At 40.1% G+C, this 72,089-nt stretch overlaps 3 protein-coding genes across 12 annotated transcripts; 2 read left to right on the forward strand and 1 right to left on the reverse strand.

Moving 5' to 3' along the window:
* Nucleotides 1–19,823: 19,823 nt before the first annotated feature.
* On the reverse strand, nt 19,824–35,579 carry LOC118787983 (Wilms tumor protein homolog). Of its 10 annotated transcripts, none has more exons than XM_036543785.1 (10): nt 35,183–35,579; nt 30,927–31,049; nt 29,684–29,786; nt 26,079–26,156; nt 23,333–23,335; nt 22,892–22,991; nt 21,782–21,929; nt 21,077–21,166; nt 20,166–20,258; nt 19,824–19,945 (listed from the first exon to the last, which is right to left on the reverse strand). In XM_036543785.1, exons 1-10 carry the CDS (start codon nt 35,577–35,579, stop codon nt 19,824–19,826), a joined length of 1,257 nt encoding a protein of 418 aa, XP_036399678.1. The 10 variants fall into 10 exon arrangements, with proteins under 10 accessions (XP_036399678.1, XP_036399677.1, XP_036399675.1 ...); XM_036543784.1 differs by lacking the exon at nt 23,333–23,335 and adding an exon at nt 23,503–23,505; XM_036543782.1 differs by lacking the exon at nt 23,333–23,335 and adding an exon at nt 25,660–25,711 and having other exon boundaries at nt 20,175–20,258; nt 22,892–22,996.
* Nucleotides 35,580–54,526: 18,947 nt separating this feature from the next.
* On the forward strand, nt 54,527–59,823 carry LOC118787876 (eukaryotic translation initiation factor 3 subunit M-like). Its single transcript, XM_036543612.1, has 11 exons — nt 54,527–54,628; nt 55,060–55,192; nt 55,379–55,517; nt 55,777–55,900; nt 56,130–56,224; nt 56,337–56,420; nt 56,521–56,620; nt 56,832–56,913; nt 58,862–59,005; nt 59,296–59,356; nt 59,636–59,823. Exons 1-11 carry the CDS (start codon nt 54,587–54,589, stop codon nt 59,757–59,759), a joined length of 1,128 nt encoding a protein of 375 aa, XP_036399505.1. The 5' UTR covers nt 54,527–54,586; the 3' UTR covers nt 59,760–59,823.
* A 4,416-nt stretch (nt 59,824–64,239) lies between these two features.
* Nucleotides 64,240–67,701, forward strand: LOC118788481 (transmembrane gamma-carboxyglutamic acid protein 4-like). The gene is made up of 7 exons (XM_036544496.1): nt 64,240–64,421; nt 64,658–64,773; nt 65,240–65,403; nt 65,511–65,535; nt 66,532–66,673; nt 66,768–66,917; nt 67,264–67,701. Exons 2-7 carry the CDS (start codon nt 64,668–64,670, stop codon nt 67,289–67,291), a joined length of 615 nt encoding a protein of 204 aa, XP_036400389.1. The 5' UTR covers nt 64,240–64,421; nt 64,658–64,667; the 3' UTR covers nt 67,292–67,701.
* The last annotated feature ends 4,388 nt before the right edge of the window (nt 67,702–72,089 follow it).

Below are 72,089 nucleotides of genomic sequence, written 5' to 3' on the forward strand. Positions count from 1 at the left end.
CACACAATCAACATTGTTATTGCATGTGCTTACATCAGATCAAACAAATAGCTACAATTCTAGAATTTTCCACCCCTGGTGGAAAGACCCCTTGGCCACCTTTCACAGACTCCAAGTTTGAGAGCCCTCTGACAAGAGTTCCCCAACTACTCTCAGTCAATACTGGATTTCAAAATGCACTAGCTAGCTTACATTAATAGAAAACCCAATCACCCCCCAGCTTGGCAAGACAGCACATCAAACCCATTCTCTGGTTTCTTTCATTGTCAGTGATTTCTTTCATTGTCAGCTTGTTGATTCTTTGATAGATGGCTAGTATCAGCTAATTTCAAAATTCATGTAGCTGCTCACTTGCCAACTAGACATACGGTTAGCAAACTTGTGTGTGTGTGGGGGGGGGGGGGGGGTTACACGCTTGTATTTTTCCATTTTTCCATAATGGTAAGATCATATTAAATTCCTTTGTTGCAAGGAGACTTTATGTGGGCAGGCAATCAAATATTACTGCCCCAGACTTTTCCCACGTCCATGCACGGCACAATTACATTACAGTTTCAGACTCACTCACTGTGCCTCACTCCTGTAGGCAGTGGCGTCATTAGGCCTGGTTGTCTGAGGCTACAGCCCCAAATGTTTTATGAATAGCCCTGGATCTCAATTTTTTTTTTTTTTTTATTACAAAAATGTATGGGGAACATTAGCCTTCCTCACACAGGACACCAATTATGTAGGGGCAATGCCTACAATTAGAGGGGGGTACCACTTACGTGTAAGGAATATCCTTACATGAGGTACCAATTATGTTGGTGATAACATTTACATTTATTCATTTAGCAGACGCTTTTAACCAAAGCGACTTACATAGGTTACAGTTCTTTACAATGTTATCCATTTATACAGCTGGATATTTTTACTGAGGCAATTGTGGGTTAAGTACCTTGCCCAAGGGTACAGCAGCAGTGTCCCAGTGGGGATCGAACCGGCAACCTTTCGGTTACGAGTCCTGCTCCTTAACCACTATGCTACACTGCCTATTACATTAAACACATGGAGACGCCATAATCAGTCTCATAACATATACTAAACTATTGATTTGAAAGTTAAATTAATAATTAAATTAATAATCATAATTGAAATGACCACATCAATAGTTATTCTTAATCAAATCACAATATTATCTATTTAGCTAACTAAACAAATAACACTGATTGGCAATATTCATTCTACGTGTAACATTACAACAGACAACCTAGGGAAAATAATGCATTTTTTCAAGTAGTAGTAGTAAAAAATAAAGGTAGTAATGCACGAAGCAATACATTCATGTACAATAAGTGAAGTCTGTATATGTATTTACACTTATATGTAGATTTGATTGAATGTCTTGCACTAGTGTGTGTGAGCGCGTCATACGGTGTGTGTTCCTTTGTTCTGAGTCGTGCGTGTGCTGCGCGTGCTCGCTGGACACACGTGCTCAAAGAGAACAAAGGAACATGCATGTGGCTGCAAGTTTGAGTTGCCTATGTGCATGTGTGAGCAAACATAACGTCTGTCTGGTACAGAATATGTTCAAGTGATTGACAACCACGGGGTTATTCTGTGCGGATTAAAAGAAGGTACCGGGGGCTAGCAAGAGGATATGCATGTAAAGACCCTATGTCTCTGTGTGGTATCTTAACTAACGCTGCACGGCGAATAGTGTGTGACAAATCAGCTAGAATCAACGAAACATAGCTAGCTACATTACTCGTAATGATCTGAACACACGGATGTACAAACATTCATAAATGTAGCTAACAGTCGTTTGTTTAGCTATGCAATGTCCTATGCCCAGAGTTAACAGCCTACTGTAGCTCATGAAATGAGGTCCAAATCTTTCGGTTCCGTGGGTGGTTTCACTCGCGGTTCTGTCGTCAGGGAGCCAGGGCTGGTCTGGTTCGGTTGAGGGTTTCTTTCTGCCTGGGAAACACATTGAGGTGGATCTGGTCACACCTTTGTCTCCGGCTGGTAACAAGTTCGCACCGCTCTGATTGCTGGCCCTGAAACTCGGCTCTTATTTTATTGACCTCCGCTAGCAATTCATCGCTAGCTTGGAGAATCAAAGTCAGGACAGGGCCATCGGCTCGGCTGTCCGTGTCCCGCCCCCATGGTGCGGCCTTCGGGGAGAATCAAAGCCAGGACAGGGCCATTGGCTCAGCTGTCCGTGTCCCGCCCACGTGGTGCGGCCTTCAGGGAACGAGAGGGATATGTCCGTCTTCTTCGGACGTATGGAGCAAGAGGCAAGAGGTATGTCTGTCTTCTTCAGACATGTGGAACAAGAAGCAAGAGAAATAGCAAAGGAATACTGTCCTTGGTTGGGTAAGAGGTCGTGAAACTGCAACACATTAAAAGAGATTTATGCATTACTGTCCATAAAAGTCCGAACGAATCTATCTGTGGACAGCACTGCACCTACAAAAATAAGAATAATAAAAAATGGCCCCAGATCTATTCATCTGTCCTTCTGATCATGCATTAAAGCCCTCAAAAATAATATGATATCGTTGATCAAAAACACAAGTACGTTTTGGGTCCTCTGTGTGTCATTCAAGCAGCAGATCTACTTCACACTACTACATTTTGTGTGAGCATGAGAGAGAGAAAAAGAGAGAGTGCACTGGTGACAGGGCTTGTCAGTGTCAGCATCTGGTGGTAGCTAGTTTTGGTAGAGCAGTGTCTCACATCTTATATTCATTTTACTCAGAAATAACTTGAAAATGGTGCAATTATTGGGTGAAAATCTAAAGATTTCTGGACTGGGCTAAGCCCCCAATGTTTCAAGATCCTATCAATGCCTCTGCCTGTAGGCATGCCTTTATCTCATTTTCTCTCAATCTGTCAGGTACATTGCTCAAGTTGGACAAAGTCAGCGCCTCTCAGTGCTGCGGATGCAGTTTCCTGCTCCTGTTTCTTTTGGAACATATTCACCACCCTCCCCTCTGAGCAAGGGTCTCTGAGAGAAGGGTAACTATTCACACTCATCTTGCTAAACGTAAGATTTAATCCAGGGTAGAAAAGGGCCCAGCGCTGAATATCACATTTAGGTAATGAGGGTCAGACTTGGACAAACAGCATTAAATGGAGAGGATAGCATTCATTATCTTGATGGCAAGTGCACACTTCAAGCCATAAATGGCAGACTTCACCAATTACTTGACATGAGAGCACTGTGCTCATGGTAGGGCAGGATTTGGCAGCCCCCACTAATCCCTTGGATCCAAGCTCAAACGAGAGATCCTCCAGATCTGTTGCAGGCCTTGCCATATTTGACCCTTTCATTGTGGAAGTGTCTGAGAACTCAAATGAAAAACATACGGTATGATACGCTTTTTAACGGGTGATTTCAGAAATACAGTTATCAATTTAGCTTCTGTCAGGCTGTGAAAAACAGTTCATAAATACGTACACCACATTACAATGCATGATATCACACAGCTACAAGCTAAATATATATTAGATGTCATCAAAGTGCTTCATTTTCATCTTCAGAAATGTTTTTAGAACAGAGGCAAGTTTCAGCTTGTATTTAGGCTTTCAATCTCCTGTCAGGCCACTCTTCTTCCCAGTACACACAAACATGTAGTGGGACACTACACTAGTGGGACACATTTTCATAGATTTATAAACATGAAACCAAGAAATCCTGTCAAAAATCTTTGAATCCCTAGATGAAAATGCAATATTCCAAATTTCATTTGGATAAACCAAAACCAAAACGTGCTAACGTATAAAAGACGATCGCTATAATGTGGCTAAGTGGTTGCTAGGGCGTTGCTAGGTGGCTGCTAAGATGTATAAGGTGGTTGCTAGGGTGTTGCTTGGTGGTTGCTAGGGCATTGCTAGATGGTTACTAAGGTATATGTGGTGGTTGCTAGGGCATTGTTGGGTGGTTGCCAGGGTGTTGCTAGGTGGCTGCTAGGTGGTTGCTAGAGTAAACAATATGGTCGCTGGGGCATTATTAGGGCATCGCTGGGTGGTTGCCAAAGTTGTGCTAAGTGGTTGCTAGGTGGTTGCTAGGGTGTTGCTAAGACCGTCTTGACCCGCACTCGTCTTTTTGTCGTTCACTCATCCCTCCATCCTCTCATTGACTTCAGTTCATTTTTCAAAGTCTTTCCGCTCGGTCACCTTTCGGCCTGCAGTCATAGTACCTCATATGCTGCCTCAGGTCATGCCACCCAACACTCATTGAAAGCCATACTGACCCGCACTTGTCTTTTTGTCGTTCACTCATCCTTCCATCCCATCCTCCCATTGGCTTCAGTTCATTTTTCAAAGTCTTACCGCGTGGTCACCTTTCGGCCTACAGTCACAGTACCTCCATATGCTAGCTCAGGTCATGCCACCCAACACTCACTGAAACCCATACTCACCCGCACTCATCTTTTACGCGTTTATTCATCCCTCCATCCTCCCATTCATTTCAGTTCATTTTTCAAAGTCTTACCACTTGGTCACCATTTGACCAATAGCCAGGGGACCTGATATGCTGCTTTGGGTTATGTGACTCAACACTCACCAAAGGTGGGTGTGTCCCTCGCAACCATATTGTTTACCCCAGCAACCATCTAGCAACCACCTAGCAACCACCTAGCAACCACATAGCAACCACCTAGCAACACTGTGGCAAACACCCAGCAACGCCCGAGCAACGCCCAGCGACCATATTGTTTACATTAGCAACCACTTAGCAACACCCTGGAAACCACCCAGCAACGCCCTAGGAATGCCCCAGCAACCATATTGTTTGCCCTAGCAACCACCTAGATACACCCTAGCAACCACCTTATATACCTTAGCAACCACCTAGCAACCACCTAGGAACAGCCTAGCAACGACCTAGTAACACCCTGGCAACCACCTAGCAACACTCTAGCGACCACCTAGCAACACCCTATACCACCCCTAGTAGTATGCCTAAATTCAACTGGTTGTAATACAATTGCCTGTAGAGAGAGAAGGGTGTGTGTACATGTTTATTAAGATAGTGTTTGTCCTTGATGTATAAATGTTTCCATAGCCATACCCATTAATGCAGTCAGAGCCTGTATGTCCCATACAATGTTATCCCGGTGCAATGTACTTTGCAACACTGCTTGAATGCCTGTTTGTATATCGTGCATAGAGGTTAAATGTATATTTATAATTGCTGGAATAGGACTACTATGTGGCATTGTATATTGCACATTCACAATGTAACCATCAGTCCTGATTTAGTCCCCCTGCTTACTCCTTACAGGAAACCACACATACCTACAAACAACACACACACCCCAAACAACACTCCCACACATTCCAAAATCCCCAATAAACACCTGAACCCGGAACCTGACTCCTGTGTCCTGACCGACACCCCACTGTGACAGCAAATTAGCCTGAACCTAGTTACGGGTGAAACTGCCCCCTCAGTTTCAGGAGTACAATAACTGTACGAACTTCCATAAACATATATAATGACTCAAATTATCTTTACTGTCAAATAAGTAGCCACAGAAACACCCTGTTGGCTTTATGAAGTTCTATAAATTGAATGAAAAAAGACCATTAGATTTCATGTAAGACCATAAAACTCTGTTTTATTAGTAGCAGCAGCAGCCATGTATTTCAAAACAAAAATGGTCTCCTCTTTGTTCATAACTACTTAACCTCAAGATTGATAGCCAGTATTTGGACTTTTTTAGTACTCAAGTAATTATTGCCATTATCATAGCAAATTAGTGGCCAACCCTTAAGTACAGGCTCTTCACAGAAAATGGGTTTAGCAGGATAATATCAGCACACCCACTAGCTTCTTTATTACCTCCTGTTGCGAGAATGTCAAAAAATGCCAGTATTTCAAGTTAAAATAGGATAGTACTGGGCACCAGTTGTTGGTGCAGTGGATATTTGACCTGCAAGATCAGTGTGCAAGCCTGACTGCATTTACAACATATAGTTGCAGCTCAGTGACCACAGCAACAATAACTATTTACCTTCTTGTGACATTGTATTGCCATCAATCTACCTCTTCTTCCCACAAATGTGAACTCACTTTAAAGTACTGCTCTGTCTGTCTGAAGATAATATGGGTTCAAACAAATGAGAGGTCTGATAAATTACTCTACTGAACTACAGTTCACATCCTGCAATGTAGCACCACATCATTTTGACATGACATAACTATACATTCATCTGAATACAGTCAGCCCCCAAGAAGCACCTTGACTATTATGTGGAAATGGAACCATAAACTCTCTTAAAACAGAAAAGACAACTCAAATGATTCTTTGTACAAGCTCTGCTCTCCATTTGGAACACTGTTAGATCATGCTCTAATATTTCCAGTGGTACAGCCAATTCTAAATTATAGGCATAAGGCAACACTGAGTGTCAATTTCTTTGTATTTTTAATTTAAATATTGAATGTCATCGGGAGGTGTCTATGTAGATGGCAGCAGTGTGGTATAGTGCATAGAAAACAGGGCTTGTCGCTCCCAAAGCCAATTCAGTTCCCCAATGGAGCACTGCTGCTGTACCTTTGGGCAAGCTGCTAAACCCATATTGCATTAGTAAATATCCACCTGTATATGTAAGTCACTCTGAATAGTGTCTGCAAGGCAGCTGTAGAGTAACGATTAAGAAGGAGCCTCGTACTACCCTCTTGTCAGTGCACAAGTTCAATATCTAGTACAGCATCAACATCGAAAAAGCTACTCTGTCTCTCAGGGAAATCTCATATTCCTCTTGGCAAGCAGTGTTGCAAGCATCTCAGTAAACATGCAGGCAATGTATTTAATACTCTTGCCAAACCAAAGCATGGATGCAGTAGCCAGTATATCACACACATTGTTCCATTCTGGGAAAGTGTTACAAATGTGAGCAGCATACTGTTTTGCCATGCATTTCCATGCTTAAATGTGAGACCTTTATTTTCCACAATGTAAGGTGCAATGAGTGGGGACAGAATACTGCTCCTGTAAAGAGGCATCAGGAAACACTGATTGTAATCTCTGTCCGTAATGATCTATGGCCTGTACTGTTGCAACAGGCAGCACAATACAATGTGGATGAGAACTCCATGTGTCAGTCGTATACTCTCTATCTATCCTCATGTCAAAACACATTGTACCATAACTGTTACACCAATGACCATATCATCACACAAATCTCCATTCAATCACTTGTTGGAACTCTGCGTACAGATATGACATGCCATGTGAAGGTTTTCAACACTAATCCAACATGTAGCCAACATTTAGTCAACATTCAGGCAGTAGGCTTTCATGCTGCCATGCTACTGACTGGTCTTCCCATGGTGGCATCCTGGTATCTCTGTAGTCCCATGCAGGAAGATGTTAGTCCTGAAGCTAGTAGAACCCTACACGGTGCTTACCTGTATGCACTCCTTTGCTCTAACTGTGTTTTCAGGGAGGGGGCCAGTGATGAAAATAGGGTTACATTAACAGGACAATAGAAGTCAGTAGAGGCCCACAAAATTTCCCAGCACCTCTCTCCTCATGACTCATAAAACATGGCCATCCACATGAATCCACAGTGTCAGCACCACTTAATTTTACTTGCAGTCATGGGGGAATAAACATTGGCATTTCAAGCCTCTTATCTCCAGTGATGTACAGTAAATAAATGTTAATGCAACACATTCTCTTTTACAAGAGACAGTGCCCTGCTCTGTTCAGTGAATGCTGATGGCACATAACAAAACCATGTCAACTGGGTTAAGTTTAGGACACATGAAAACATTCACAAAGATTGAACTGGTTCTTTTACAGTCTTCTTCATGTCATATGAGGATGTTGTGCCCTCTGTTTGGATGATTGTGTTATGTTGTATTTTATATGCAATGTTCCCATGTGGCCCTCAAATATAGCAGAAAATGTCATGCACATTTCACCTAATGTGGTTGACTCTGCAGACAATATTATTTAGTCATGCAGTAAATGACAGAAACGTCATCAGCCAAAACTGTGCATGTTATCTTATTGGTTGTCTCGGTGAAAACACTTCTCTCCCCATCTCTATGTGAGACAGTGTGCAAATTTGCCCTCTTTGTGGTAATGTGCATGAGAGCTGCTCTTTCATTTTAGGCTCTTATACACTGTGGGTTTAAGGGAGTTGAACCAGGCAGCAGTCTTCTGGGCCAAACTCGGTCATATTTTATTTACACACTCATGGCTGAATTATTCATCCATTTATTGAACTGTACAAAAACTGACACACAACTCCATCCACATCATGCATTTTTAAAATACCACTCTCTTGCAGTCTATAGCACTACTACATAGACATATAATGAACGAGGCAGCCATCCTCCTACTCCCCAAACCTCTCTCTGTTTTTCTCTCTGTTTCTCTTCAGTTTTCCATCTTTTGTCATTTACATAGTGTTGGTGTGACCAAACAGATAAAGGAGTTCAGAGAAGACAGAAAGGCAAACACCTCCCTCATGCGGCAGAAATGTATACCTGCAGCCTTGATTACACTAAGAGGTTGGGTGAGGACTACATATTCTTGTTGGATGGAATGTGCCCACCACAGGGTGTGTGTGTGTGTGTGTGTGTGTACACGTGTGTGTCTCTGTGTATACAGTATATGTGTGTGTGGTAGAGGTGTTCTGCAGTAATACTCAACCCCAAGCCATGCTTATGGGGGCAGCTGAGGCCTCCTTGGTGGGTGAGGTCCACATTGAGCCAGATCTCCACTAGGTCCCTGGGCTCCTTGTGTATCAGTAGCATGAATCATTCCCTGGTCAACACTGGTGGCAGACCTGAGAACACCAAGCCTCTCTCTCTCACATGAAGGTATCTAAATGCTTGCACAAATACAGCAATACATAAGTCATACATAAGTACACGTGCAGGATTTTAAAAACTGAAATCAAATCATATTTGGGCACATTTTAACTACACAATTGTCAATTCAGTAGTACGAATTTCCACACAATCAAAGTGTAAAGAGGTGTAGTGGTACTTCTATTTAGCTTGACAACAGGATCACACCTGGCCACAAGCCAAGGTCAAACCCCCATTTGGACATGGTAACTAGGTAAAAATGTGAAGCTGGCATGGAGGAGGGATGCCAGGAATAGCTGGCTCAAAAGGGCAGTGGAAAGTTGGATTTTATTACTTGTGGGCAGGACCAGTTTGCTAATTTCATAGGGATTGCCAGAAAATTCTGCTCCTGAATTTTTTTGGAACATCATTCAAATATGCATAATTTGTTAATACCACAAATTGTGTAGATCTGCCTTTCATGAAGCTAAAAAGGCTCTTTATTTCTTAGATTTCTACCAGACTGCCAGTATTAAGCAATGCATGCCCTAAGGACTCTCGCAGCGTACAGGCTTACTCAAAACAAAGCTATGGGTATCAGCTTCAGAAGCCATCACAGAGCAGGAGAGGTATCCTGCGCCCTGTGGCCTGTGTCACAGCTCCAGCAATGATCATTACTGCATCAGCATGTTTGATGAGCTCTCCTGGTCTCTGCCCTAATGTTCTCTTTGACAATGAATAAATTAGACATACACTCCGCCGGCTGTCCTTTGACCCTCTGGGATGTTGGCAGAGCACTGCGCCCCCACTGTTTGGTCAGTGCTGATGGATGTCCGTTTGTAAGGAAACACCGCTGCGGTGTTGGATTTCTAACTTCCACTCAGCCACACAAAGCAAACACACACTGCTGTCCAAGGTGTGTTGTGTTTACCATCAGTAAGGCCTGTAACTGTTTTTCTATGTTGTTTCCAATGATGAATTTTCACCTTGAAAAAGGTGCTTCACTTATAAATTACATAATGGGTCAATGGCAGAATGAGCCATTCAGGAAGGCTGCTAACTTTATTCTTCAGTTCATACACAGTATAGCAAAATAGTGGGAGAAAATTAAGACAGAAAACTCCTGTTGTTAACCCCTTTAGTTGTCATTGTGCCCAATGTGAGAATATTATTCCTGGGCACTGTGGTGAGGGAGTGGTGCCTTACCAAGCTCTGTTAATTTACATCATCCATCTGAATCTGACTGTGTCCCTCCCCTCACATTCCACTGAGTTAGCCACTGGAAAGTGCACCCTGACCCTGGCCCCTGTGTGTTCCTTAAAGCCGCCAGCACTTATTCTTATCTGGCAGTGAGAGCTGCACAGCCAAATGATTACTCCTTCAGGAGATTACCATGCTCATCCCTGAGACCCTTTCACTGTAACCTCACAACACACCACACCACAATGAGACAAGAGGTCACTGAGCACTTGTCTCCAACAATGTACTGCACTTGGATTCAATGTCAGTGCTGGAGGCATGGGCATTACTAAGCATGTGGTTTTGTTCAGTTTTGCAGTTAAACTGGATATTGCCTGCACGCCTGAAACACACACAGTTTTAGCCAAGTCCACTGGGTGGCACTGTTTTCTTATTCACATAGCTCCAAATCAGATCAATTCAAGCAAAGACAAATGATTTGTTTAGGGCCATGGACAGATTATTTACAGCACTTAGGACATATGAGGAGCTGAAGTTTAAACTAAATTGACACACATATTACCATCTTTACTTTGACTTTGCAATAAATATAATCTAATATATTGGGCATAATAACAACAACAACAACAACAATAATAATAATAATAGTTGAGAAATGGGTTTCTCATATTGCCCTGATCTAAAACTTTCTTATGTTTCATGACCAGAGACTAAAGCTGGAATTTGAACCACTAGAGGGAGCAATTGTAAACATCTTTTATTTTGATTTGAAAGATAAACTGATAAGATATAGACTGTGGAACTCCTGAGCAGAATCTGAAACTCCCAAAGAAAATGACCTCAGATATTCACGGTTTAAGAACAATTTCCATCCACCCACATCCACAATGTGTTACTGGTGTTCCCTGGAGGAGACCCATCCCTCTTAGCTCAGCATATGAGGCCACTGAGAAACAAAATGGAACCTTTTGCACCGTTTCAAGTACTGGCCTCTCCAAGCAGAGTCTTGGCATAGAGGAGTCACTAAACATGTGACACCACAGAGCAAAATAACGGTTTTCATTAAAGGTCTGAGTGCGTTTTACCAGTAAACAGCATATTAAGTCATGAGGTAAACAGGACATGTAACTGTCAATTCATGTTTAGTTCAGTCCAACGCTACAGAAATCCAAACAGATTGAAATACTTTGCAGACCAGTAACAAAATAGTTCTACAGTGAAATATGGCATCTTTATACAGACATAGACATGGCTATTTTCAAACAATATGAAATATGAAGCCTAAGCTTCCGTACAAAGAATGAAAACAAATACATTCATGAGATATTTAGACAAAACTATTTTACATCAACAGTAAAATTATTTATTAGTTCTCTATTTTAGTGGTGCAGATCTGTACAATGCAAATGCTTTAAAAAGATGTTATCACTTGTGAGAAGTGTATTTGTTTTTTTTAATTGATAGCAAAAATGTTTCCGATATATGACAGCATGTCAAGGATTGAGATACGACAATCTGATGCATTGAAGTATTACACTGCTATATCTTTTTATTTTTGTAAAATAAACTACAAAAATGCAACACAGTGATTACAGTTGACTAATGATGCAGAAACCCAAAAGAAAAAAAGATCAACAAACTCCCATGTCAGAAGACAAAGTCCATATTTTTCTTTGGAATTTGAGTCCTTCATACACAGCATTACACACAATTTTACAGTATCAGGTTATTGGATTTTCAGCTGTTCCAGTAATACTTGGTGGGGAGTATTTAGTTAGAGGTGTTGGTTAGGATTTTACTGTAAATGCAATGCAAGTTCACATATAGAACAGCCAGCTGATTTCTAAAGATGATGACTGACAAACCACAGGCATTTCAACATATTGGGTGTGTTGCAACTCATTCTCCCCTTGGAAAATAATAAAGAAATGATCCACCAAGAGATTCAGCAAACTCCACAAATCAAGATAGCTTGATGTAATAGACTAAAGTAGTCAATGGACAAACAATTGGTCAGCAAGTGGTCTGTCAGTTTCACAGTCAGAGAGGAAAAGGATTCCAAACGTTAGCAACCAAAGTTACAATAAACTCAGTGTATTAAAAAGAAAAATAATTCAAATGGAATTTGGGACCAGATAAACAGGGCAGATAGAGACCAGTTTGTAACAAGCTGTCAGATCTTCAGGAATCCAGGCAGCTCAACTCTGCCTTGTCCAAACAAATGCTGAGAATTTTTATTACTATCACAATACAACACCAATAACAACACCTCTGACTTCTCACTGGAAAATACAGTTTGACTGAACTCCAGTTTAACCGTGGTGTTGTGAAGTCAAAGAAACCCTGGGATGGATCCAGTCTCTCCTTCTGTGGTGTAGGATCCAGTACCACTGTAACTCATTCCCCACCAACTGCAACATAAGATATGCAGGTCTGGCATTGAGAAAGACCAGCCCCCAGCTTGAAAAAAATTGCTACTACCCGCTTGAAGGGGGGAATTTTAAAAGGCGCTTAAATCAAACTCATCCCAATCACTTTGGTCCTCTCTTAACCTGGCCAGTGAATTATTTGGCCCCGTGGGTCTTAAAGCAAGTACAACTGCAAAGAGATATGCGTGATTTCCCTACTCGATGGCTGCGACATCTCCCACAACTGAAAGCTAAACAACTGGCCGGGTCTCGAAGGGGCGGATGGGCAAGGTGCACACTGAGCACCTCGGCCTCCGCCCTCCGCCCTCCACCCCCAGGGCACCACTCACTGCCTGGCTTTTAAGTGTATTACATCACTCTGTTTGCTTTTTTATGTCACAATATTTTACTGTCTACACAGGAATTTCACCTTACCCGAGAGTGCATCGCCAGAATGTAGAAAGCAACTGGGACTGCACTCGCAAAACAAAGCAGAGGTAAACATCCTGTTAAAATCCTGAAGAAACATGCTGGATAAAAGGCACGAGCAGGCATTACGGTCCTGCTGTTATGCCCCTGGAGTATTTCACCTGAATGACTGCAATAAAATAATCAAGCTGTGGAAATGGATCTGTTAAACATAAGCAGAACAAATAAATTTGGATTAGGCTAAATAAATGGGAAGTACTTTCGTCACTGTTTGTGGGAAGGTTACAAATCAGGTAATTATGATTGGTTAAAAGGATTTACGTCAATGGTATAACATATTAGGTGCCTGACATTTTAAAATGTTAGTCAGCGTATGTTTCCAAAATGGCCCTGTGGGCCCACTGTATATCCTGATATCCCGGCTTAGTGCTTTGGTGTGGTTTAATTGACCTTCTTAAATAAGTGTCCCCTGTTAGTTCTTTCTTAACTCTAACCTCCATCTGATTCTGTAACTTATTTCTACTAATTTTAGTCCCTTAAATTAGTACCACAAATATTCAGATTACTGTCTAAGAGATTGTTCAATGGGACCAAGAACAAGTAACAATCCATCCAACTGTGCCAGCAGCACTGATGACAAATAAACTTCATTCTTCACAGTAACACAAACTCACCTGAGTCACCTCTAACAACATATTTATCTCACAAAATGGAGACATAACAATGAATAGCAATCAAATAGCAATCAGTCATGTCTTATGTTTCATTGGTCTCATTCACTGCGAGAGGGGTAGTCAAGCAGTCTTCTCGTCTGAATATTATCAGCATTTGCACTGTTGTTGCAAAGTGACTGAGTCATTACTGTGAGGACACCCATCTGCACCTAACCTATCCTGGCACAGCAAGAGGTAAGTCACTTTGCATTGACTGTTTAACAACACTATCATACTGCCATCCAACAAGCACCACAGAAAAATCTCTATCTCCCCAAGTTGAAGCTTTGGTACCCCTCAGACCAATTTTCCTTCTAGTATGCTAGAGAGATAGAGATAGCCATGATATAGCCCCTTGTAAAAAAGAAGATTAAATTCTACATTCACAGTTAAGACCTGATTATTCATAATGCTCTGATAACTGGGGCCTAACTGCACTTAGTATCTAGGCCCCAGTCACTGCACTTGCTTCTTCAGCCTTTTGCTTGTATGACACTTTCCAGTGGTTTTCTTACACTCTGATTTTTGTAAAAGGTGAGATTAGGTGGCCCAGAACCTTACAGCTCTTTTGGCCTTGGCCTACAGTTGTTTAATATACATTTGAATATGTGCATCACCTTTGCTGGTTTGAGCTGTGTCAATCTTGGTCCCACTGGTCACATATTTGTTGCAAGTCCTCAGTAAGTCATGCGTGTCTTGGCTGTCCATGTCCCACTGATTGCTGGTGGTAGACAGGAGTCCTTGATTTTGGCTTTTTACTAGAGTCAGGCGGTGGTTTTGGCAGCCCAGGGAGTTCCATGTGGGTGTGGCACACCAATCATTGAATAATTGAATAACGAGCAAGCTATGCCAGACACCTGTGAGCTGGGTGTGGTGGGGATCTTCACAGCCTTTAAAAAGCAATTAGTTGGGGTGGTCATGGGTACAGCAACCTGGAGAAAGGTAGCAGGAGTTTGTTTGTTTGTTTGTTTGTTTGTTTGTTTGTTTGTTTGTGCGGGGAAGCGGTCTGTTGGGGCGTGTATTAAGTCTTTTTTGTGGGTTTTTTCTTTTGTTGCATTAGTTTCTTTGTTTTTTTTTCCTTTTTGGTCGCATGCTTTTGTGTTTGTGCGGGACTCTGGCAGGGCAGGACATAGCCGGAGCAGAGAGCCCAGGGACGAGGAAGGCTGTCGACCTCAAACCCAGCTGGTCAACTGGCGCAAATAGCAAGAGCATCCGCCCTGTGTTTCGTAAGGAATGTGTTACATTCAGTCCTGTACAATAAGGGTGTTTTTAAGGATTCTTTTTTTTTGGTATTTCATATTTGGTCTTAAGATTTGTTTTTATTTTTGGCGTTGCTGCCTGGGGAGAGAGGCGATTAACAGCAACACCTGTTTTGTCATAAGTATGTGTGTGAGTGCTCCCTGTGGCAGCCTGTGACTCCCCACCTGGTCAGCCTCCGATCCTGGACCAGCTCACCCTGGCCAGAGGGAGGTGCCAACCGCAACTTGTGTGGGAAATTTGCTGTGCTTGCTTTTCTGCCAGAGTGTGGGGGTGTGAGGGGACCAGCGTGTGCTGTGGGTTGGAGTGTGTGCACTTACCTGTGGGGGGCACTCTCCTTCGGGAGGGGGCAAGGTTCCGCCAGGGCCTACAGTGGGAAGAGCAGGCAAACGGGGGTGACTACAGGGTGTGTGGTCTTTAAATGAACTACATTGATGTAAGATTTTAAACCCAACTGTAATAATAAAGTTTGGGTTTTTTTGCTACCTGCCTGGTCTTGCGTTGTGGCGGGCTGACTGTGGTCGAGGCAGTTGGGTGTCCAGGTCTGCAAACCTGTGACACTAGGAGCCACTTCCTTTGTTCCCAGTTGCGCTGTGATCACCTTTGGACCAGGTCCCTCAGCTTGGCTTTGGAATTGTGGGAGAGAGGGATAGTTCTGAACAATTAAGGTCTCAGCTATTGCAAAGCCTAAGACTAAATACACAAAGAGTTGTATGGAAGCTGCTTGCTCCAGCATCAGTGAATTACTGGAGGAAGCTGGCCAGATCATATGAGGGTAACTGTTAATTACACATGCATTATATATATGAACATATATATAGTGTGTGTGTATATATATATAATATATATACATGCGCACGCACACACACACACACACAATCCTTTGTTGTATGGTAAGGGTACACTACCTTATCTGGCCTTATCCTCACAGGGGCTCAACACCAGCACTAGCAACAGACTGCTTTTTTACCAATGGGTTACGAGCCAAAGACAACATACAGTACAATGACTTTACCAATACTGTCCCTGTAATCTTGTTACTGTATACCGTGATGCATTTGATTCTTACATTTCTGGTATTTAAATTTATGGTAACAGTTGCTGTTTTTTGCTATTCTGTATTCTGTCATTTTCTTCATTCATTTTTGCAAAAGGGCTAGTATATATATATCTATCATGTCTTAATGTATGTGTATGGGTCCAAGTCCAGTTGTTTGTCCTGTGCTTCCTTTATCCTGGCCTACCTCAACCTGGAACTGTTAATGACCCACTTATAGCTCCCTTCTGCTTAGGGTCTCTTATATAATCACAGACGAGATGTTATCCAGTTCGAGACATATGAAGGCCATTTGAGTGTGTAAAACCTGTGCCATGTCAGGGATAAGGGGGCATACTGTAATAGGGTCTGACCTCTGCTGAGGTTAAGTTCTCTGCCAAGCTCCTCTGCCACACACATCAACCTTTTTCGCATGTGGCTGTTATTCATCCCCTTGGTGAGGGGGGTCCACCTCCTCAAGTTGATTTACTCCCTCTGACACCTCACATCCTCTGGACCGTCCTCCATTTTTAGGGTGCATCTAATCCTTTAATGGCCGATGGCCTGCTTACAGAGAGAATTCCAGTGCTCAGGACATATGATTTGATTCATGTGCATCCGAGCCTTTCTTTCCCCTAACTTGTTTTTCCGTTAGCTTATCTGAGGACTCATGCCCACAAATCACCAAGAGGGTTCAACATAACTGAAACTGACTGCTGTGTCATAAATTTGTCACCAGTATAGTTACCTTGACTGATGAAATGACCATGTCAGCACTCTCACATACACATCCTTTATGGCAAGCTAATTGAAGTGAGATCGAAGTATAAAATTCATTAAGTGTGAGGAAAGTTATGGGTGCTTTAGTACTCTCAAAAATTTTACAACTCCACTATTTAGCGCTGTCAGAGTAAGTAGTATGTTTTGCATATTGGCTGTGGGATGGATAATCTTTATCTGGCCTTCAGTGAAATAGCCTTTGTTATTAGTAAAGTAGAATGGAGAAGTAGCCACCAAATCAGACAGCTGCATGTTTGGTTGCAACTAGAGGAAGGAGGTCCAGAAACAACAGGGTCCCTCATTCAATCACTCACTCACTGAGCAGCTCTCACAGTAATGGCAATTTTTTTTTTTTTCTTACACATTGCCTGTGTGTGGAACCTCATAAAATCTAGCCTACATCCTCTGTCTCTTTGGTTTCAATAAGCAATAATTCCTTCAATTTATGGCAGTGCAATGTTTTATAGTTGGAGATCAATTTGGCTATTTCAGGTCTGAAATTAAACAACTGTGTTGTACTGAAAAAGGAACACAGCCTTGAAGTAATCATTAAAAGTCTAAACAAAAACTTTTCTGTTGAAATTGTTGGGGCATGCTCATTGATTGGTTAATCTATTTAGAACACAACATCAAAAGCAAGATGTTTTCTTCTCTGGGTCTATAATGGAAGCCACAAACGCAAAACAAAATCAAAACCTGTAGGGATTTGAAGTGCTGTTCATCTTCATACCTGCCTTGTGATAATGAACAGCATCCAATGAAAAACACCCATATGAAACAGAGAGACAGGGTGGGATGGGATGGGATGAGGAGGTAACTCTGCTTCTGTATTTCTTCCATGAGTGGATTGTTTAGGTGAAAAGTGACCTTTGACCTCATGCAGCATTCATATTCTACCCTGTACCCTTCACATCTCCCTCTCCCTGGAGCGTGCTGTTGGCTGAGTTCTGATGGATGGTGCTGTGGACCAGGACCAGAGCTGCCATTGTCTTTTCATCAGCTTTGAAGGTCAGAACCAAAGGGTGGCTGGAGAGCACTGGCCATGTGTCCAGCGCACTGCTAATGAATTTATGCTGATAAACCTGTTTATATCTGCCGTCTGCAGGGGGAGCCAAGGAAAGCTCAGGGAGGCCTTGTGCTTTGCATTAGGGAAGGTGAGAGTGAAGCAACATCACTCAAAATCAACCATTGTTGTATATTATGTTGTTGATACTGTACATTTGTACACTGTCCAGTGTCCAGGGCACTCCCCATATAGGAATCAAATCTGTCAAGGACAATTTGATCCTTATAAAAGGAGCTTCTTATGCAGATTGTTATTGGTTTACCCCAAAGATTTTGATCACTGTAAACAACTGACTCTTTTATCAGTAACTGTGCAGGGTTGTAATAAAAAGCAGCCGCCTCACTTCAAAGGCTGCAGAGTGGGGCTGTGGAGCAGAAACCCAGGGCAGAGATTAAGTGCTGCATTGGGAGATGTAGCGGGGTTTTCTCATGAGTAATTGGGTGGGGAGCCAAGCAGATTTACACAACGCTGATGCAAGGCTCTGTAGTAGATCTGCCCAGAAACATTCCCCATGTGTGATAAACTACCTGAGACTGCAGATATTTTACAAAGAAAACAATTATGAAATATACTTTCTTTTAAAAAGCTACAAATATAAATATCAATCTTATGTTGCTCTCTCTGCTTTCATCCCAACATCAAATTCATAATCGTTTTTTTTTGACCAGAGAAATAACTTGAAAGTATTTTTTTCCTTGCATTTCCATGAAATATTGTACACTTGCGCAACAAGAACCATTGAACCCTTTGGAAATTCAGCTGGGCTCAGTGAATAAATTTTTCTGGTCATCTGAAGTGGGAAATGGTTGGGTTGGAGTGAGAACACATGTTTTGCCTCGTAGTTTTCATGGCTGCCTAAAGAATCCAAGAGGAATCTGAGCAGACATTTGCAGAGATAAAAAGCAGCCACAGTGAGGAGTTTTTATTTTGAAATCCATCCAGAGCGAACTCTCCCCTCATGGCTCTTGTCAGGTGAATTGAGTGTGGTCAGGACCTGAGTGGGTGACTCAGTGGTCAGTGCCTCTCAGCAGCTTTATCCAGCCCTGTTAGTGGAGGCTGGGGAAATCCAACACTGTCTCTGAGCCAACACAGCTGCCCTGGTCGACAGCTCACTTACCACAGCCTTTAATGAAAAGCTGCATTAAGAAAAATAACCAGTGTATCCTTTGGCTTCAAAACTGTTCTATCACTACATTCAAGAGGGGAATGACACTGATGTCAGGTTCATAAGGTTGCCTTTTAAATGATACCTGCAGTATTGGTATAATTTTTTAGTGACACATTTCTTTCAGCTAAATTCATTTTCTCTGGTCATCAATGTATACTTTGCTGATTGCTTTTCAATTACAACTGCAATGTTTAAGTAAGAAAGTGAAGACCTAAGATATATTTCTCTAAATGTTAAAAATATAAAAATAATAAAAGATATTAAATGGTAGAAGTGGACCAACACTTTTTAAATTATTAACACAACTGCATTGCCTCACAGTATTTGAAGGAATTATATAATCTACAGACTTCAAGATGAGACTTTTGTCAAAATTTGAGGACGTTACTTTCAGTGAACAGTGCGACGTGTTCAATAAGGGCAATAAATAACATTAATGATGGGAACTTGGGAGGAAATGAGTGATTTGTTAAGTAACATTAGCAAGAGGCTGCAAGTGAAGTTCTGAATCAGTATAGCATACAATCCTCCTTTTACCGAAGCAGCAGTCATAAAAAATGCAATAAAGCAAGGATACCTTTTTGCAAAGTGTGTGTATAAAAGCTGAAAGTTTTATTTAAAAAATTAAATAACTTAGACTGATCATCGTCCACAACTTCAATTAAAAAAGGCACACAACTGATCACATAAGAACTACAGGAAGTGAAAGGAGCTATTAACTTCCACATAGAATGGAGAAACTTGGTCATGTTTTATACAGAACACACTGGTGTCAGTCAGGGGATGACTGTTCCTTACTGAGTATGGGGCTGTACATGAAAATACCCAGTGACACTGTCTGCTGGCTGGCTCTGCTGCTATGACACACCCACTGCCCTCATGCGACAAGCAATATTACAGATTTAGCCTGTGTTAAGATGACCCTCTTCCACCAGGGTAATGTGCTCTTCTTGGTCAGCCTAGTCAGAGTGCTAGCTGTAGCTTGGTTAGGTTCCTCTGATGCATGTTATGATGCCGAACCAGCTCGTCAGACCTGGCAAACTTCTTCTGGCAGTTGGGCCACCTGCAGGTGAATGGCTTCTCACCTGAAGAGAGAGAGAAATCATTTAAAACAATGCTAATCCTGACCTAAATTTGAAAATTTAAATAGTACAGTACAGTTTGTTTGAAAATGACTTGGTATTTACTGTTTTTTGTATTTAGAAGAGTATGTTGGGTGACTCAAGTAATATGTTACAGTAATAATCTGTAAGGTGCAGTAAGTCAAAGTGATACATAAAAGTGAAAAAATAAAAGTATACGCACTTGTTTTACCTGTATGAGTCCGGGTGTGGGTCTTAAGGTGGTCAGACCGTGAGAACTTTCTCTGACAGGTCTCGCACTGGAAAGGTTTTACACCTGGGCACACACATGAGAAGAGAGGTACACATACAGTCGAGGTCACAGGCTCAGCCATTCATGACTCATCCACAACACAAATGGTATATCATTATTGCTATTATTGCCAATATTGTATAGTATTTTTATTTTTTCAACAAGTCAGCAGTAACTGTTACTGAAAAACTTAATGTACTGTAATCGGTCCCTGTAATATCCATAAATTGGTATTGTTTTAGTATTTCATACAGTCTTCTTGTCTTTTTTAAGATTATTTTTGTTATGTTATCATTCTCTTTTCATTTTGGAGGACATTGCCTTGTCAAAATGCCATTTCAATGTAATGGAACATCTATTACGTTAAATCAGATTTGATCTACTGCCTGCAGTGATCTGTGATGAGAAGTAATTTGATACTGTCACAAACACAAACTGTTATTAGTGAGGGGGTTGTATTTTCTGATGAGCCAATGGCCCAGAGTTTTAATTAAACAATGGTTTTATGAATTCTAAACCTTTGAATGCACAGGTATTCTGTATTGCAATGGCTTGTTTTCAGTTTGAGTGTGTGAAGGGTTAAACATGGCACATCAGCACTAATAGAAAATGTAGTGTCCCTGCCATTTGAGCCTGTGTATACACATACAGATGACTTGAGTGAGAGGGACAGACAGAAAGGGAGGGTTGAGGGAGGGAGAGGGAGCGAGAGGAGGGAGAAGGACTGAGGGAGAGGAAGGAAGACAAGAGAGGGAGAGAGAGAAAGAGGAAGGGAGAAGAAGACAGAGGGAGGAAAGAAGTGAGGAAGAGAGGGAGGGAGGGAGGCAGGGAAATGGGCTAACCTGTATGTCTTCGCTGGTGCCTCTTTAGTTGGTCTGATCTGGAGAATCTCCGGCCACAGTCCGTGAAGTCACACTGGTAGGGCTTCTCCCCTGAGCAGGGACAGAGTGAAACTCTACTGTCAGTATGATACTCGCATCAGCCAAAACCTTGCCGAATGGAGGCTTCTTGTGCTGGTTCATGGTGTAAAAATTAAACCATGTCTATTCAAATCTTTAAGTGCCAAAAATATGCTGGTGAATGTGATAGTTGTGGTTTTTATAAGTGCCTGTTTAAGTCAATATTACTGTTTATACTGTATCTCTCATTGATTGCAAGTAATATTTATTCACCCCTTCACAAAATATAACGTTAATCTTTTAATTTTTTTGCATCTCCTAGCTCTGAGGTGATGAAAAACATTTGCAGAATATATCAGGGTTGGTAATGCCATTATGACACTGAGCCAGACATTTAACGGGGATGTATGTTTCTCATCACAGCTGAATGTTATTAAGGTGTCTGTTACCCAGTGACCAGATACAATATTAAAGACATACCACTGGGATACTTATTGAAATTACTGCTGAGCAGGGCACGCCAGCAGTGGTGGTTCACCTGGGAAATAAGCCATGTGTAGGGTCAGAGGCCCTGCACTTTATCACCACACCACAACACGGCGCTGAGCAGTCACCTTTTCTCTGTGTTATCACTTTGCTCATGCTCACCTGTGTGCTTCCTGCTGTGCATCTGCAGGTGGGACAATTTGAAGTATCTCTTGTTGCAGCCAGGGTATGCACACATGAACGGGCGCTTCTCATTGCTCTCTGATGACCTCACAATGGGGGGGGTGATGCCAGGCACCCGTCGGACATCCTGCAAAGGGATGCCCGGTCACAGTGAGAGGAGAAGAAAGTCTCAGAGACACAACTGAATTGCATACGTACACTGGATGTGTATTTACAGAGCTAGTTATAGATAACACACTCTGTACAAGGGATGGAAATAAATGCCCCACATTCAAGGAGTCCCAGGGAAAATGGTCCAATTTTAAGTTCCCTAATATGGTCTGTATTCACAGTAGACACATGTATGCAATAAAGCTCTGGGTTAAAAAAATGGGGCATTAATCTTGGAGCTACCTTCATACTGTGTTTACAGCCATTTGGTATAATATACGTTTATACCATGCAACAATTGCTTAGTTATACAGTAAGATACAAGTGTTGTACAGCTCATACGAGGCTATAATAAACTAACTCTGATGTCTTCTGCTCATGCGCTAAAACATGCTGGTCCAACAGCAAAGGCTTAAATGTTCCCCTTACACTGCAATTTGCTGTACAGTGATCACTAACATTGTCTTGTGCCACTGATTTGTTATTGAAATGTTAGCTTTTAGTTATGGACCTTAGGCAGACAATCTCAGCAATCCATCTTCCCATCTTTTCATTTCAGCCCAGCGCTTTTCTACGTCTGCTCCCACAAACATCATCTGCCCCCAAGGAGCAATTAATATTCATCACAAGTTTTTGATAAGCAAATTATTTCAGTGGTTTACAACTCTTCCACTTGGTTTACCCACTGAGATTTCAACACCAAAGACAGGGTAGCATTTATGATGCTTCAATTGACTCCATGAACAACCAATGAGTAAAGAAACTAGGAAAGTTACACCATAGCACCCGGCAGATAGATGTTCCGGCAGATAGTGGCCATAATTTAACGGTCCACCTACATCTTTTTCACCCCAGGCTCAATTTCTAAGGTGGAGAACTGTGTGGAAAAGGCCAGTTAGATAATGCATTCATATCTGTTCATGCTTAGGGTTGACTTACCTGGATTCCTCGGAACATTCCATGGGTGTGGATGTGGTACTGGGTACTGCAGCTGTACACCATGGGTGTGCTGGGTTCACTTTCATAACCCGTGCCATGGCTATTGAGGGATACAGGAAACCAGGTTATCAGCAGCAGCTTGGTGCTCAGATTACAATGAAAACAACCAAATTGCATGTGGATGCAGGTTCGACATAACCCATCGCTGTGCATTATGAAGAAATTTTCTCAGCAAAAATTCATTAATTTTGGGAGCCCTCTGAGACTGATTAATCTAAATATAAACACCTTTGTAGTAATGCATGACTTAAAATCAAAAAGTGTGCTCCTAGCAAAATTGAATAGGATTAGAATAACAGTGTGTTAGTTTGTTTAGACAGCCAGTTCATAGAATCTAGGGATGCAACGGTACACGGTATTTTGTCGAACCGTTCGGTACACCCCCTACGGTTCAATACGCACACGTGAACCGCGGTAATACGATAGGCCTGTCATTTTCCTCTAGCCTAATTTCCAAAACTTGCTTATTACTTACTGCAGACTACACGCACGTTGTACATTCAGATCCACAGAACATCTCTGGAGCCTATCAGCGCTCTGTATGCAAATACGAGCTAGAGAAGAGAGGGGAAACTAAAAACAAACATTCTGGCGTATGGTCACACCAGTGTGACTTGCCGTTTAGCGCGTATGCTAAAACTGGTGCGATTTAGGGATGAAACGGTTGCCGGTAAAATTCCCGACGGTTAGTATTACCGTTTAAAATTTTAATTATCATTAAAACCGTGGTTGATTACCGCGCTTTGAAAAACTCAGGTTAAATACTGCCTAGCATCAACCAAAGTTAGCAAGTCTCCCAGACGCAGGTGCGCAGGCGCAGCATGTAGCGTAGGTTTGTTTTGCGTCAGTGAAAACATGGCGGAAGGAAGTGATAGCGCTCTGGAGATTTTTCAACGGTATAAATTTTCATACCGTTTCATCTCTAGTGCGATTAGAAAACTAGATTGGAAAAATTCTAGCTAATTTTATCTTTGCGTGAACAGCGGTTTAACATTAAAAAAACATAGCAAATGCTAACTGAAAACAATGAGAAGCTTAATAACGCTAATGAAAACATAACAAACCATGTAACGTAACAGTCGCGCTAAATTGCATAAACATAAGTTACTATGCAAAATGGTTAAAGGGTGATGTGTTTTTATTTTTTCTTAAATATAAAGATACCGAAACTGTACCGTTACTGTGACCCAAAAACCGTGATACATACCGAACCGTGGGCCCACTGTAATGTTACATCCCTAAGAAACAGTTTAAAATGCGTAAATGTATATGAACTTATGGGTCCAACAGTTGCCAGAAATAAGTAGGGTTTCAACAGCCAGTTTGCAATCTTGTTGAAGGAAGAGAACATTTCCAGTGAAGCACAATTAAATAATTAATTAAATCAATCCTTATTCTCTATGGTCATATCACACAGTCCTCGCTGGTAAACATGTCCTCGTAGTATTGAACTATTGAGTTGTGGAAAAGTCCCTTCCACTCTAATTTCTATCTGAGGTCTCTCTCTACTGTCAGAACACTGGTTTATGATCACATGCACTGGCTATAGCCTGTGGAAAATTTGCAAAAACATCACTATATTACTCATCCTTACTTTCGGGTAATTTGCTCTTTACTCCACAGACAGTAAATTCACCTTGCAGATCTGAAGACTCAAGAAAAGAAAAATGGACAGCTTTGCATCATGCCAAAATTTATACCTATGGATAGGCGATAAAGTGGCCCCTAACTTTGACCCCAGATTAGTACAAGTTTGTTGTGCCTTCTAGCTCTTTTTTCCTACTAACACACTCATCAGTGACCACAGGACTATGTAAAGATCAGGAAATCACAAACTTCACAGTGACCACAGGGATATGTCAACGTAAGGTCATCACAAACTCTACAGTGACTACAGGGATATGTCAGTGTCAGGTCATCACAAAATATGTAAGCACCAGGTAATCATATATACTGCAGGTACCACAGGGCTACATGACCATAGACTGATAAACAATCTATGAGTTAGAGGTGGTTTATGTACATACAGTAGCTAAGACAAATGGAGGATTTTTGACACACACACAAGCTACTGGGACTTCTCTGTATCGTGTGTATCTGTGTAATGTAGTATAGAAATAATGCCATATAACTCTTTTTGACCAAATATACTTTCTTTGTAAAACGTTATTGATTTCAAGTGTAATTTGCAGCTATTTATAACACAGTGCCTCCTTGTGATGGACCCACATATCACACTTCCTGCTTTGTGTGGTCTTGGTTCATAATATTTTGAATAAGTGGATTTCAGTAAGCATATTTCACCACATTAAGGAGCATCAAAGAAATTGCAACTGGACCATAACTGGAAGGATATTTGACCAAAACAGCAACAGCAGCCATTGAAATATGGGTGAATAAAAGCTCTTCAATCAGACCCTTCTATCTGCCAATCATATAATCTCCTCATCCTAACCAAATTCATGTAGTTTTTTTTTCTGCTGACCTCATGACTAAGCTGCAGGGCATCCTTTTCCATCAGATGTACTAATGAGATGTCACAGAACTGTCTTTGTCCTGACAGTCAAATTCAGAGGCCTACAAGTTGCATGTGCAAATGAATCTACAATTTATTCATTCACTCTAGAGATAAACACTGTGGGCCCATGGCATTGGCACATCTGGCGATTAGGAGCTGTGGTTTTTCTCTGGAAAAGATGTAAAAATATTTGGCCTTTGCTCCACCAAGATGAGACTATATTTCCAGCTGGTGTTCCATTGCTGCTGTAAAGACCCTGTACATCAGTCACTTGAATCATCCTTGCTGCTTTGCTTTTGGCCATGGAGGAGGCATCACTCCATCCTCCAAACCAAAGTGTGGATCTGGAATCCCCTTGGTCTCTGGGACCTGTGAGAGTTTAATCCATTGCATGCTGATCCACAACCCCAACTTCAGAGGGCTGACCTCCTCCTCTGTCTTATCTTGGAGCACAGTCAAGCCTAATGCTCTGCTCAGGAAATGCTTTAAATCTGTGATTTAATCCAACCAATGCTAGTCACAGTTTGCATGGATATTAATCATTGGGTGTTAATCCCATTCAAAGAGGAAATTCTTTCCAGCTCATGCAAGAGGGACCGACTGACATACCTCTTGATGGTGGATGCCAGCGTGTTAGCAGGGTTCCATGCCATGCATTCCAGAGATGCCATTTGGTATAAATTATCACTGCTGGGATCAAAACAAATAGGAAAGAACAAAAATTCAAATTCTTTATTTTTTGTAGACTTGGAGGTGTGTGCTGGGGGGGGGGGGTTACTAGATTTTGAAAATCAATCTAAAAAAAGATCTGGGGAATCAGACAAAAGCTACCTTGTGATTGAAAAACGGTCCCTAAGATAGATGCCTCCCAGGTAACAAGTAGTGAATGCACCACCACATAAAGAAAAAAAATGCATAACACCAGGTGACCAATTAATCTAATCCCACTGCTTCTGAAACTCAAATACCAGACTATTATTAAAACCCAGACTCCAGGGTCATTAGTTATCTTGGCAGATGCTTACTCTTTCACTCACTCACTTGGTATTTTTAAAGTTACCAGAACCAGCTAAACATCAGAACACTGCAGCATAACTTCCAAACCCTTTGCACCAGGCCATGTAAAGCCTGGCACACTGTAGACAGCAGATAAAAGTGTTTGGGTCTTACAGTACCAACCTGAAGGGTAAATTGAGGGGGACTCTCTGACAAGGACAAGTTTCTAGAGCAGTTCTGATGGGTTTATTAATTTATAATCTTTCAAACATGCTTGTTCTCATTTGTCACACACAGTGGACAATGTGGTCCATTATGCTGACAGAACCATACTGGGCTACGCAGTCTCCTTAGTGATCTAAGCTCTCCATGTACCGGTCAGTTTCGTCTGGAGGGATATGAATGAGGATGATGATTACTGGAACCAAATCTGAGGGGGTGCTCCCATAATAAAAACCACACTGGCATGGGGTTTCTGGGCAAGTAAGGGTGGGCCCTACAGCTCATTTTGGCAGGGTTTTTTCTCCACTCTCTCTCTCTCGCTTTGTCTTGCACTGTATTTGTAAATGCAGCCTCCTCCTCAACTACCTCTGTCCTCCTTCTGCCCTTCTAACTGCCCATGTCATCAGACAACCCCATCGTCTCTGAGCCTTACTCAGCTCTCAGTTTCTTCTAGTTATGACCCGCTCTAAGCCCAATTCATAATGAACACTGCTTCAAACCCAACTTCAGTCTGCACTTTGAACAAGCAAATACTTACTAATTAAATGCAATCATCCATTGCCTACTGCTCATTAGATCAAATCTGTGAGCACCAGCAATGAGTGTGAGATTCCTCGTATCAACTGAATCTCAACCCTAGGTCCACTTGCTCAGGAAAACCCAAACTGGGAAACTAGAGTTTGCAGTGAGCTGGTGGTACAGTACTGTACCTACTGAGAAGTGTGCTGTCAGCTTGGGCTTTTGGGACAAAGAGCAGCCGTCTGCCAGTACAAATACTTTTGATTAGAGAACAGACCAGGGGTTCGATGTGAGGCTTCCCAGCCCCAGCAGCTATCTGCTGTTTATAACAGAGCAAGAACCATGGCCCAAGGAGAGGACATGTAGTACAAAGGTGAAGCTGATTGATGCACTCTTATGTTTGATATTCCATTTTTTATCTCTCTGTCCCCCAAGCTGAAAACAAACATATTGATGTTATTTAAGGAATTTGAGCTAATTCTGGAAGTTCAAACTGGTCATGCAGAGGACGGGGCTCAGAACTCAGAGCAGTGTGAGGGCATCTCCATTTTGAAGATGGTGGGGAGAAATTCGAAAGGAAACTGGTCGTAGATCAGGCTGAGTTTATTTTGGCCTGCTGAGGACTGCTGTGCAGCTCTTGACTTCTCAGCAGTCACTGCTGTAGCTTAAACTGCAGGCTTGGCCTCAGGTCGTGCCATACGTGCTGCATGTAGAAATTTAACCGTTAAGGTACAAACACAGATGCACATACAGCCAAAATTCATTAATTATAACTAGGCAGCCAGTTGTCTGTATGTAAGGGGCTGATCCAAAGTGTTTACAGCGTGTGTTCAGAGTGTATGTTTTTCTCTCAGGACTAGAATTTTTAGTTTCAAAGTTCACATATAGATTGACTCCTGGTAAAATAAATCGTTTTACATAATTAGTTTTTTACAATGGAAATGGGTTTGAACAACATTAAAAAAAAACTCTCAGAATAGCAAAGTGATCAACAATTCACTCTTTCAGTGAATGTTTTTTTGACTATCAGTCTTTAAATGGGAGCAAAGTATGATGCCAGAGAAGAGGTGTGTAGGGGTTAGGTGTTGTGCTGTGAGCTGATTGATGTCTTTATTTTGATTAGTAAAATCCCGTTACAGGCTCTCACACAGCTCCCCTTCCTTCCTCTCTTGCCTCACTGCCGCCTTCCTCTGTGTCAGGATGTGTTCTGTGGCAGCATGACTTTTTGGAGACTTTATTAAAGACTCATGTCAAATACTGCCTTCATGGACAAACCATCTCTCCTTGGAAGGGGTCAGGGCCAAGTGAAAGACCAGTCTCCTTTATGCTTTGCGTATACTGGCTACAGATATCTGTTTATATGCCAAGTTTATATGTCTTGTAAAATCCATCACTGTTAATGCAACAAACCATAAAATTATACAGGCAAGATGTAACGGTAGGTTTTTGAGTTTAAATGAAATGGTGGAACATCAATGGAAACATTCCAAACCCTGCTTCTGTATTAGGGGGTGCTCATACTCTCTCAACAGGAAGTCCCCTACCTCTTCTCTCCCACCCACCGACAAGCAGAGGGGCGCATATTATAAATCAGGACATAGGATACAAAAATTCAGCAATACTGTTCTGATGTCATATCGTGCAATCTCAAGGTTTTCGTCTATTCTACTAGCCACTCCCTTCCTTCGCCCTACCTTTATGTATTTATTTATTTGCTGCATAATCATATTTTTTTCATAAGGACAGAACAAATCTGGCCACTTGGCTCTCCCAGACATCACGAAGGTCCTAATTTCACCAGTTTTGATTGGTTAAGAAACAGTTCCCATCTATCATTGCCGCTCCCATATAATCCTGTTCTATCAACACTTAATGACTGATATCTCAAGGCTTTTTTGTGACAGAACAGTATCAATGGCTTTTTGATAGTGGCCTGTTTTCAAAGTGACTTTCCTTATCTTCACTAGACAATATTCAATATGTGTCTGGCAACTGAGTCACAGGCAGCTCATTGAGAAAATGCATGGTTTCTGACCATTCTGTTCACTCCATATTTTTCACAGCTGTCTAGCGAATGACCTGTTGTCTATGGGTGTGTGCAGCTTGCCATGTGAAGTTATACAAGTAATCAAGTCTTACCAGAGATGAGTTTCTAAAATTGCAATGCTGACAATTTCCCTGGGTGAGCTGGTGTGTTTGAGGGCAAACAGGGCACTCCCCATTTGCCAACCAAATGACCAAAGGCATGGTACTGTTACCACTGTGACCAGTAGGCAGAGCACATGATGACATAGAGGGTTCAAAAGTGATCACACAGGTGAGTGTGAAAGAGTTGCTGGCTGGCCCATGCAGCCAAATGGCAGGGTATATCTGACTGCACACATGCAGGTGAGCGTGGGGCTCTGGGTGCGCATGCACAAGTGAGCATGGGGATGTGTCTGGCTGCACATGCGCACTTGAGTGTGGTGGACAGGTACCTGTTGTAGTGGTTCCTCAGGAGAAGTGTCTGGTTGCCTGCACAGCTGTCTGAAGGGTTGTGGCAGCTGTACACTGGGGGTGGTGCAGGGTACTGCTGCTCACCTGTGCGACCCACACAGACATGGATCAGAGCCCAGACCTTACACTAAAAACACTCACACCCTGGTCACACAGAGTAAACACTAGCTCTCCCCATAATGCCAGCAATAAAGTCACACAAACACATACTCTAGCCTCTTCTCATCATAACTATGAACTGCGAGTTCAAAGATATAAGAATTCAACATTTCTAGTCCAAATAAATAGCAATGGTACCTAAATCTTCTGTGTAACATCAATAAAACAAACCAGTTGATTCATTACAAGCCCTCTTCTTCAAAAATAACATAAACTGGTAAATCCCATGGTAAGAAACACACCTGCATTAGTAGTTGGAATGCCAGTGGGAGTAAAACTGAAAATGTCATCATCTGTGATCACCAATGCTTAGTTTAGTTTTACTTAAGGCTTGTACACAGAACTGTGTTTGTGTCACCACAGAACTTATCTTTTTCTTCCTTACATTAAGGTTATTTATTTAGTTATGAGCTGTGGGTCGTAGATGCCAGTAGTGAATTGGTAATTAACTGGTAGTGAACCTGAAGGCAACACTGAATCAAAGCAGTGTTCTCCAAGTGAACCCTGGTCAGCAGCTGATTGACCCCTGAAGTAATTAATTCTCTATGCTGAAAAGCTGAGACCTCAAAGGAGTCAGGAGAGCAAAATGTAGCCACATGCTCACTGATGTTCTGAAAACAACAGCTTTCGCTTTGAAGCCGTAAAGTAAACCAACTTGCCTCTATTTGAAAGCAGAGATGAACAACCTCTGCTTTTCCTTTGCCTGCAAACATAGTGAATTGGTCCCCTGGTGGTTCTAAACATTCCAAAAGTTTCTCATATTGCTGTTTCCTCCAGTTATCATCTACAGAGGCAGGATAATTTATGGCCCCAAAATTAACAGCAAACATACTTTGCTGTTTATTAGCATCTAGCACAGTGACCAAGGAAGAAAATGCAGAAAATAACACCTTTGTGACTTCATGGCAGAAGCCAACCCCTGAAGTCCATGTGCCTTGTGCCCAGGTACAAGTCCATGTGCCCAGCCACCCTCATCCGCACATAAAAACACACACACACACACATAGATCACAATGGCAGCAGAGTGGGAAAAGAGGCAAAGTGCTTGAATGTGGTGCTCATTACCCATGTTGGTCTGTTGAGTTATGGGGTCCTCATGCTTGAAGGACTGGTTGGGGAACTGGCTGGTGGGGTGTGAGGGGGTGTGCCCATAGTTGAGGGTGTTGTCAAATGCTACCGTGCTATAACCTGCAAGGAGTAAAGAGTGAGAGAGGGTGAAAGAGAGAGAGAAGGAGACACACAGATGGCAAACGAAACCCACAAAAGTCTCCTTACAATAGCCATGACCCCATCTGTTCCACGATTGGTTTCAGAAAGTGCAATAGGGACTTCCCAGTAGCTCAGCAACTAAAGTGTTCGTCTTCAGTACAAGCTGAGCTCTACAGCCCGGGGTCAATCCCAATCGTGTCATGAACTAACAATAACCTGGAAGCTAGGGGTGGGTGTGTTGGCAGGGGTTGCTTGACTCATGCTATCAGACACCCTGTGATTTAACAGGCACCTGCAATTTGTTTAGATGATGTCAGCAGAGTAGTGTCCATCCTGCCATGAGTGGCCACACCACTCTAGTACACTGGGTGACTTTCGGTGAGAAAAATAGCCCATGGCTGTGTGCAAGTGTATCAGAGGATTGCGTTCGTATCAGCACTCCTGCGGGGGTGCATCGGTTGTGGTATGCAGAGCCTACTATGGTATGCAGCTGTGAGTTCAAAATAGGGTCGCATAAAGGAGAAAAAGCTAAAACGTACAACAGGAGAAGCATGTCTGCATTACTGGCAGCATGCAGGAAATGGAGTTATTGAGTAAAAGAAAGTACAGCAAGGAGACACCAAAGTATTTTGACAAGCATTTCGTAGTTATGTTTTATAAACAGCACAAGTTTTCACAGAAAACAGTAATCAATCCTTATAGGGTGGACACAAATAATCTCCCAGACTTGGAGATATTCCTGTTCTTTGCTGCAGCATTTGGAGGAATGAAGCAATCCAGCACCCATAGCTGAGGGTTCCCAAAGTTTGGGCATAATCTTGCAAGAGGTGAGAGGTGACCTGGATGAAAACAAACCCTTGGTGGGACACTGAAGGGGTGACACCAGGGCCCAGAGTGAATCATGCCAGCCCCTGACCCCAAGCTTACACTGTCTCATAAATCACCCTGTCCCAACACTACCTCCATCAACTACCAGCCACCACTTTCACAACAGCTGGGCAAAAAACTCATTAAAGGATCCTATTTTTCTTCTGTGGGTTCCTGACTCTGTGAGCCCTGATATTTATCAATGGAAATGAGCTGATTGAGAGGGTGTCCACAGGCCTGCTCTTTGGGCTAATTCTGGGGGTGAGAGTATCAATGCAGGCAACTGAGGTGGGAATCTGCCAGGGCACTCTGACACTTTTCTTCAAATTTCTCTTGTTTGACTGGGCAGCAGCACTCACTGGTGTGAAAACAGCAAGGAGCAGGACAACCCAGCAGAATATCTTCATGGAGTCACATACCTATAAATTACCCCAAAACCACTAGTACAGTGTCAATAACTCCTGAAGTAGTTTAAACAGTGTTCAATCTGCTGCTAATGACTCTTTTTTATGAATTGCACAATTAGGTAGGAAAAACATGTAACTGCTTGGCTTCAAAACATATTTGATCAAATGTCTTTTTCAATAATTTCATTGATTCATTCATTAATCATCTCTTGTCTTAAATGTTGATCATGAAAACCAATTTTCTCCATTGAAATTAGTTCTGATTCAATGTGAATCTTGTTGAAATTTTCAAACAGTGTTACTTAACTGTGTTACTTTTCAACAGCAGTTAAATATAAAATGTTTCATACTGAGAGTATAATTTATGAGTCAAAAGGACCATGCAGTTTTTATCACAATTACAAACAAAAGTCTAAATCCCTTGGAGCAGAAGCATGAATAAATATGTAACCATGATATAATTAATTGATTTTTCATTTGAACAGGGCAATGTTTTATTCTAATAGGTGGAACACATGAGATGTAATTCTGTGAAACACTTTGGAAATGTTCACGTGCAAAGCACTGATGGACATTCTTCAGGGAAAATAGTCAAGGAAAAGAAATTTGATGCTGTATTACATTTTGATTCATGGTCGTACTGGCCTTGATAATTACAGTTATCAAGGATTTTTGTTGCAAGCTTAGACTTTGGGACACTGGGCCGATCTTTCACATGCTTTAATAAATCTTGAGAGAGGGGAAAAAAGTGCATTCGTAAGTATAGCCTCACAATCACAGCAGAGTGTTTTATCCCAGTTTTGTGAACGGCCAGGGTGACCTTCACAGCACAGCTCTGATCGGACTGGTTTTTGACCATGGTCTCCTGATGTTTGCCTGCCACGGTGCTGAGGGAAGGCGATAACAATTTTGGCCTACATATCCAGTCATTTTTGATAACAAGGTCTGCAATGCATGACTTGACTAACACCTGAGCCAAGTGTTGATTCACATGTAGAGAAAGTAACTGAATACGCTCTGCCACTGAACGGCGCCTGGTGGTCTTGTTGCATTGTTGCGTTAAATCACTATCCATCCGTTGTCCCCCGGTGGTGGAATGGACTTCCACACATCATCCATTCTTTTGAGTCCCTCTCTGTCTTCAAGAAACATCTGAAGACATAGCTCTTCCTCTCTCACCTGAGCACCTGAAACACTTCCCCCCTAAAAGAACTTCTCATGATTAAAAATCTATCTCCTATTAAACTATAATTATAAAAAGTAATGGTCTGGTTGTAATGGTTTAACACACTCTTTGCCTGCTAATTTGTATCTTGCCTGGCTAACCTTTGGAATTTTGTCATACAGCACCTCTAATATTGTTGACTCTGTATGGTTTTTCACTTGTGTTGTATTGTACCTCACTTGTAAGTCGCTTTGGATAAAAGCGTCTGCCAAATGAATTAATGTAAATGTAAATGTATTGCTGCACAACAATTTGGTCATAACTGGTTCCCCTCGAGCGGACATCACTGCTCCCCTCTGAAGTGGGACTCCTGATACAGGATGGGACAGGCAGGGGAGAGGAGTAGCCCAATTTGAAACAGAAAGCAGACTAAAGTGTGTAAAGTAATATTTTCTGTTACTTCAGCAAAAAGGCAATTGCAAGCCCATGGAATATTGTTCCCACACCCTGTTACCTAACACAAACCAAGCCTTAATGACACACTAGTGCTCTGCTTCAAATACTCATGGGTTTCAGAGGACTTTCAATGAAATTCAGTTTCACCGTATAAATCTGAAAAGATTTGACTAGATAGACATGATGGAAAGATGTTTGCACACATTTACAGTCTATTCATTCAAACAAATTTCAGTCATGAAAAAGCTTTCTTATTTTACATTATTAGATATTATCATAATTGTCACAATAGTCCAATAGTATAATCAATCTGTACTGACTGCACTGACATAGTTTTTTTATTAACTAATTATCTGTATTGTAGCTCACTTTAAGACTTTTTTTAATAGTGGGAAAATAAAATATTTTACCGAATAAGAATAATATTTCAACATTAAGAATTGCATAGCAATCATTTTTACATTTGCACAAGGTAATCATAAAACAAAATACCAAAGTTAATGATTTACAGTATGTGTATCTATGTATGTATCCTAATACGTAAGATAAAAAATACATATTAAATGAAAAACGACAGCACATTTAATAGCTAAACCTAATAATAATTACAATGCAATTCTCAAAAAAGTTTAAATGTTTAAAAATAACACTTTAATTCTAAAATATTCAGTTACACTTAAAATATATATAAAATCTACAATTATAGTATATTGTACTGTTTCATGGTTACAGCTCTGTTGTGCATATTTTCCCTGAATTTATGTTTGATACATTATATTCTCACTGAAAAATCCACCTAAAATGAAAAAGTCTGAAAATAAAAAGTCAATAATAACATAATTCATGTAAAGGAATTCCTTTTTCAAATAGTGCCAGAATGTGCTGTCAGTTATGACTACAAACATCCCTACAGTAATGTGTGATGATTGGCCTGACACAGTAAGGTTTAAGCACACAGGACAGAAGGAGTGCCATATACAGTCTGTACAGTATGTGTAGATGCACCCAGTGCATTGCATTCCCAATGAATACATCAATGCATAATTTCTAGGATCTTATTATACTGAACGCATCACCCTAATCACTCACATTAACTTCAGAACCCATACCCACCTTACAGCTGTCAGTTTGGGTCTTACCCTGTTTCCCAGAGTCTGGGAAACAGGAGAGACCTCCACACAGGTGGGCTTTAAGTATGGTTGTGCACTGAGTCTTACCTTGGTTCCTGGTGGCTGTCTGGCTCTCCACGCAGTTAGACAGGTAGGGTCCATTGGAGAACAGCCTGGCCTGGTTGCTAGGAGGCTGGCTGGGAGGGGGTGCTCCAAATGCCCCGTAGCGGCAGGGCCCTGTGCTGGTGAACTGGCCTGAGAAGTGCACGGTGAAGGCGCTGATGCCACAGTGGGGGTCCTCATGGGCGTCGGCCGTCACCCAACCGGGCTCCTGCTTGATGAAGGAGTGGGACTGTAGAGAGCCATAAGGTGGTGCGCCATGGAGGTCCAGAACAGGCGCCCACTGCGGGCCACTGCTGACAGGCAAGGCACAGCTCCCGCCACCCCCAGGGAGGGCGGGGACCGCTGGCAGCAGGGTGTTCAGATCGCGCGAGTCTGACCCCATCTGTCCCCTGAGGTCTGCGGGTCCCGGTTCTGTCAGCGTTGCTCTGGACCAATTGCGCCCCGGTCTCAGCGCCTTTGGGTCGAACCAGGTAAAATTACAAGTGTGTATGCTCAGGTTAAAAATCCTGTTCAATTGGAGGGAGAGTCACGTTCAACAAAGCCTCCTTGTTGAATGGAACTGCCATGACATTTCATCCACTGCAGAAAGCAAAATCAAAACAAACTCAAGACGTACATTCATCTCTCAGTCCACGTCCTGAGAGGCCGTGGTGATGGCAGAGTCAGGTCAGGGCCGGTTCCAGTGGCGGAGTGGTCTTGGTTCTGGCAGTGGAGGAGAGTACAGAGCGTGGGGGTGGGGTGGAGGAACAGCCCTTGACTCCCTTACTCATGTGTCTGTTCCTCTGGAGTCTCGAAAATTCAAATACAGCCTGGCTCTTACTCATGGGTTAAGAGGAGGAGCCAAGGCCAGTGAGTAAGCAGGATGAGTCCTCCACTTCATTCACCCACTCCTGCTCTATGAATTTTTCACTCTCGTTGCAGAGTAGTGAGAGCCCAGCAATGTGAACAGTATATGGGAAATGGGTGTATGTATGTTGTGTGTGTTTGTGCTGGAGGGATGGGGGGAGGTGGCTGTATACCAGAATGTGTTTCTGTCTGTGTGGATGCGGGTCAGCTGGGAGGTGGGGGTGATAATTTAACAGTGGCATCTAATATTTTTCCGTTTGACCATAAGTGTGTGAAACTCTTCTTTTAAACTAGAAAAATAGGCTCAATAGTTGTGTAGCATGCTGCGCAAGGCTTATTAGTGCTGTAGGGCTCTGGTTTATTGTTTTGAGAATTTTATAAATTCGTGGAATCTGTCCATAGTACTGTATGTATCATATTTGTGTGATGCACTGTTGCATTTTTAACTGTTCATTCACCTTTTCTATTCAGTTATAAAAAATTTATACCTTAATGTGCAGTCGTTCATTTCAAACTGGCCGCCTTGAATTGTGCTGTAAATGTTTTACTCGGTGGAAAGAAAATGACAAGCCACTGCAAATAAATGTGCCGGAACAGCTCATCAAAATAATGTAGTATTTAAAAAAAAAAAATGTACAGTAATAAAATGTTAAATTTCGCATACGTGACAAAAGTTAAATGAACTATTCTGCACATGAAAAACTTTCAATTTTCATCACCATGATTCGCTTTATCAGTGAAATGTGTGCATAACGTTTCAGAAATAATCGTGGTTTTCATGTGACAGCCACAATGCTGTGGTGTTCAATAAAATATTCGCAATATTCACAGTTTATTCATAGCATTTTTATCTATGAAAACTAAACTTGAAATGAATTTTTCAGGAATGATCTTAGTTCATTTACGAGACACAAGCACATCTAAGGTTAAATTAAAAAGTGTGCGTCTCCGAGACCTCGAATAACTCCAGTTGTCTTCCTGGCGCTTTAACATCACGATTTCTCCCTCGTGCATGGTGCAGGGGATGTACAAACACCGATCAGGTATTCTGTTTACAATAGGTAAAAGTACGTGTTTTCCGAGAGAACATAATTCATTGTAAAACCTTGGGGACGTTGTTTCAACATATTGCATAAAATATTTTCGCAAATTATTGCATGATCAATAATTTCAGCGGCAAAAAGGAAAATAAACGCAAGCAAACGTTTATTTGATTTAAATAAATTATGAATAACATTTTATTTCCTCTAAGAACGAATTTAGAATATGCTCTTGTTGTGAAAATAAGTAGCTATGGCACAATTTCCCGAAGACGACTTTTATTAACATTAAGGTAAATATTCTGTGAAATTCTGACATTTATGTACATAACGTACATAAAAATTTATCAATGACGTTTATGTACATAAGGCATATTTAGCTTCTCACATTTAACTTAACACTTTTAAGTCTTCTTTTAAACCAGAAAAAGATGGTCAGTAGATTTGTAGCATGCTGCGTAAAGCTTGCTTTGTCGATACAATAATCAATCAATGATTTTTTTTTTCTTTCAAATAAATTACTAACTAAATCGATCGCGCGCAATATTTCGTTCAATCCTTCGAATTATTGAAATCCTCATAACGACTTTTGTCGCTGTAATTTCATTGTATATCTGGCATCTAGAATAAAATTGCATGTGCCTTAAATTTATACGAACAACTTCAAGAACAGAAAAGATAAAATGAGAATATGTAGATAGAATAGAATTTATACAAAATATAGAATGTATAGAATGTAGATACATTTTCTCAACCTTAATCGGCTCAAACGCTCACCTAACATGTTTTTAGCATGTAGGTTCTAATATCTCCAGTGTTAAATCGGCAAAAAAGGAGACTATGGAGACTAAAAGGAGGAAAAGGAGACTAAATGACCTTCAGTCTGAAGAAAATCATGTCCTAATCGTAGACAAAGCATACACCTAGAAAACATGAGAGTCCACGGAGAAAAAATTAAATTCAGAAACGGTTGTTATAGGTTACACATTTCAATAATAAATAGTTATTAACGTTAATTATAGACGTTTAAATTGTATTATTATTTCAATTGTACTCTAAATTCTCATTTTCCTTACTTTCTGTTTTTACAGTAATAAGGTGTATTACAGTATTTGCAGCTTATTTTACAGTACTGTAAACACCCCGTGGGACTCCCAAAACTTAACTTTATAAAAGGGCTGTTATAGTTCATATCATAAGGTAACAAGGTAGCAACAACTTCTGATACCTGAAAAACACCCAAGTTATTTTGCTTTAAATTGTTGGTAAACATGCAGATTATAATATAGGCTACATAATGTTTATCAGAGTGCAGCATATTGCTGTAACATTGGTTATGCCGTTACATGATCCTGTGGACGACACATTACGATCTACAGGAATTCTTTTCAATTAAAAGTAGGCCTAATATATCTTTTACCTACTTTAACCCATATATCTGTTTTAGTAAACGGTGCCGTGGTCGATAGAAATTGAGAAAGGTCGAAAAAGTGAATGAAGTTCATCCTGATTAATGAACGCTGACACAAAGGGAAGTCTGTTCTGAATATGTCGAGAACCGTTATCTGTTAAACTTTTAAAAAGTAGCCACGAAGCTCACACGCAGGTGCTGACTCTATTTTGAACTTTCGCCGTTGCTTATATCAATGTCCCACAGTCAAATAAAGGAATAATATTGGCTTGCTTCCATTCTCATGCTTTGCGGTTTCTAAAATTTTGAATGTCAAATAAAGTAAGTAGCCTATGGGTTTCTTGTCTCTTGCCAGTTTCAATGCCTCTAGGCGAACAGGCTGTTAGGTGGTGACGGATAGAAAGTAAAACTGTAGCGATACATTTTTAAATCAAAGCTACAAACAATCGATGAAGTAGGGAACTGAGTTACGGCTTAGATTCCAGATAATTCACATCTTAAAGAACACCGCCAGAATTTAGCATGTGGCACTTTAAAGCCGGCTGGCGGCCATATTATTTTATGGGGACATAAGCAACGGGTTTAACATTAGCTCTTCCACTGTTAAAAATATGTTTGGAGCGTCTGAAGAAACAAAACACACACACACTATACACACCAGTTTGCAACATGGAATGCTGAAATAATTTACTCAGCTCATGAGGCCAAGTGTGATAATCACGGTTTTCTAGATGTTTCAACTTGAAACAGCCTTGTTCAGCTAAATCAAGATGTCAACCTGTATGCCTAGGTGAATAATCAAGTAGGTCTGTGGCAAATATGAAAACCAAATCAGAATTCAAAATGTGCTCCTTCAAAAACATTCGCCTGACCCATAGACATATAACCTGGAATGTGCTTCCATAGACCTTGATAACCTTGAAGAAACTCTTAGTAGAGGTCCCAGGTGATGCTGGTATATCAAAAATATCCATACAGTGGACTCCTCAAATCAAAGCATTCAGAACATAAAACAACATAGGACATCTTGGAATGATTCTTGACTCTCACTATCTCTAGCAGTACATCAGTCAGGGGCGAAAACTGACACAAGAAAGTCTGTCCTTCTCGCTAGGTTAACTGAACACAGTGATAAATAAATGGCCCAGGATAAGGACAGTTATTGTCAGTTATTGTTCTAATAACACAGGGATAACTTCTTTAGATGTGGTTAGTATTGGCGTCAGGGAGGGGGGTTGAAATCTGTACTGGATCTTTGAATGTTTTGGATAAAGACCCTACATATGCATATGTAATCATATGTGGTACAGTAGAGGCCACATTCCCTTTTGTCCTTGAGCAGTCCTTCTGTACCTGATCTATGAACCCTCTTAAGGACATCTCTTTGGCTACTGGTCTTGCCAGCCATTCTGTGCTCATGACAAGAACAGTACAAACATTTGTACACTGTGAAACATGCTGGTGTAATCAACTCTGCATTTACAAGTAAATAAAATATGCTTTCTGCATGTTCCCTTACAAACATCAAGTAATCCAAACATCATGGCTTAAACACAAAATGTAAATCAACTATAAGCATCCTTTGGATACACCTACCTTAAATACATAAAAGTGTGCAGTTCTTTGCTAACCATCTGGATATGTATCATGGATTATTATTACTATTATTAGATCCATAACCATTAGTAGAATATGAACAAGTTCTTCATGCTGGAACACAAATTCTTCCATCAAGTTTGCTTTTACTTTAGATCCATAAATATTCCTATTACTATGAGTTTCCACAATGCTCCATTATTTTTAAATAGTGCTCCTGGTGAACCTATTAACACCTAGCATACAGCCAGTGAGGGTAACATTTGGTCACTCCTCCATAAAAAAATAAAGTAACCGTATTTTGATTCACTGGTGAAATTATTTCGGTTAAACCCAGCACCCATTTCCCCTTCTTTACTGAAATGTGGTTATCCTGGAAGGAATTAGGCATGATATGTCTCAATTTGTTCTGCATTGGGACTGCAGTGCAGCGAGGAGCCTGGCCCTCACAGGGGCGGCAGAAATGGGGCTGAAATTGATGGGATCAGGCCTGCGCCTGCTCCTCTGGCTACAACATCTGGAAATCTAGTCTGGGGCTCTGCAGAAAGCCACTGACCCAGGATTCAACTCTTTAACTTGTGAGAGGAGAAGAAGACTGTGGTGTAGGAAAAGTCACTGTGTCAAACGTCTTTATCTTGCCACTATCCAGGGAGTAAGAACAAGCTTGGAGAAAGCCCTCTCATTGGCAACGGATAGAAGATGTGAAAGAAAACTAAGTGAGATTCCTTTACCTCGGCCCTACATTGTGAATTACCACATCATCACAGAATTGACTAGAAGGAGACTCCCATGTTGAATTACAGACTGGCTTATAGACTTTCTCATCTGTTCAGTCTTTGTTTCATCCAATGTGTTAGCCTCTGTGAATTCTTGTACAGAACCAGATTTATGACAGTGATCAGAATAGCTACATCAGACAAATTTGTTTTAAGGCCTGCTTACTTTCTCTGATGTCTGTATCAACATTGTCCAGAGTTTTGTGATTCATGTCAGTTACTGTATTTAAGAGGAGGAAAACTATACATGCATGTGGGAAACAGCACTTGGGATTGCTGATGATTCTAAAGTTTGTTTCTGTATGAAAACTCAGCTTCATTGTCTCCCCATATTATTTGAGTAGAGCAAGAAGAATTTCATTGGGAGGTTGGTTGAAATGTCGAAAGCAGTCCTCTGTTCAACTATATGAACACGGTAACACTTCCAACCAACTTTTTGCATTGTTCCATTTAACCTATTTTTGCAATACTGAAATTGTTGAATTTTTTCATGCCCATAACTTATACCAACATCACTGATTTATCAGCTACCAGAAATTTTCAGTGGGAGGCCATGCAATCTTGTAAGTTGTTTCAGTTTCACTGAAAAAATATGCCATCAATTTTTACTGATCTTGATGTCTTCTGTCTCACTTTGTACTAACCATTTATAAGAATGCTTCTGCAGTTTTTGCATTTGTTTTGAATTGATGCATAGACGGATTAATCAAAATTATTTCCTCAGTACTTACCGGAAGTGAAAGACAAACACTTTAAGATGACTCTTGCAATAGCTTCATCTAAATTAGCCTCACAGCTTAGAGTTGAACATTTCTGGCTGAGGAGTTGATGCCTACAAAAACAACAGTTCAGGAAGCCCACTCTAATTCAGTTTCTGGTTTTGGAAATGGGAGCATAGGTTCACCTCAGTCCCAAAGGAACCCAAAGGCATTCTGTGGACGTCGACCGAAGCGTTCTTAAATAATAGCAGAGAAAAGTAATGGCTCCCTTGGCCATTATAATGCCTTTTTTGTCCACAAACAACAAATTTTCCTAAAATAAAACTTTACTGCAGTTTGCCCAAGAGGTCTTGAAAAAAATGTGACCTCACTGACCCATAAAGTATGCTTGCTGTCCGCGCCCAGCAAACTTATCAACACACATCTCCTTCAAGGTAGCAACTTCAGTGCTGACCATTCGGTCATCAATCAAAGGACCATTCGGTTCCTTTGATTGATGTCAACCACAAAACGCACTTTCATTCTTCAGATCATTCTTTGGCTATCTCTAAGTTTAAAACAACGGACTCAAAAGACAGGAAAATGGCCAGAGGTATATTTCACCCACGGGTGAGGAAACCAAAGCTGGAAGTTGCTTGTGGTGACTTATGCAAACAGAAGCTACTGTATGTGAAGGGAATATTTATCGATAACATGGAATGTGACCAACTGCCAGTTACAGAGGAGAAAGTCATAAAGACAGTCCACAACAAATGTTGCTGGAGCTTACCTGAGTTTGATCATCAACATCCTTTAAATACTGACTCATTTTTGAAAACAAATTAATAATCCAATCTGTCTTCTTTGGTGTCTGTAAGATATATATAAGTACAATATTGCTAGGCCCAATCTCCCTGTTTCTGTTCCAGGATAATGTCCTGCCCTCCATATTTTTAAACACATGTAGGCCTACGCAAAAAGCTGTAACAAAAAGTGCCAAATAATCACCCCCACTGTTTAATATAGAACTTCTATCTCCCTGTGCTTCAAAGTGAGTTGGAAATGGAAACTGGAGATAAAGAAGAGGGATATTTGGGTGAAGCTTTTCTTTGTTGGAGCTGTGAAAGTGGGGCTGCTCATTGATGGTTTACTCCCTCACACCATCTTTTAGTACCAGAGGAGGTTCAGAGGTTCAGCCAGCTGGCACTAAATTCTGTATGAGCAATGGAGAAAACATGGCGCAGGTGGCAAGACTAGGCGTACAGCCATTCAAAAAGTCATTCTAATGAGTTATGAGGAGTGATAAATCCATTGACCATCATTAATTCTGCAATCAAGTGTTATCAATTATAGCTAGATAGAATGAGAGAAAAAATTATTACATTTGTATTTGATAAATGTTGAATGTAAAAACAATTAACCATTTTGCTTAAACAGCAGTAGTCTGTCCCAAAACAAACTGATGTTAATGAGATGGCTGAAGAACAGAAAAAAATGTGATTAATTACTGCTTGCCTATGTCTTCATATTAGCAATCAGGATCATTTTCAAAATTACATAAAAGCAGAAAACAAAAACAAAACTCTTATACGGTGCAGACATCATCATAACATATATAACAAATACCTTGCACGGCAAACAAGTTGGGGGCGCTTTTGATATTCAAGTGGGTGGGTAATATTAAAAAAAATGTTCCGTGTTATGTTTTCTAACAATATGGGGTTAAATGGCACGTCGGGGAAAGATAAAATATCCCTGTATGAGACACTCAGAAGAATTAAAAATACTGGCTTCTCTTCAAAAGGCTGAATGAGGAGATATTCTCTATTTAGCTGGGTGTGGGAACCCATCCAAAATTACCTAAACAGACAGAAAATGGATGGAAAAGGAGGCAGCCGTGTATCAGCCAGAGTGGTACGGCCAGATGTGGGCTCATTAATTAGAGCGCCTCTGTGCCTTCCAAAAAGAACAGCCTTGTATATCAATTGAAAAAAAAACAGAAAATTTCTGCAGAACGGCAGTGGTGGACATGTTTTGATGGCATGACGGCGTTTGAACGGTACGAACTGCCCACTTGAATGTATAAATTTAATCCACTGGGTACCAGGTAGTGTAGTTAAAATATAAATAGATATTTTTGGATTGAGGCTTTTCTGTAGATGCCTCCAAGACAAGGCTCTCCAAATAAGTGCACAATAAAAGTAGGAAAAACTCTCTCTTGTACCAGAAACCGGCAACATTTATATCTTCGGAACACGCAGTTAATCTCCCGCAAAGAAATATTTCATTCTTCACTTAAATTTATGGGAATCATAAACTCAGAGAGGCTGGCTCACGTCCAACAGATAGAAGAAAATAATGCTGGTCAGGACATTTCTTCAAAGATATTATCTACACATTCGTACGCCGCAGCTTTGGGGGGTTTTTTTAGGAATCAACAACCAAGTCTACAAATCACAGCGTAGCGCTTATCTCTTGCCAGAGAGACAGCCCTGAACCCTGCACCGAGGAACATGTCAAGCTTGTTTTCAACCAGGGGATCAAAATCTGGTAATAATAAATAAAGAGTATTGCTTTGATAAAATAAAATGCTACACTGTGCTTAAATTAAAAATAACACGGGCCGAGGACAAGGGTTCATTCATGTGCGAAATAGCTGCGTGCCGATGCGGTTTTCCAACTGCGGAGTTGTTGGAAACTCAGATAAAGATGTGTCAAATGATTGCCGCAGTCTGCGACTCTCTATCTGCAGCAAGTGTCTGTCATATGCTCACATGTCATGTATATTCCAGGAAGCGGTGAATTTTATGTGCCTTTCCCTGAACACTGCTGCTGAGCCCATACGGCTCATAGTTACATTCTAAGATGTTTGACGTATGGAACTCCATTCATTCATTTAAGAGAACAAGTTTTAACAAGTATAGCTTAAAACATAACAGCGCCGCCCCCCCCCCCCCCCCCCAAAAAAAAGTCCAGCCACTCTGAAAAATTAACTTTTAAGACTGAACTGCTTACCATGCCAGTACTTCAAGCTGTATGATAAGTGCTTGCATGTACTAATATGGCACAAGAAATGGGAATGTCCCACAGGCTTTACCTCTTAGTCTTATCATTGTCATTTTGTATACATGTAGTGGTAAGTGCTCATTTAAAGACATATTTCTTTGATCCTATATTAATCTCCAGCTATACATCATAACTGGACATTGTGATTTTTCTTGCTTCAAAAACACCAATTAAACACTCTTGGTTGACAAGAAAGCAATAAATCATTCCAAAACCAATTGTTATGCACTTAAATCCAAACTGAGAACGATTATCAAAATTCCAGGAATATTGTGGCTCATCATCTGTAGATTAGGATTTAAAAAGAGGGCACATTCCTCAGTTTGATAATTAATGTTCTCACATACCTTTGTGGAATAAAAGATTACACTTCACGTTGACATTAGACATGTTTGTCTTTCTTAAGTAATTTAAAATGAAATGCAAGCCAATAAGTGATGTCTGTAGTGAATCACTGTGTTCATCTTATTGAGAAATTGGTGTGTTTCCAAAAAGTGGCTCTGTATCTCATATACAGTCATATACAGTGGAACTACTTATATACAGGGAAACCATGTTGCAAAGTCAGAATCCATAAAATAAGACTAAATCAGTGACTTCTGTGATCACAGAAATAAACAAAGCTGTTCTTACCACCAGAACAGAATGGAAAAAATGTCCATGCTGGTACTGACAAACTAGCGACTGTTATTATTTCAGCCTGTAAACCTCTGACCTGTAAACCTCTGACCTCATAGTCGCTTTATCAGTCAAACGACCACAAGGGTCATTGTTCCTTCTTAATACTTTCAAACTAATAATAATTGATCAACGCCATTTCCTAGCCCTTTAACTAGACCCTTTAATGATGTATCACGGGTAGTTTTCTTTTTTCACTCACTCATTGAGGAATACAAACTATCTGAATGACTTCTCGAGACATGAATGAACCACAAACAACACAAACAGTAACAAGTGGTACTGTAGAGTTTTCCTTCAAGCAGGGACCAGGGAGTGTCTATGTACTTTGAGAGAAAATAAGTGGTCAGCCATCATCACAGGACAGAGACATTCAGCAGAAAAACACAGACAGGTGTTATATCCTTTCCCATGCCAATCTCTTGCCAATAGGGCAGGTCAGTGTAGGGTGTGCCAGACAAAACTGTGATCCCTTAGAGTGGATGTGATGGAAGACACCTGCTGTGGGCCCAGGTTCTCCATCATTAAACTCATCTGCCAGGGCCTTCTCCCAGAATCTCCCAGCCTTGGAACCCGGAGTTCTACCTCCCATCATGCCTGCAGCTTACTCGGGTGTGACGCTGGCTGATGAGGTCTGCTCAATGCAATGGAAACTGGGGACCCCAGCTCTATGTGCTGAAAAATGAGACTGACCCTGTTCATTGGGAGGCAACAGTGCAATGGCAAGGGAATTGTGGGAAGCAGAAAACTAAGAGGCTGGAACTACCACCCACATCAGAGGCCTGTTAACATCAAAATGGGGATTACCCATAAAAGTGAGTTATGCAGCAATCAAACCTAGCTCTTTGAGTGTCTGGCATGGTGGAACTCTACACTTCAGTCAATTAAGAGCAGAAACCCTTGACCACATACCTGTCATCCCATATTATCAATATAAACCAAAGTGTCACAATAACCAGTTCTGGTGATCCCAAAACCATGTCCTGTAGAAGTCTATACAGACTTTTCAGTTATTGCAAACTGAAGGAGCACAAACTGGATACCAGGAAATCCTATCCACGCAAGTACAATGCTCTTTGCTCATAGTCATGGGGTGTCATTGGGAACCTATTTTTTCCTGGAAAGGTATATAGTGCATTAAATACATTTAACCTCTGTGCAATGTGAGAAACTATGTCAATATAAATGGCACTGGCAAATCAAACCATGCACAAAAAATAAAGGTCTTCTTGATGCCAGCCAGTCCCAGACATTAGCAGGTCATGGAACAAGCTATGATTTCAGCACAGAGGAGCACAGAGACAGCCACAACCCTGGAGACAATGCTCCCATCCAGGGCATTCATCAATCAAAGAGGTGCTGCCCAGGGTCACTGGGTGAAACTAATGATACACATCAATGGAGCAACACACACAGCTTGCTTTCACTGACCTTATCTTCTAAGATTGCAAAAAAACCTGATTATTCTTATCAGTTCTGGTGTCACAGGCCATGGAGGCACTGAGGAAGCTGTGACTGAGGAAAATCTCACTTCTGCACGCTCATGTTTTCCAGTGTTCGCCATGACAGATCAGGTGGCATGCCATAACCATGCTAAACATGCAGTGTGTTTAAGCTGTATGAGAGTCCACCTGAACAATAACACATACTGTACTGCCTGGAAGCTATCTGATTGTATTAGTTTGAGCTTAATTACAAATGCCTTTTGTTTATTTTATTTGTCCAGATCACTGATGGCACATTACATTCTACTGAGCCTTCTACTTCTAAGTATTTATATTTGTATATAATAGGATAAAATAGCCGTGATTTGGTGTCAGGCCTCACAAAAGCTGTAACATTTCAGTACAGATGCTTTTTCATTGGACGTTAGATGGCAGATAAGGTCATGACAAATCCAACTAGATTTTATGAAGAGGTAAGGAAGAGGATTTTGTTTCATTTTATATACTTCACATACCAGGGTGGGTGAAAGCAGAGTGAAACTATACACAATTTATAGACGTATTCATGTCACAAAAATGACAGTATGTTTTAGCAGAGGGAGGAATGTTAAGGTCAAGAACATAAAGTGTTGTCAGGTAACATTTGATATGCCATATATTGTATAAACACTCTGGATGACCATGGATTCTGATGTCTCCTTAAAAGCACATAAACAATGAGTAACTACTGAACAACAAGCCCCTGGAATTTGATATAAAGGTTCTTCCTTTTCAGTTGAAAAACAAAAGTTAATTGACAACAGTTTTTAACGGCTTTAAAACAGCAGCATAGCTTTAAATGTTTATGAAATATTCAACTATGTAAGCATGTAGTAATCCATAATCCATAATTGTCTTTTATCAGGTGAATGATTCAAGTAATAAGTGTTTAAAAAGACACATCTTATAAAATGCTTACTGTGTAGAAACCAAATTTCTTATGTAAAAGCTTTTAAATTTCTGTATTTTTGTAAAGCTCAGGTGTAGCCAAATGTTACGCTCTTACACAACAAACACTATTTTGTTTTGTTTTTATTAAATCAATAAATCAATTTATTGATTGATTGGTTTATTTATTTCATGGCTCACATTATAAAAATACAATCATGAAATCAATTGCAAAGTGTCTGGAAAAATCCAGTGTACTGTACTTTTGGTGTTGGATATCAGTACAATGAAATTCATAAAATCTCATTCTCACTGGGCACTCACGCGATTTGCATTTCCTGTTGTCTAACATGTCCAGTGAACAAAAAGACATACTTTCCATTGACTGACAGAAAAATAGGTTCATGCAGTCAATCGTAAAAATATACGTTCATTCATCTTATTAGAGGGTGGTTTGCATCATTGTTCAGAACCACTCCCAGAGACGTTTGTTTCACTTTCAATGTTGTAGACTGAATTAATTTGTTTTTTAATGGATCTAGATGTGCTATTCCCTGCCCAAGATTTAAAACCAACCTGACATGGGAGCCAGTCTAGTGAAGAGGGCTGAGAAATGACATCTTTACAAGTGTTTCTCCTCCAGGTAATGTACCCCTCAGTGGGAGAGGTATGGACTGACATTTCTATGGGGATGTGCTTAATGCAAAGTTACAACCAATCTAACCTAACCCATCTAGGTTACAACCCAGCTCAGGTTCTTCTCTCAATCATTGCTAAAATGGATCATACTTTATGGAGCAGGAGCACACAGATATTTCTCCAAATATAGAGGTAACTGTAACATATTTCATGGCACAGGGAGTGTCATGTACCATTGTGATGTTTGCATCTTTCCAAAAAATTATGCACAGGACAATATGACTGTATGGGGTAAAATTCAACCAAAAAACCTTCCATGGAGTTTCAACCATTCATATTTCTTCTTAAAGGCATCATACTGACATACCACATAATTAAAAGATTGATAACTGGATGAAAGAGAGTAAATTGAGAGTACATTGAGATGGGACTTATTTAAGAGGAGATAAATGGTGTGACCTGTAAAGCTGATACCCCCTACCTCTGAGAGCAGCAAACTGGCTGGGGTCATATATTCCCTGCGCTGTAAGAGGTAATCTCAGATAGGGAGCAGAAAGATGATTCATGTCTGCTGAGTGCTCCAACAGTGAGCGAGCCAGATCACACCCTGTTGCCATTCCTCATGGAAACTTCTAGACAGAAGCAAAGGATGTACTTCATCAAATTCCTGGGTGCCACAAGTATGTTGGTTTGTTTTCATGGTCAGGGGCCTTAAGAACACTTTAAATACTTTATAATGAACCATGGAGAGCATGCATAAAAAGAAAATATGGATTCTAAAAGAAGAAAGAATCTATTAGGATTGGAGAGGGTGGTGCTGTTTGTAGTTGCACATGTTTTGTATGCCTATTTTCAGTCATCCATTTAAAAAAAAACATTAAAAAAACATATCTATGGTGCTTTGTTAAAGTAAAACTAATAGTACCTAATAGTGCTCCATTTTAAATAACAAAATGCCAATAAGTTCCCCTCTTGTCTAGCGGTAAATGTTCACATAGATCTTCTAATTAGGAATGAAAACCTATAAGCAGGTTGAGAAATAAATTTAGAATAATACAGAGAGGCTATGGTTATCCAGTGGAAATCATATGAAATTAATTTGTTAAAATGAGTTATAAACTAGACAAGTAGTGTTGCCCCATACTAGGTCTGGTCTGTGTCTATGCAGATAATGGGCAAACTGTATGTTACAATTATGTGGTGGAGGGATTACTATCTCTCATTAACATTGGCTCGTAAAGGTTATTACGAGCCACTTCCGGCACTGCTACAGACGGCTGCCTGTCGCAACCGCTCCGACCTATTCGTATTGTTTTGTCTATTTATGTTAGCTTTTAGCATCTTTTTTAGCACTTTTCCTTCTTTTAGTCTCTTAAGAATGCACTCTGCACACTTTATTGAAGTTTTTCTTACATTCCTGCTCATCGGGAGACTTTTTTCACCTAGACGATATGCGAGCGCATGTCGGGGGGAGCAGGCTTCCTTTGTTTACACTCGGGAGGAACTCCTAGTATGGCAAATGGCGACTGCCCCCGTGGAATACCAACAATATATCACAGGTGAAATAAGGAGGAAATACCATGGCTGCAGAGCGGGGATTAAACGGCGAATGAAGAAGAGGAGACACAAGCCGTATCTCCCTTCCATCATTATGGGAAATGTGAGGTCACTAGCGAATAAGATGGATGAACTAACGGCACTGGTGAGGAGTCGGAGAGAATTTTGGGAGTGCAGTATCATGGAAGATATCCCGAACTACAACTCCACTGTCACCGGTTTTGAGATCCCTCCCCACACTAAGGATGCATACAGCTCCACAGCCCTCTTCCCACTTGGCAGATCGGATCACAACCTGGTCCACCTCTCACCCCAGTATAAGCCTCTGGTCCAACGGCAACCTGTGACCACCAAGACAGTCAGGGGGTGGTCGCATGATGCAATTGATGCTCTGAGGGGCTGTTTTGAGGCTACAGACTGGGAGGTTCTAACCGAGCCACATGGGGATGACATAGATGGGTTAACACATTGCATGACAGACTACATTAACATCTGTGTGGACAATGTCATCCCCACCTGTACAGTACAGTGTTTCCCGAACAACAAACCCTGGATTACTAGAGACATAAAGGCCCTTCTTAATGACAAAAAGAGGGTCTTCAGAGCTGGGGATAACATTTACATTTACATTTATTTATTTAGCAGACGCTTTTATCCAAAGCGAGGAGGATAAGGAGGAGATTAAGGGGGTCCAGAAAACACTGAGTATTAAGATCAGGGAGGGCAAGGACGCCTATAGGAGGAGGAGGGAGTACAGGCTGCAACAGAACAACACAAGGGAAGTGTGGAATGGAATGAGGAGAATCACCGGCTACAATCAGACCAGCAGCCGTATGAGAGAGGACAGTGTGGCCAGGGCCAATGAGTTAAGCCTGTTTTTCAACAGGTTTGAAACTGGAGCCTTTGTCCACCCACCCCCAGCCCCTCAACCATTCACACCTCCCTAATCACCATACAGCCCCCCTCCCTGTATCTAGAACTGCCCCCCCCCCCCCCCCCCTCACTACTCCCCCCAACCATCACAACTGATCAAGTGAAAATGCAACTGGAAAGACTCCACTCAGACAAAGCTGCAGGCCCTGACAGCATGACGACGGAGGTGCTTAAGGGGTGTGCCGAACAGTTATGTGGAGTCTTCAAAGCATCTTCAATCTGAGCCTGAGTCTGGGAAGGGTTCCCACACTGTGGAAAACGTCATGCCTGGTCCCTGTGCCTAAGAGGGGGCACCCCAAAGTCTTAAATGACTACAGGCCAGTAACATCACATGTGATGAAGACCCTGGAGAGGTTGGTCCTCTCCCAACTCAGACCCCTGGTCAAACGAGCATTGGACCCCCTGCAGTTTGCTTACCAGGAATGCATCGGAGTGGAGGATGCCATCATATACCTGCTACACCAAGCCTACTCCTATCTTGACGAGGCTTGGCCCACTGTGAGAGTCATGTTCTTTGACCTCACCAGTGCCTTCAACACACAGCCTTTATTGCTGGGAGACAAGCTCAGGTGCATGCAGTTGGACGCTCCACTGGTGACCTGGATAACGGACTACCTGACCAACAGACTACAGTATGTGAGACTAGGGAGCAGTGTGTCAGAGACAGTGTTGAGCAGCACAGGGGCCCCCCAGGGGACCATCCCTTCCTTGATGCCCTGTGCTGTTCCCCTGCACACATATTCATTGTACAGTTAAAATAACTATTTCTACCTATCTCACTCCCTCTCACAGTTAACTGGTTTAAGAATTGCACTTTACAGTTATTATTATCGTTATGCACAAGTATAATAATAACAGTGTTTTTCTATTGCGCACATTGTAAATAGCAATAATTTCTACTCTTGTTTATATTTGGGTCATATGTCATTATATACTATGCAAAAAGTATTTCTTATTCTTATTCTTATTCTTATTCTTATTCTTATTCTTATTCTTATTCTTATTCTTAACAGAAGTTTGCCTGATAACTAACTGGCTAACTTCATGGCCTCCATGGGAGACATAACATGAAAGCATTAGCTAATTACTTTATCTGTAGCTAGGTGCTGTAGCTGGTATTTTAGCTAAACTCTACATGCAGCAGTATATTGCAATGTGTTCCAGTTTATACATTCTGGCAGCTCTTTGATGGATAAAGTATCATCACAGCAGTCACAACTACCTAGCTAGCTACCACAGCAAACTTTAGTTGATCAACAGGAATAAAATTAGATTACTCTCATTCAATGGCTGTTTCTCAAATACTTATACCAACTTTTTCCTGCCTGGTATTCCCTAAAGGGATCTCAATTTTGCATCAATTTTGCATCCACATTCAGTATTCTCATATAAGATAAGATATAGGATTATGTTATATATAACAACATGTAATAGCTGGATTCTGCATTTGTCAGTCTAATGTGGGGGGGTGGGGGGCAGTTCTGGCTCAGGAGTTACAGCAGCACATAGCATGTTGGACAAACCACAGGGAGTGGCACAAATGTGTGCAAATGGGACAGAATCGATTTCCTATTCTAATTAATTAGAGTTAATATTACTATTTAAATGCTCCCTTTGTATTAATCAAGCAGAATCTAGCTACAATATGTTCTTATAAGAATTGTCCTGGGTGTGTTTTAAATATCTGTGTGGAAAATTTTTTAGAACTTGAATACAGTGATTTTTTCTGTCTCCCACTTACTACGAAATTGTGCTGCTCATAGATTTATTTTAGAAAAACGCTGCTTTCAAAAAGTATCTGGATGACCAATGACACTGCAGGAAAATGAAGAGGGTTTTATACAGATGAAAAGCTCTGTCTTCTTACGTCTTACTACTCAAAAATAATTCAGTTTGATATGACAATTTTTTTCATGTTTGAAATTAGGACTAGTCAAAGACTAGCTAAATATAGTGCAGTGGACTATGTGTTGTGTTTGCAAAATTAACTTAGCTAATGGCATTTGTGAATTAAATGAAAGAAAACTTTATTCATATTATTCAGTAATTTGCATCCTTGCTGCCTTTGTCACACAAGATCCACACAGTCACACACAGACTCCTGACACATGGAAGAATTGTATTAGTAACTTGCATTAGTGGCAAAATGTTAATGTCTTTATGCTCTTGTCCCATATGGTCATACGGCCAACTGGCACCCAGCTTCCTTCTTTCATAACCAAAGTAAGTGGAGTTGGCCCAGGTCAACAGAGAGGATTCTCAGGAGAATATTAGAGAGATGAGAGGTCAGGACATGTTCCCGCACTTACCTCTCTAGGGCTAGCCATTCATCTCAAATGAGAAATAAATAGTTAGTAACAACTATATACCTTTTACTTACTCTGGAAAAAAATAATTATACAAACTTCTTAGGAGCTGGGGAATGGAATGCAGGGGCTCTTGTTACTCAAATGGCATGAGGAAATTTAAAGAGAGAGATGGGTTAGTAAGGGAGTAATCAGGATAGCAGCACCAGGTACAGTACCTTAACATCGTATGCATTTGGGCAGTGCTACACTTAGCACCTTGACCTGCATTAGCATATGGCTGACCTCAGCACTCCAGCACATTTGCAGGAAGGTGTGGCAAACAATGTTCAATTACCAGTTCCAAAAGAGGGAAATAAAAGGCATTATTTGCCTCAGAGCCCACTGTAGAAAATGAATGCATCTGTTGTCTTAAGGTTGATCTGACAATTTTACTTTTTGATGACTTTTCATACTTTGTCTGAAACAAACTAGTTTGGAAATGATTTGGTTTCACCTCATTTGATCTACAAGGTAAGCAAGGTAAATTGCCTACCTAGACAGCCTGAGCAAACTGATTACCTGGTGGTTTGAATGGTTAGCCACCATTTCATACTAGCTACTTAATATTGGTTATGCCAGTGTTTAAGCTAATATAACATGTGGTCCACCTTTACTGGGGTTGGATGGCAGTGTGCTTAAAATGCATCTAGAGAATCCAAATATTTCATATTCAATATTTTACAGTCCAACATGTATAAATGGTCATTCCATGCAATTTTAAATGGCATATAAAAACATTCCTGACCTTGCAGGAGAATAAACCATTCTAGAATTTGAAATAAAGAGTGTAGCAGCATTACTGTGGACGATCTAGGGTAGGAGCATTGTTTATATTCTGTACATTAAACATGGAACTTTGTGTGGGAACTTATGCAAATAAACAATTATATAACTATATACTACATTAAAGCGGTTTTAACCTTCAGTTTTGATATTGAATTCCATGACTATATAATAATACAATTAATTATATTTGATTGTGTCTTATTTAAGATAGAAATCCAAATTAATCGATTCTGTCATCATAGAATTCTTTAGGATTCCGATCGTTAAATAGTATTATTGTGATTGTAAACGATTTTAATTAATTAGGCAATTCGAATTACCTTTTTAAACATGGTTTCAATAGATACTCACTGTCTTGGACATTAAACCTCCTTTTCATTATTGATTTTCCTTAATTTATGAAGGTTTTTCGCGGGACAAATTATTATTATTATTATTATTATTATAATTATTATTATTAATGTTGCCGGTAAATCGATACACAATCGAGAGTCTTGGTCGCAAGCTTGCAGTGGCGGTACAGGGCTCGACACTGTGACCCGGAAGAAGAGTGAACTCGCCGGCTGGTCAAAGTTGAGCCCTTTTTCCGGTAGCTTGTTCATTGTAGCGTGTGCCAGATCGAGACTTGCAAAAGTACTAGAAAATGAGCGTCCCTGCTTTCATAGATATAACAGAGGAGGATCAGGTGGGGTAAAATATTGTTTATACCGTCGTGTCGACCTATGAACAGTGATGTTGTGCTTGAAAGTCGACGTTACTGCAGCTACCTCGCCAACTAGCCAGTGATCAAGCTAGCTTGCTAGCTATGGTAACGATTTCTTGTGAACGACAGAGTAACTTGCCTGGCATCCCTTTTTGAACTAATACATTTTGCCTACTAGAATTCCCCGGTTCCAGCTGGCTAGGTTTGTAGTTGTTTCTTGTGTGCTGATCTTTGCGTGTCAGACTTGACAGCAAGCTGTCTATCTTACGTTACGTTACCTAGCTGTGTGTGCTCAGCAAGCAAATCACAATGACGCTAAAGAAACCACCGGACGAGTGACAGGCACACGGGCTATGTAATGCAAGAAAATGTATTGTTTAAGTAGTCACTCAAGGTGATGTTATTGTTTGCAGGCTTCAGAGCTCAGAGCCTACATCAAAGCTAAAGGAGCAGAGATTTCAGAAGAAAATTCAGAAGGTGGGCTGCATGTGGATTTGACGCAAATAATCGAGGCCTGTGACGTCTGTCTGAAGGATGATGATAAAGGTTGGTACCAAAAATTTCTGTATTCGGCCAATTGAGGCAGTAGCTACAGCCAGTGGACTTCTATGTGGATGTAAGTCAAGGCCTTTCCCCATGTTCGCTTAACTTTTGCCCATTTAATTTACAGTTCTTTTAGACACAAAAATGTTTTGAAACTTTCAGTACAGACACACTGTAATGTATCCCCAGATGTGGAGAGTGTCATGAACAGCATTGTGTCGCTGCTGCTGATCTTGGAGACGGAGAAGCAGGAGGTCCTGATCGACAGCCTGTGCGAGAAGCTGGTCAAGTTCAGGGAGGGAGAGAGGCCCAGCCTGAGGATGCAGCTGTGAGTGAGCAGCAGTCATCTACTCAGGCCTTTTCATTTTCTACAACTGCACTGACATAAAGCAATTTTCCACACGTATTCATGAAATTTAAATTTAACCCCCAGGGAGCAGTTTTGGTTGGCCTTTCCAAGCACAACACAGGGCTCTATTAAGTGCCTGCTTCTCTGATGTTTGTCAGCACAACAGTTGTTGCAGGGCTTCTTAGCATGGGGGGTGTAAATGTCCATAATGCCATCCATGTTACTTTTTTAAATCCAGGCTGAGCAACCTATTTCATGGCATGGATGAGAACATTCCTGTGAGGTACACGGTGTACTGCAGCCTCATCAAGGTGGCAGCCACCTGCAATGCCATTGCGCATATTCCAACTGACCTCGACCAGGTACGCCCCACAACTCTCACAGCAACATGCTCTGCTGTCTCATTGCTGATGCACAATTGCTTATCCTGGGAAATTTAGGAAAAGCATCTAGAAAGTGTTGAGACAACTTGAAAAATGTAGTCCAGATTGCTTAAAATGCGGGATGCACAGTACTTCTTTGCATGTGTGAGTGTAGCAGTGTGTATCTACACTACATTACACTACATTACACTTGTCTTTTTTGTTCCAGGTCAGAAAGTGGATAGTTGATTGGAATCTCAACACAGAGAAGAAGCACACACTCCTGAGACTGGTCTATGAGGCACTAGTAGACTGCAAAAAAAGGTAACTGCCCTAAGATGGTTGTTTTTGGAGTTGAAAGCAACAGGGATATCATGGTGTGTTTTCCATGCCTGTTTCCTGTGTGTCACATGCCTGCGTGCATTTGCTGTTCTAGCGAAGCAGCGGCTAAAGTGATGGTGGAGCTGCTGGGGAGCTACACCGAGGACAATGCCTCACAGGCACGGGTGGACGCCCACAGGTGACCATTGAATTGCCACTTTCAGTCAAGTGACTTTGTCCAGATTTGTGCGTCCCTGGTAGTGGTCTCAGTGACAGCAACTGTACTGTGTGTCCGCCAGGTGCATAGTCCGTGCATTGAAGGATCCAAACACTTTCCTTTTCGACCATCTCCTGGCCCTGAAACCAGTGCGCTTCTTGGAAGGGGAACTCATTCATGATGTGAGTAGAGAGAAAGAAAGCCCAGTTTGGTCTTCTGTGATGATCAGTTATTTGTTCTTTCCTTGTGTCCTTGTGACTTATTAGCCCTGGTTAATCAGACCTTATTACTTTGAGTTCACAGTCACTTAATAATGAATAAGATAATTACATTTTTTTGTTACTGATATCTTTGAAGTATATTCAGTTAACTCAAATGTTTTTCTCTTTTTAGCTGTTAACCATCTTTGTAAGCGCGAAGCTAGCAGCATATGTGAAGTTCTACCAAAATAACAAAGACTTCATTGACTCACTCGGTATGTGCACTCAGAATTCTTTGTTCTTTTGATACTATCCACAATGAGTGCTGTTACCTTTGAATTAAATTGCATTATAACTAGTTACAGACATCTTGAGGTTTATACTGTGATGGGGGGATGATTTGATTATAGCTGTTTCAATCTAGGGAGCCGTAGACTGTTCAGCTATCACTACAAATGAAGTGCAGATTCCTGTTGAATACACACAACAACATTTTGGTTGTAGGTTAGCTTTTGCAGGCCTGTAGACTGAGGGAACAGTAGGTATAAGTGTAAGCCACCATGATGGGGGTAGACAATGACAGTGCTTGATACCTAGCATCCTACGATGGAATGTGAATGTCAGCAGCCTCTGTATTTACATTGTATATAAAAAGGCCTTGTAATTAACATAGGGGCCCTCCCTCACTAATGTGTAACCAACTGTGTCAAAGGAACATTGCTTCATCATCTAGGGTGTGTATTAAAATGCTGTTCTCACCCTGTCTGAAAGATACGCCTCAGTTTTATTTGTAGATCCACTTAAATGGATAAGAGTTTTCATTACAGCAGTATGATTTTGACATTAGTAGGAGTTCCTGTATTTTAATATATGTAAGAGGGTGGCTAGGTTTGTTCAGACAAAATGTATTTATTCATTTTATTATGGGTAGATTTTTTATGGTCTGAGCAGTTTTTGTGAGTCATTTCTTTTGGAAGGGTGATAGGTAATAATACACGTGTTTTTAAAGGTTTATTTTCTTTCTCATTCTCAGAGATGGTTTGAAATATTGCTTTGTATGAATAATGGTGTGCTTGTTTTGCACCTTGGAACACTCACATCTATGAAGTTGTTGGTTGCAAAATGTCAATGAATTAGCAGGCCATAACTGTACAGAGAACTAATGTAGCCAGCACCTTTTGTGCTCAGGACAGAAATATCATGTTGTCAGAATTTTATTTTTGGTATTATTAGTCATAATATGATGAGTAGCCAAACAACCACTTAATTTGATCTGCTGAGCACAAGAAGACTACGTGAGCAGGGCTGGGATGGGAGATGGATGTGAGATCTGGACAAAGCCAGATGCTGAGACAGAAGGGTTCAACATTCGTTCTGGATGAGAGACGTCTTCTTTTGATGAGATGGTAAACCAAGGGCCTGACTTACGGTGATCACTGAATATTCTATAGCACTGGTGGAAGGAGTAGGGGTGTTGAGTCTGCTGACCTGGTCCAAAGTACAGACGTGCTGTTAGTGCTGTCAATCATCTATCCTCCAGCTGACTGGCTGTGTAATCCTTGGATTCCCTCTCCACCTTGCCTGCCCAGGTTATCCTTGTAAAAGAGCAGTAGGTTGTCTGTTGGCCTCCCTGATCTATCTACTTTTGTTCCTTGCTGGTGAAGCTGTTAAAATGATTCTTGTTACTTCTGTATCCAAATAAAAAAGAACATTTTCAATGACCAAAAGCACATATTCAAAGTAAGTAGGTAAACTAAAGTTAAAGTAAATTCTTTTATTTAATTTGACCCCAAGTCTTTCTTTATCTTATCTGAAAAGAATCAGGTGTTTCAGACTTGTGTGTGTTTACGTTTAGATAGTATTGATGTTACTTAGTGAATTAGAATAGGCTAAATCAGATGGAAAACATGTTAGCTAATTCACCTTCCCCTGGTATAAAATAAGTTGTTTTTCCCCTCTAAATTTATTTTGATACATTGCCAGATTTTGTTAAATGTAATTATTGTGAATTAACTTTTGTAGACACAATTTGTTTCTACTTAAATGCTTTGTTGTGTGTGCATGCATTCATGGGGTGTATAAACATACTTTTAGAGCTTTGTACGTTTTCACCATTAGGTGGTGTTTTAAGACTTCTTTATTTAACCTCATGGTTTGCTTTCTTTTCAAAATCACACAACAGTTGTGACTGTGCCTCACCTTTACCTGTGTGTTATATTTAAGGCCTGTCGCACGAACACAACATGGCTAAGATGCGTCTCCTCACCTTCATGGGTATGGCTACTGAGTATAAGGAGATCTCTTTTGACACCCTGCAGCAGGAGCTGCAGATTGGAGCTGACGACGTGGAGCCTTTTGTCATCGATGGTAACTGTTTTTTTAATGTACTCTCAGCTGCTTCACAAAGTGCCTGTCACCACTGTGAAAACCCAGACATGTCTGCGTACAGATCCCACAGGAGGATGCCTGTAGACAAGTTAAAGGAAGTGGATTGGAACAGGATCAAGTAGACATTGGTCTATGTCTTAATTTTAACTTTTTTCCTATCAATTTTTATGCTTCTAATTGCATTTATTTCATCATACTTTTCAGGGTGCCCAGCTTTTACTGAAATATGTGATGTTTTGACACTTACTGAATTCTTCCCTCATTTTCAGCGGTGCGGACCAAGATGGTATATTGCAAAATTGACCAGACACAGCACAAAGTTGTTGTGAGGTAGGTCATCGCCATCTCAATTTTTTTCCCCCTACCATTTTATTTTAGGAAGATTTAAAAAGACATCTTCCACAGCAGTTTTGCCAAGCAGAGAATGAGATCTGCTTAAACTTCAAATACTGATAAACCTTAAATGTGTTCCACTATATCTGCTGGACAAAAAATTGCCTGGTTTGGAGTGTCTGAAGCTGCCAGGCATTAGCTGTGCAGTTCTCGCTCTCTCTATCTCTCTCTGTCCCTCTCTTGCGCTTTAAAACCCCATTTGCCTCTCATCCTCAGTCATAGCACCCACAGGACCTTTGGGAAACAGCAGTGGCAGCAGCTGTACGACACCCTTAGCTCCTGGAGGCAGAACTTGGCTGCTGTCAAGACCAGCCTCCAGACCCTCTCCACCTCCACATAGAGCCACCTCCTTCTTTGTGCCCATCACACTTTTATATTAACCCAATAAAATGAACTGAAGTCTCTCTGTTTGCCTCCTTTAGTCTCCTTCCTTTAAATAATATTATTTATGTGTAACAGTTACACCGTATTGGGGTTGGAGTTTCCACTGAATATTTCCATGTCTGAAATGGTCCTGGGATTCATTCAACCACACATGGTAAATGTGTATGTGGGTATTGGAGAGCCTCTGTGTCAGCAAGTAGGAGTAAAAACCACATGACTTGACTTATACCTGTGAATTCCAATTGGGTCAAATATGTAGAGAGATAGCAGCATTACTTGTTAAATCTGTCTTTACCAGTTGATTTAATTTCCGCTCTAAAGCATACAGTACTTAATTATAAAGTATTAGTAAAAATTTTCCATATTTCCACTAAAATGATCCTTTTTCTTCCTTCATACATCCCCTGATGTAATAATTTATTTTCAGTATTACTGAGTATTATTTGATGGATGTGAAGATATAAAATGTAATACAATATAATAAAGTTCAGAACACTGCAATGTTACTGTGCCAAACATCCAGATTGTTTGAATATTTACCATTTATCAGAAATTTCCACTTTGTAATACGTGTAAAGTAATATATTACTACACTGGGGTCTTTCAAGTCCCAGCCAGTCAAAAAAGTCTTGGGAAAAAAAGGTACAACAAGCACAAAAACAGCATGTCTTTGAACATATCAAAAGGATGCAAGAACTGGGCTTGCTGACACCCTCCATGTGATTCTCCATCAATATAACAGTAAATAACTTGTTCCTTGTCACATTGGACTGCACTACACTAAACAGACCCATTGAGATTCCTTCTCACAGAGTCATCTCACGGAGGTCTCTCCAAATCTCAAGTAAAATTCTTCATGAAGAATTAATGAAGGGGAGGACAGAGCTATAAGATTTTGGTCCAAATCCCTAAACCAGCTCACTCAGTGCTGCATAAGAGAGCACAGATCCTTTCACTTAAGGTAAGCAAATACCTGTATTCATTTGTCTAGATGGTCTTATTGTAACCACAATTCTGCTCACAGACTTCAGTTGTCACTTTAGCTGCAGCTAGCCGTTGCGGCAGTTGATACTTCTAAAGAAACCAGTGATGGGTGATTGATAACTGTTCTTGCTAGGGAGGAAAATTTAATTACCAGACGACCTGTATTTCACCACATGTACTCTCACTCTCAAATTGATGGTTATTTAGTTATTGTCTATCATCAAAGCTCTGTATCAATATAAAGAATGCTTTCACTGAGTGCTCAGGGTTCATTTTGACTCTGCTGAACCCAGAGAGTGTTGGACGTATTTCTGACAACTGCCATTCTTGTAAATCTCAATTGCAATTGCGCCTTTTTTTCCTTACAGAGCTGATTATTGTTTATTTGCAACAATTTCACTTATTTCAAGTTGTTCATTTCTCTTTTTTTCTCAAATTTTACACTGATATTTTCCCTACAATTTCAAGGCCATGGACACTGTAGAATGAACTCAGCACCTGCAAAGAGCATGGACAGGTAAAACTGTGAACAGTGGCTCATGCTAATTGCATAAAACACAATTTCTATAACATTTAAAGGTACATTTAGGCTTTTTAGAGTGACATCAGATGAAGTCAGATGAATGTAATATTATTACTAAAAAGCCTGCACAAAAAGAAAAATACCTGTCTAACTTGGGTTAGGAGTTTTGAAAAGTCACTTTGCAAATGAAGTACTACACTCTGGCCATGCCTTTAAATATATCTCTAGCATTAAATTCAATCCAAGATAGAACTGTCAAACACTAACATCGAGATGACAAGTTTCTCAACAATGTTTAATTTGAATTGTTTCTAATGAAAATTGCAAGCAAAATACAACCACAAATGTATGGTCACAAATGTTCAAAGAATCCAGGCTTCACCCAGGCTCAGCGCTAGGAGAAAATACAGAGGGGTGCACAAAAATTCATAAATACTATGTAGACATCAGAGACATAGAGGTCAATCTGGGGGTGCAATTCACCCCTAAGCACCCCCATAGCACTGGGTCTGCCTTCACCAACAATTTTCTGTTCTTAAACTGAGCTCTTAATCTAAATAAACAAGTAAGATGTACTATGGTGTCAGCTCTCTGATACCTCAGCATTAGTCGGGAAGTAATAGAACTTTAGAGCAGTGATATTACACAATGCTATCTACAGCCTTCCTCAGGCCTCATGTAAAAGTCCATTTGTACCCGTTGAGTTGGATTCTTGGCTTATATAGATTTCTATTAACACATGATACAGTCCCAGCATGAAGAATTACAAAGTGTGCATTAATAATCAAGTTCACTGTATAGTGTTAAAAATGAGTATTGTATATTGGGAGCGGGTTAGCCTGTAATGTGGTCATTAAACTTGGGACAGCCTTTTATAGTGCATATCCTACAGACAAAAACTGATCTAAGCCAGAGTCCATGAAGACATCTGTTGACACTAAAAGATAAAGAAATTTATGTCACTATTGTAATGGCATCTCATAATACATGGAAAGCTGATACTGTGTTTTTGTGCAATACAGATTATTCATCCTTGTGTCATCTGAAATGTTATTCTCTTATTAAATGAAAACTAAGAACAATCACAAAGGGAGTAATGTTAATCTCATAACAATTGCTGACATGGTATGAATGGTATGAATTTAGAATAATGACTAGCAGTACATTTTCAAAGAGTAGAAAATGTCCACTGGAAGGAATTTTGAATCCATATGAAATGAATACTTCTGGTGCCTCTTGTGGAGAGACTAGTCCTATATAAATTACAGAAATAACACTGAATGTACAAATTGTGCTCACCGCCTGGTTAGATTCCTAAATTAATTTGATTTGTCCTGCAGATGGTCCACTGCCGCCTCATCATAGTTTACTTGAACGTGGGAGGTCTGCACTCAGGATGACTTTTTCATAACAGGAGCCTTTCTCTCCAACCTAAGCCGGAATGAAACCTTCCACATTACATTTCACAAATAACATTGCAACCTGCAAATGTCTTTTTGGTCTCTATAATGATCCACAGACATTTAACATTTTTAATTGTAAAAATTAAAAGGACAATATCCATAAAACTGAGTAATTTATCAGTAACAGGATGTTCATGCTGCCCTTCGGAACAGGCCTGTAGATCTGCAATTAATTGAAGAAATGGTCATGGCAATAACAGCAGCAAGCAGGCCGAACAGATCACATGTTAAAACACCAATAAACAAACATTTATTAGGCCAGATAAAGTGATTTAAAATCACATCACGTAGTAAAACACACAAATAGAAAAAAAAAAAGTGTAATTTGGCAATGAAGTAAACCTGTGTGTATATGTATAAAAGAACTGTGCCTTCTTTTTATACATATACGAATATAATGCCAATTTTACACAACAAAGTGACAAAAGTTATACAGTTATAAGGGATAAAGTTACACAGTGTTTTCTGCAAACAGGAATTTCAGTCATGAAATACAATAGAGTGAGCTGTATGAGGAAGATGTGGTAAGTGAAATGTAATTCATAGACAATGCGTTTTCAATCAGCTACCTGTCCATTCCTGTCGAGAAAAATCCTGCCGTAAAAATCCTTCTTCAAGTAACCCGTGTAAATTGATATTTACGAATAGAAATACACCAATGCCATGTAATAAACAAATTCACTCATTGGTCTATAAATAATACGTGTTTCTTTTCGATGTTATTTTGTCACTGGTAACATGGGCCACATAGGCTGAGAACTGCAAAACAGAATGTTTCTGGTTATCCTTCTATTTTGATGTCAATACATTGTAATCATCTCTATGAAGCTGAGCAGTAAGCGGACTCTTGGCAAAACACTTAAAGCTGGCCGAACTGAGAAAATAAAAAAAAGATTTACAATAAGGTCGGTTAGCTATGCAGGAGCTTCTGTACTACACAGCCACAAACGGTGCACACTGAAAAGTAACTTTTACCAAACATTTACCAAAACTATGCAGTAGGCTTAAGTGATTGCTGCCATCTAGTGTGTAATGCATGTAATGAAAAATAAATGGCTTCTAATATTTATGTCAAAAAAAATTTCAAAAGTTCAAAATAATTCTACAATTAAAGAGAAACACAGCGTTGTTTCGAAACTTTAAGGTTATTTTCAAATATCTGATCATGATCATGGTACTTACGCTACATAGGCTATATAGATTTTGCTTAGTTCTGTATTGATTCTAATTTTATTGAAGAAAAAAGTAGATCACATGGTGAATTTGGAAAGGTAATGTATTCAAATAAATGCACAAAACAAGATTTTACCACATAATTATTACATTAATTCAGAAATTTTATATTAGATAACGTGCCCATCCGTTAATCCAGGTGAACACCTCTGTTAGTAATGTCTGGCCAGATGGCTACCATAGCATACGACAGGTGGTTCGATCTGGCTGTTAGCGCAGACTGAAACTTATTGTTTATTCAATAACCTGTTGCCGTAAATAAACCATTTATTGAAAAGTAGACATTTATGTAATAAGATTTCGAAAATAGAAATGGCTCAATTATAGCGTTGACATCACCGATTGCGTGAGACTGATAGTTTCGGTTTTTTTTTTCAATCTCGTTCGACGTTCAGACCAGCGTTCTCTGGTTCCTGTAAGTATTTGCTGGGCTTTCCCCGCTTTTTTTTTTAGAAAGTTTTAGAAAGGCTAGGTAGTTTAATTGGCGTTTTCAGTTGCGAACATGAAGAATGCGATTAGTAGTTAAACTGAAAATGATCTTTTTGGATTAGGCGTTGAAGAAAAAGATCTTCTTGCTATACCCAGTTGTATTTCTTTGGTCTCCGAATTGTCACCAAACTAATATGTGTTAACCCTTTTAATCTGACGCAGGTGGATAGCAATGTTTTCATATCTATTTTTATTGTGCCAACTGCTACCATGTGGATTCACTGGATCAACGTTCAGATTATTAGATTTCACAAGCAGAGAGGACTCATCTAATGAAGGTGAATTGTTTTAACAAAATGTGTGTTGTCTATAATGTTAGCTTGTTTTCTTTTCATCTCAAAAGCAATAGCCTTTTTTACCGATGTGATAAGGCTACTGTAGGTTGCATTGAACACTATGCTATAACCTCACGTCGTGTGTATCAAATAGGGTTAGTTTAATTACGCCTGAAAACGTGACAATTTTGGTGAAAAAATTGTGGACTGAGCCACTCCTTAACTTGACCTTTTGGAACTAATATCACACTACTGTTATCTTAATCGTATGGAGCTGTAATCAATGCAATACACATGAGCACATTTAATAGGGTACAAATACTGTCGACTTAAGGGCGCATGCGATTTAAATGTTGAAAGTTAGTACATGTCTTAATGTACACACTTGTGCGTGTTGGGCCTACGTTTTGAAATCTTTGTTGCCATAAGCCGTTTTTATCCTGATTTCGGAATTGTTTTTGCTTCCTAGTTTTTGTGGAAGAGGAGGATGCAAATAAATTCCTGGGACGCCATCTGTTGTTCAACAGATTTGACTTTGAGATATTCACTCCCGGAAATCTAGAGAGGGAGTGTATTGAGGAAGTCTGCAACTATGAGGAAGCACGCGAGGTTTTTGAAAACGACCAAGCCACAGTTGAGTAGCCCATTTGTTATAGGTTATATATTTGCAATTAATTTACCTGCTGTCTCTACCCACATTCAGAGAAATATAAAAACATCAGTTTTTATTTGTGTTGCAGATGGATTTCTGGAAAGAGTACACAGGTAAGAATTCAGAAGAGTTGTTAATTTATTAATAGTAAGTAGTAGTATGTCAAACACAGATACCACAAGAATTGGCTAGCCTGACTGTGACCTGTGTTTGAGAACAAATATATAGTGGGCTTGTCATGTGCAATGATATTGTTTGTGTTACTTATAAATAAAAAGAGCCTAAATGTGATAGCCCGTTTGTAAGATACAATTTCTGGATGTGTATTTTATAGAAAATGTTTTTCCTTAAACTTGTATCATGAAACAAATGACTCATATTAAAATTTGACACTCAAAAAATGACTCCAAAATGTACAATGCTGCCCAGGTATGCTAGGGTTGTATATACTTGTATTGTAATTGTAATACTGAATAACTATATATATAAAAAATCGTCCTGTCATATACCAAGGAAATACTTAGAGACTGTTGATCCATTTCAAGATTTCAAATACATCATATAAAAAGAATCCCAATTTAAAATAATTGGAAAAGTTTTTAATTTTTTATTATTTTAATGTGTTACATAGAGAGTTTAACAAATTGACTTTTGATAATCTGTCATACTTTTAACTAAAATGTATGCAGGAAGCCAACAGCTAGAGACATCTCTAAATGCAATTGGTTTTTGCCATTGATGTGTGTTACAGGGTTAGAAACCAAGTGCTTTATGACAAGCTTATGAATACTTTGAAACTACAGATATTTACAGTTTACCAATATTTTTAATGGATAAATTTGACAAATGTAAAGTTTCAAAGTTTCAGTGTTTCAGGTGATGAATATATTTATATCACCCCAACTGATACTGACTGACACCTTGACTGAGGGTCTAAAAGTAGATTTTATTGTTGTCTTGGTTAACAACCACATATATTTTTAAAACATTTTTTAATTTTATTTAGTTCTGGTTATATAGTATTTACTTTAAAGATTATGCTTGATCTGAAGTCTGTTGCATTGTGAACAATCTACTGATAAACCTGACCACTTGACTGTAATCTGCAGGCCAAAACACTCATCCATCAAAGGTAGACCTAACCGCCCTTCTGGTCGGCCTCATTGTGGCTGGGGTTGGCCTTCTTGGTATAGGGATGTTGTTTTGGTTCCTCTGTCAAAGAAGAAAGCGCAAATATAACAGATCTCATGGGTAAGGATTCAAGCATTATGATCTTTTCCATAAATTAAAGTCCTGTGTGGACATTATGATTTTGCTGGCCCCCAGTAATCACTGATTCCTCCAGGACCCATGCGCAAAGGAACTGCTCCTCCCCCAGGAGGCCAGAGGAGATAGTGCTGCAACCTGTTCCCCCACACGACCCCGGCCTCCCCACCTACGAGCAAGCCATGACCATTGCTGGACCACATGATGCCCCACCGCCGCCATACCCAGGGTATGAACCTCCCATGCTTCCTAGGTCCATAATGGAACCATATAATGACAGTGTACCAAGTATGTCATTAAGAGAAACATTGCACACTGAACAAGCAAAGCATTACTTCTGTGTTTCAATGACCACCATAGCTTAGTACTTTAGACTTTAGTGGTTCAGTGTTTCAGAGGAGCACCAACTGAATATCCTGAATATCCAACCTCTACAGTACAAACCTGAACTTCAACACAGCTTTATATATGTACATATATATATATATATATATATATATATATATATATATATATATATATATGTATGTATATGTATGTATATGTATGTGTAAATGTATGTATTTTACTTGTAGATCAAGACGAGGAGCTGTGCAACGGTAGCATCTAGCATAAGATGGAAGACTTTGCTGGAAGGCTTGAAGATGTTGTATTAATTAGCCAATTTCAGTGGCTAGAGGAATTATAAAAATGTGTGTGTCTATTAATTTAAAGCTTTGATACATTAATGTTTGAGTTTTATCATAGCATAGGGTCATATTGCTCCTTTTCATTATTGCAATATTTTAAGTGTGATAGTAATTATAGTTCCATGCAAAAATATTTATTGCACACTGACAATATAGTGTGAACAGTGTTAATTTTGACTTAATTGTTGGCACTTACCACCACTAGTATTGGGTTACAGAAATGTAGTAATGTAATACTTTCCCTCAGGTAACAGCACAATTGGGCTTGCCATTGTTGGATTTGATTTTATGCAGCTGTAGTTTTTAATTCATGTTTAAATAAGTAAAACATATGATACACAGGATTGTCATGCTTTCACATGATACTGTTCCTGTAGTGTTTTTGATGAGACTGGCTTGTTTGCATAAAAATGTAGCCTTATTTCTTTTAGCACTGTTATTTTGATGAAGATTAAGGTCATTCTACTCTTTCCCATCTGTAAAACTTGTATTTTGTGAAACATGAGACTGATTTGAGTGTAGGATGAGAGTGACTGAGCTTTTTGAATATGTTCTAATTACCATATGCATTTGTACTACTTTATTTAAAAAGAATGATCACTTTCATTGGAAATTAACAGGAGGTCGTTTGTAGTTTGTGTTTGATTTTATGTTAAAATCTGGAGATAGCTAATGTGTTGTTGTAACTTGGTAGTGCAGATTTTTTTTTTTTTTTTTTTTTTTTGCTGTCTCAAAAAAATTGAATGCATTGAAATAAAACACTAATAGAGAGGAACTTTGATTTATAAAGTAAATGTAGTTATATTAAAAAAACTTTAAAACCAAATTGTGTTTATTGTGTTGGCTGGATCCTTTTGTCTCACTTTGTCTCACAGTTTTTTGTAATGAGATTGCTGTGGTTTTGGCAGTAACACATCTGGTGGACCGTTGTAAACATACTATATTTGATTTGATGCTAGAGCAGATAGTTTTACTGTGATTACTTTGCTTTAAAATTGTTACATGAAAATGAGAATGTGTAATGAATATGTTGTAGGCCTCCAGATTGAGGCCCTGAAGTTAAGAAACAGAAATGTTCAACAAAGGTCCATTATGTATTGGTTTGAAGGCATTCGATTCCTCAAAAAAGACATTGCATTGACAACTTCGGCCCCAAAAGTCGGCCCCTGATTTGTGAATTTTAGCTAACTGAAACATCACTGGATTGTTAAGCACTTAATGGTAGCCTTCATCAACTACACAACAGTGGTCATTGTCACTTATGGGTAGTCAGCTAAGAGGCAGTGCACCTGCATGTGGGCATATGCACCACACTTCTATATTGCAGTAACTAAAGCTAGCTAGTTACATTTACAGAGGTAATAACACAGGTAACATATTGTTAGCATTAGCAGCTGCTGGCAACAATACTTTGGACTTAAGTTATCTGAAAAATATGTATAGGAAAGCACATCAAATTTATATTATGACTTCAGAAGTTGAGATGAATGGTTGAATGGCTTCAGAATTATTTCTGAAAAACAAGAGAGCAGTTTTTCTTAACTGGTGTGTACTGCACCATCAGCTGGCCATTCTATCTTTGCTAACCTGGAGTAATTTTGCCAATATTACTTGACTGGATACATATTCTTTAGTTATATTAGCAGTTCCTTATAAACACTCTGTTACATTCTCCCCCTTTATTTGATAAAACATATCCTATCATCTTTTTTAAGAATGCGTCCTCCAAAATCAGCTTGTAATTCCAACCATGCTCCAAATGGAGCTGAGCTGGTATTTGCAGTGATGACATTCATGTTTTCTTCAGCAAGCTCCAATGGCCTCTTTCGTGATTTCAGTGAATTGATCTTTATCAGAATCCTCACCATGACCAGCGCTGCCTATGCTTGCTCCTCTGTACAGCACATTACTTAATGTGCAGATGCAAACTTCCTTTTTGGACACTTTTTCCCACCTTTTCATTTGTGTATGAATATATAAATGTATGTGTTTGCATTTGGGGCCCTGTTTACAAACCGTACAATATATACACATTTTCTCATCGATTTAACCTTTGTCAGTCAGGAAACGTGAGAATGTTTGTGTGTGTGTGTGTGTGTGTGTGTGTGCCTTGACAGGCATTGCATAATTGCTTGAATTGCTTAAATGATTAATCATACCCACCAAATGATAAAAGTGAGAGATTGTTGTGATAACAGCAAGACCTTCTGAAAGGTGTATGTATTTGCCTTGTTTTAACTATTTTATCCCATTTTACATTTGTCTTTTTTAACTTCTTGTTTATTCATAATAAATTTTTTCTATTTTGTTTTTATATCTATCTAGAACCTCTTTTTCAATATCTGAAGAATAGGCCATCTTTTTTTACACTTACACATACAAAGCCAAACTCATTTGTAATCAGTGCACAAGGAGATCAAGTTTTTTTATACATATCCTTGTGAGAAAAATATGTAGGCACCTTGGAGGTCCAGTCTTTCCCTGCTGTCCGTGTGGTATTTCCCCACATCTAAACAAATAATTTTATGAAGCCTGTACTGTATTAACCCATCTACTTGTTAAAGTCCAGATTAAAAGTTTGATACTGCATGATGGAATGCTGTTTAAGAGGCTCTGAGGGTGTGAGTAAAGGTAAGCTATCTCTTTGTTGGATGCTATCTCAGTTGGATTATAGACTTGTACAGCTGTCACTGTATGTATACGATCCATAGGTATTATTTGGTCACTTACTGTGTTCCAAGAAATTAGGCTCTTTGAAGACGTTTTATTCAGTGTTATGCCAACTCAATTGCTATGGTGCTTATGTAACAAACGTGGAAAGAGGTCCACAACTCCGCTTCTCTGTTTGCATCACACAACTAAATTGCAATATCCAACATCTTTACCAGTTGAGCTAAAGGCAATTTACCCCTGGTTCCATAGGCAACAACACTAGCTAACCAGTGTCTCAGTATCACCAGTGAAACTGCTCTGCTGTTTGCTACAATACCAGCTTTATGCAGGACACACACAAGCCATTAATTTTCAACTGCTAATCGTCTCTGCTAAACGTGTCACTTACATAGGTAGGAGATAGCACTGTATTCCTGCTCTGATGTATTTCACAGTCCTTTACAGTGTCATTTACACACATGACAATGTTACATCATTATTATTGACCCATTTTCTTTATGGCCTTAGCTAGGTCTCCTGTCTGATAGTGTTCAGACAATATAAGTTCCAATTCTTGGTATAAGCACTGAGGGACTGATCTTCCAGAGAGGCCTCCTTAAGAGTTTAGCTGCTCCCCATCATGCAGCCAGAGTGGTGTCAATCATTTCCTGTGTGCATTGTTCCAGGTGTGTCTTTGGCTGGCTGTATCAGCAGCACGTTTACATTTTTTAACCTGGTAGCTATGGGTTCACCAGTAGCTATGGCTTAACACAAAAGCAAGTGGAGTAACTATAACCAATAATAGTACCAAATCTGAGTGTAATGGAGCTGTGCTGTCAAAAGTTATGGGAAGAAGAAAAAGAAGAAGATTAAAAATGAGTTGAAATGAGCAAAGCAACATGTTTTCCACCATTCTGACTGAACACTTACATTTGCATGTATTCATTTGGCAGACATTCTTATCTAAAGCGACATACAATTGTGCACTCGATAGGATTAAGCACATCAGCTGCACAGAAACGTCATAATAGGATTTAGTGCTGTCAAAGGACATACAACCTTAAACCATTACCATACAACATTAAGCTTAACCTGTGCAACTTTAAACACCATAGGTTCATATTGTCACAAACACAGAATACTTAACTATGCAGTCATGAACATTTAACAACTAATGCACTTAAAACTTTATTTCATTACGAATAATGAATTATTTTACACTGGGCCATGCATTATTGGGCACCATTTAAATGGCCAAATTCCATTGTCACAGAAACTCAAAGTCACCAAATTCAACATGAATAATTCAAAATCGTCCCAAGCTGACTTGGGGTGTTCTACCACCCTAGATGAAAGCTCATATTACAATACATGGAAATTGGATGTTCTTTGCAAATCCATTACCATTTGAATCACATCTCTGCTCAATGCAGATCCATCACTTCCACTATGTCATGCATGATGCTTCTGCAACATTGAGGATGGAAATTATGACACATTGTACATCATTTTGTAATTCATACATTGAGAGGATGAAAATTTGAGGAAATGTAAAGTATAGAAACTAATATACCGAGCGTGAAAAGAAATGTGTCACACTATTTATGCATGTATGCTGTTAAGAATTGTGTTCACCAACCCTATGTAATAAAATAACAAAGCTGACATTTAATGCACAGAGTCACCTATTGTCCCATGGGCTGTCCTGTAACAATAGTGATGTTGCTCCTGTGCATGCATTTAATGTATATTTCCATAATTTCCTTGTAAATTAGTCTAGACTTTAAGTATATGTTTGATTATCCTGTAGCAGTAGCATAAATGCTACTCTTGATGTAAATCAAAAGTTGACGTTTTTATAATGTGGATTACTTTTATCCATATCTGTCAAATTAGTTTTTTTTTTTTTAATGAGCTGCTGATGTTTTAATAACTAATGTGCAATTTATTAGTTTGAAATATAAGGAATATGAAAATTTTAAGACACATTTTAAGAGTCATGTAAAATTGGGGTTGAGTTTTACTTAGATTGTATTGAACGACAAAGTTTTGCAGTCATT

The sequence above is a fragment of the Megalops cyprinoides genome, chromosome 13 (genome assembly GCF_013368585.1).
Source record: "Megalops cyprinoides isolate fMegCyp1 chromosome 13, fMegCyp1.pri, whole genome shotgun sequence".
Lineage (NCBI taxonomy): Eukaryota > Metazoa > Chordata > Actinopteri > Elopiformes > Megalopidae > Megalops > Megalops cyprinoides.

Coding starts and splice junctions, on each gene's coding strand:
- LOC118787983 (XM_036543781.1), bottom strand. CDS start 35,579: ATGGGGTCAGACTCGCGCGATCTGAACACCCTGCTGCCAGCGGTCCCC. Junction 22,997..25,659: donor CTTGGTGGAGCAAAGGCCAA/ATATTTTTACAT, acceptor CCTGTATCCCTC/AATAGCCATGGCACGGGTTA. Junction 19,946..20,165: donor GACTCATACAGGTAAAACAA/GTGCGTATACTT, acceptor CTCTCTCTTCAG/GTGAGAAGCCATTCACCTGC.
- LOC118787876 (XM_036543612.1), top strand. CDS start 54,587: ATGAGCGTCCCTGCTTTCATAGATATAACAGAGGAGGATCAG. Junction 56,621..56,831: donor AAGGGGAACTCATTCATGAT/GTGAGTAGAGAG, acceptor TTCTCTTTTTAG/CTGTTAACCATCTTTGTAAG. Junction 56,914..58,861: donor AGACTTCATTGACTCACTCG/GTATGTGCACTC, acceptor GTTATATTTAAG/GCCTGTCGCACGAACACAAC.
- LOC118788481 (XM_036544496.1), top strand. CDS start 64,668: ATGTTTTCATATCTATTTTTATTGTGCCAACTGCTACCATGTGGATTC. Junction 64,774..65,239: donor AGAGGACTCATCTAATGAAG/GTGAATTGTTTT, acceptor TTTGCTTCCTAG/TTTTTGTGGAAGAGGAGGAT. Junction 66,918..67,263: donor CCACCGCCGCCATACCCAGG/GTATGAACCTCC, acceptor TTTTACTTGTAG/ATCAAGACGAGGAGCTGTGC.